The sequence below is a fragment of the Vipera berus genome, assembly GCF_964194415.1.
Source record: "Vipera berus genome assembly, chromosome: 1".
Lineage (NCBI taxonomy): Eukaryota > Metazoa > Chordata > Lepidosauria > Squamata > Viperidae > Vipera > Vipera berus.
In genome coordinates this window covers 2,440,563-2,512,651 of record NC_138202.1, presented here as the reverse complement: position 1 = coordinate 2,512,651, position 72,089 = coordinate 2,440,563, and the positions used below count along the sequence as shown (strand labels likewise).

General features: G+C 43.1%; 2 protein-coding genes across 2 annotated transcripts; both read left to right on the top strand.

The window, feature by feature from the left end:
- Window positions 1-40,026: 40,026 nt before the first annotated feature.
- Window positions 40,027-45,250, top strand: LOC308659838 (vomeronasal type-2 receptor 26-like; the record flags this gene model as incomplete). The annotated part of the gene is made up of 5 exons (XM_081313862.1): window positions 40,027-40,065; window positions 40,279-41,133; window positions 42,518-42,736; window positions 42,909-43,035; window positions 44,346-45,250. The coding sequence occupies 5 exons, from the start codon at window positions 40,027-40,029 to the stop codon at window positions 45,248-45,250; spliced, it is 2,145 nt and encodes a 714-aa protein (XP_081169988.1).
- Window positions 45,251-48,534: 3,284 nt separating this feature from the next.
- On the top strand, window positions 48,535-60,846 carry LOC308659837 (vomeronasal type-2 receptor 26-like; the record flags this gene model as incomplete). The annotated part of the gene is made up of 6 exons (XM_081313861.1): window positions 48,535-48,572; window positions 49,823-50,114; window positions 55,994-56,848; window positions 58,124-58,342; window positions 58,515-58,641; window positions 59,942-60,846. 6 exons carry the CDS (start codon window positions 48,535-48,537, stop codon window positions 60,844-60,846), a joined length of 2,436 nt encoding a protein of 811 aa, XP_081169987.1.
- Window positions 60,847-72,089: the final 11,243 nt, after the last annotated feature.

The window sequence follows — 72,089 nt, the reverse complement described above, 5'->3', positions numbered from 1 at the left end:
TGTTGGCATCCTGAGGAGACCCTCTCTGTGTGAGCGCACAGGGCGATGGGAAGTCGTTCCTGGCAGCAGACGGTCCTGTAAATATCCCGGGCCTAAGCCATGTAGGGCTTTATAGGTAAGAACCAGCACCTTGAACCTCACCCAAAGGGCAACCGGCAACCAATGCAGCCCATTTGAACCAACCACTACATTTGGATCAGCTGTAGTTTCTAGGTAGTCTTCAAGGGCAGCCCAATGGGGAGGATGTTACATTACTCTAAATGGGAATTGACCAACTCATGACTGACTCTGAGCAGAGCCACAAGTCCAGAATATGGCACAATTGGTATGGTGCTTATACCATATTCCTTGCATCTCCAGCTGGTGGGGTCCAGGAGAAGGGCATTCTCTGTTGTGGTTCCTACAGAAAAGGATAGGATAGGATAGGATAGGATAGGATAGGATAGGATAGGATAGGATAGGATAGCATAGCATAGCATAGCATAGCATAGCATAGCATAGCATAGCATAGCATAGCATAGCATAGCATAGCATAGCATAGCATAGCATAGCATAGCATAGGATCAGAGTTGGAAGATGACCTTGTAGGTCATCTAGTCCAACCCCCTGCCCAAGCAGGAGTCCCTGCACCATTTCTGACAGATGAGAGTCCAGTCTCTTCTTGAAAGCCTCCAGTGATGAAGCACCAACAACATCTGAAGGCAATTTCTGTTCCATTGGTTGATTGTTCTCACTGTCAGGAAATTTCTCCTTATTTCCAGGTTGAATCTCTCAATCACTTTCCATCCTTTGCTGATCTTACCCCCTAAGGAGAAATTGCCTACCACCCTTTTGACCTTCTGCAGAGCCTAAAGACCTGATTCTGCTAGAAGACTTGGGGCCCAAATGGGGGAGCGTCATACTGAAGGTATGATGTATTAAGAGGCAATCCCAACTCCCCACCCCCATACATCCTGTCCACTCCCACCTCATCTTTTAACTATAATTTTATTTGGATTGGGATTTTCTACTTTATTGTTTTAGAAATCTGTTAGCATTTTAATGTTTTAATACTGTAAGCCACCCAGCTTCATTTTGATATGAGAGAGGCACCAAATATTTTTAATACTTAAATGCATTAACAGAGGGATAGTATCAAGATCACATGAAGTGTTAATACTGTTTTAAAAGGCCTTGGTAAAGCCACACTTGGAATACTGCATCCAATTTTGGTCACCACAATGTAAAAAAGATGTTGAGGCTCTAGAAAGAGTGCAGAGAAGAGCAACAAAGATGATCAGGGGGCTGGAGGCTAAAACATAGAAGGAACGGTTGCTGGAATTGGGTAGGTCTAGTTTTGATGAAGAGAAGGACTAGGGGTGACATGATAGCAGTGTTCCAACATCTCAGGGGTTGCCCCAAAGAAGAGGGAGTCAAGCTATTCTCCAAAGCACCAGAAGGCAGGAGAAGAAGCAACGGATGGAAAATAATCAAGGAGAGAAGCAACCTAGAACTAAGGAGGAACTTCCTGACAGTGAGAACAATTAACCAGTGGAACCACTTTCCACCAGAAGTGGTGAATGCTACAAAACTGGAAGTTTTTAAGAAAAGACTGGACAACCATTTGTCTGAAATGGTATAGGGTTTCCAGCCTGAGCAGGGGGTTGGACTAGAAGACCTCCAAGATCCCTTCCAACTCTGTTATTCTGTTAACCTGAGATCTATTCTTTAATTACTTATGAATATGTGTCCATGCATCATTTTACCCCTCCATTCAAAAATGTATAAATATGAGTGCCTTTAGTCTGCAGGGGTGTGTCTCCCATTATTCTTTTGGAGGAGGTCTCCATTAGTGCATACTTTGCAAGAAATCACTGCATGGGTCTGGATTGTTTGCTTTGGGTCCTGCATTTGAATTCTGTATAGGGCACAGGCCAAACCCCACTTTGTGTATGGAAGTCATGTAGGTCAGATACCCAACTTCATCTTGACTCCAAAGTCTGTACGAACTGGGGATTAACAAAAGACACAAGGATATTTTCCCCTTCTGGCATACAAATGAAACCCAGTGCTAAGCAGATAGGAAAATTGCATTTCCTTGCAATTATCATAAGAACAGTAATTCTTAATGTATACCCTTGTGGATTTCTACCCAGAAAAGAGAAAATATGCTTTAAAGAAATGTGCTTTGACTTCTCCCTACAGGTAGGAAAAAGACATGTCAGTTTACCTTCTCTTACAAAGAGCAAACTCTTGGGCTGGAGAGACACAGCTGGCCTCCGTTTTCTCTTTCGTCGCAGCTCTTGTTGACTAGATAGGACAATTGCTTTTCCTTGCAATTATAAGAACAATAATTCTCAATCTGTTTCCTATGGATTTCTACCCACAAAAATCTTCCCAGATAACATCTGCTTTAAAAAATACGCCTTGAGTCCTGCAAGTGGAGGCAAAACATCTCACCATCTCTTGTCTTGCAAACAACTAATTCTTGACCAGACTCATCTGGTCTAGTTTTCTTTTCACAGTCACAGGACAAAGACGGGTAAGAAAAAAGAATGAATTATATAAATTTGCTCCAAGGTCAGGTTGCATGGCTCTGGTGAAATTTAAAGTGATGCCTGCAATTCAGCTTCGGCACAATCTTGATTTCTGCTCTAGGAGGGAAGGTGAGAAGAATGGCTGGGCTGCCTCTCCTCCTGCTGCTACTGCTCTTCTGGGTCCTGCCTCCAACTTCTGAGAACAGGATACAACGTAAATGTGTCTCGAAAAGACATTTCAACCTTCCCAGATACTATTACAAGCCTGGCGATCTCATTATTGGTGGGAATTTGCATCTGCAAAACTTTCTTCCTTTCAAGAAACCAGACTTTCAAATGCACCCACAGAAACTTCCTGTTTATACTTCGTAAGTTTCACCTGGAGGAGAAAGAACAGAACAGAACAGAACAGAACAGAACAGAACAGAACAGAACAGAACAGAACAGAATAGAATAGAATAGAATAGAATAGAATAGAATAGAATAGAATAGAATAGAATAGAATAGAATAGAATAGAATAGAATAGAATAGAATAGAATAGAATAGAATAGAATAGAAAATTGGAATGGAATGGAATGGAATAGAATAGAATAGAATAGAATAGAATAGAATAGAATAGAATAGAATAGAATAGAATAGAATAGAATAGAATAGAATAGAATAGAATAGAATAGAATAGAATAGAATAGAATAGAATAGAATAGAATAGAATAGAATAGAATAATAAATAGAACAGAACAGACCGGAACAGACCAGAACAGAACAGAACAGAACAGAATAGAATAGAATAGAGCAGAGCTGGAAGGGATCTTGGAGGTCTTTTGGTCCAGACCCCCCACTCAGGCAGGAGAACCTATACCCTTTCAGACAAGTGACTGTCTATCCTCTTCTTAAAAACCTCCAGTGTTGGAGCACCCACAACTTCTGGTGGCAAGCTGTTCCACTGGTTAATTGTCATCACTGTTAGGAACTTTCTCCTTAATTTCAGGTTGCTCCTCTCCTTGGTAAGTTTCCAACCATTGTTGTTTGCTTTGCTTTGGCTTTAGGGACACATTTTCTTAAATGATTGTTCTAGTGATATTTCCACTGTCCAAGTGTAATTCAAATCTTTGTGCTTTTCTTAATAAAAAGCCAGGCTCATAGATTGGCTGGAACTCTTTCCAAAACTCTTCATCAGGAAGATGATAAGCAGCAAAATGTAAGGAGAGACAACACACTAGAAACTCTGCCCAGAGAAGAACTTGATTTGCAATGTTAATTTGGGTCAAAAGTCAAATTGGAAAACTCAAAATTCAGCCCTTTTAAAGTGTGGGGTAAAAATTCAGTTTTGCAATCTGCATTGTTCATGAATGGACTTTAATCAATCAATCAGAAAAGATCTGGAAGGGACCTTGGAGGTCTTCTAGTCCAACTCCTTACTCAAGCAGGAGATCCTATACCATTTCAGACAAGTGACTGTCCAGTCTCTCCTTAAAAACCTCCAGTGATGAAGCACTTAAAACTTCTAAAGGCCAGATGGTCCACTGTTTAATTGTTCTCACTATTAGGAAGTTTCTCCCTAATTCCAGTTTGCTTCTGTCCTTGATTAGTTTCCATTAATCTTTCAGAACTCCTGATCAGAAAAAATGATAAAAGTTTATATAAAGTGAGGAGGAACAACACATAAGAAACTTAGTGAAGATTTCGAGATGTAGTATTAATTTTGAGAGAAAGTCATGGTAGAAAATTCAAAGAAACCCTTTGTCCTTTCCAGAGAGAGCTAGTGTAAAAATATAAAAATTCAACTTAGTCTTGAAACCAACAGGGCTCATGAATAATAGCCTGAATTGATTATATTATATTATATTATATTATATTATATTATATTATATTATATTATATTATATTATATTATATTATATTATATTATATTATATTATATTATATTATATTATATTATATTAGATTAGATTAGATTATATTAGATTAGATTAGATTAGATTAGATTAGATTAGATTATTATATTATATTATATTATATTATATTAGATTAGATTATATTAGATTAGATTAGATTAGATTAGATTAGATTAGATTATTAGATTAGATTAGATTAGATTAGATTATTAGATTAGATTAGATTAGATTAGATTAGATTAGATTAGATTAGATTAGATTAGATTAGATTAGATTATTATATTATATTATATTATATTATATTATATTAGATTAGATTAGATTAGATTAGATTAGATTAGATAACCTTTATTGTCATTTTTTTTTCCTGTGGGCACAATGGCACACACTAAAAGTGAAATTTAGTTGCTTGCTCTCAAGTGTACACATACATAAAACACATTTAAAACATACTATACACAACATGTGTATAGACCTACACCCTTACATATAAGTAACATATAAATAATATATAAATATTAATCACTGATTTGGCTGCTAGAGGAGCAATAGGGAAAGATTACAGCCACTGGAGGAAAGTGAAGGAGGGAGGAACAATAGAAGAATAAATAGTACATTCAGTAAATATTGAGACCCCCTTCACTTTTGTCAATTTTTTTTATGCTGCAGCCTGATTCTACAGTTGTTAAAATTCAGTTTTTTCTCATTAATCTACCTATAAGCACTTTTGGCAGCAATTACAGCCTCAAGTCTTTTTGGGTACGATGGAATAAGCTTTGCGCACCTGGATTGGGGGATTCTCTGTCATTCTTCCTTGCAAATCCTTTCAAGCTCAGTCAGGTCGTTTCCCCTTTTCATTACGGGGTCCTGTGTGTAGATTAATGAGGGGAAAAAATGAATTTCAACAACTGTAGGATCAGGCTGCAGCATTTGGTCACCACGATGTAAAAAAGATGTCGAGACTCTGGAAAGAGTGCAGAGAAGAGCAACAAAGATGATCAGGGGTCTGGAGGCTAAAACATATAAGGAACGGTTGCTGGAATTGGGTATGTGTAGTTTAATGAAGAGAAGGGTGAGGGGTGACATGATAGCAGTGTTCCAATATCTCAGGGGCTGCCACAAAGAAGAGGGAGCCAGGCTGTTCTCCAAAGTGCCTGAAGGCAGGACAAGAAGCAACGGATGGAAACTAGTCAAGGAGAGAAGCAACCTGGAATTAAAGGAGGAACTTCCTGACAGTTAGAACAATTAACCAGGGGAACAGCCTGCCTCCAGAAGCGGTGAATGCTCCAACACTGGAAGTTTTTAAGAAGAGACTGGCCAGCCAATTGCCTGAAATGGTATAGGGTTTCCTGCCTGAGCGGGGGGTTGGACTAGATGACCTCCAAGGTCCCTTCCAACTTTTTATTATTATTATTATTATTATTATTATTATTATTATTATTATTATTATTATTATTATTATTATTATTATTATTATTATTATTATTATTATTACAAAATTGACAAAAGTGAAGGGGGTCTGAATACTTTCTGAATGCATTGTATGTTTTGATCGATGATATGGAGACACAGGCTTTTCTCCTTTCTCACAAAACCTTTTGAATTTAACGAAGGAACATTTTTTTTAAAAAAATGAGAAAACTCATACTTGGGATTTGCTGCTTCAAGCAAAATGAAAAAAAAACCAACCCAAACAGCCAAACTCTGCCAGAAATCATGAGCTTTCCTGTCATGTTCCCCAATGATTTTCTCACTGTAGATTAATGCCCAAGAATTACCAGCACTTCAAGACCTTGGTATTTGCAGTTACGGAGGCCAACAAGGATTTCGTTCTACTCCCCAACATCACCTTTGGCTTCCATATCTATGACAATTGCCAGGTTGAGATGAGAGTTTCCTTATTCAGCCTTTCCCTGCTCTCCACAAGAGGCCAAACGGTCCCAGGTTACAAATGTGACAGGCAGGACACTCTGCTCTCTGTCATCGGAGGTCTCAACCCCAAATCCTCAAGGCTCATGGCCTCCATCTTCAACCTCTTCAAAGTCCCACAGGTAAGGGGAGCTGCACTGGATGCAGTGTGCAGTAGACAAACAACCAAACTACACACACAGAAGCCCAAGATGAAAGCAAAGATCTTTTGGGAGAGGGTGCATCCGGCATTTGAGACTTAGAGAATCCATTGAAGTATTTTTTTTATATTTAATGTCTCAAGATATCTTTTATATGATCCTCTCAAAAATAGATAATTCTGTACTTGCCCCAAAGAATTCCTTCCTAACATTCTTCACAAGAGTGTAGCTACTCTTTTGATGCAGTTTTTTCAAAACTCTCTTTATGAGTTGATGGTTTGTTACCTTGACTTCTGATCTATCACAACCAGGCAAAATAGTTAATTGGTGACTCGTGCTAAGAAGGGAAGAAGCTTAACCTTGACATTCAAAATGAGTCAGCCTGACTGGTGGGGCAATAAACCACAGAATGGGGCCCCCTAAAGTCACCATAAAACTTTAATTTCACTTTGAAAGAGGAATCCCACTTTCTCCAGCTCGGCGTTGGCTTTGAGTTCTCGCAGGGAGAGAGAACTGTTTATCCTTCCTTCCTCCGGATTAATCCCAAGGAATCCACTCAATATGTGGGTTTAGTCCAGCTGCTCCTGCATTTCCAGTGGAACTGGGTCGGACTTATCGTTTCCGAAAGTGAGTATGGAGAACATTTCATCTCATCTCTGGTGCCAATGCTCAAGAAGAAGGAGATCTGCCTGGCCTTCACTGAAATGCTCAAATCTGTGGAAATAATTACTACAACCGAACATTTCATTCGTATTTTCAAAAGTTGGTTTAAAGTTGAAGTGATTATTCTGTTTGGAGATTCCAATAGTATTGAAAATGTTCCAGTGGCTTTGAGTTTTTACCAAGAATTTCAAAAGATAACATTTCAAAAAGTTTGGATCTTAACTTCCCTTTGGAAACTTAGTGAGATGGAATATGAAGAGACATTGAAAATTGTAAAGCCCCTCCATGGAGCTTTGCATATTAGGGACCAGAACAGTGATTTCTCGGAATTTGCCCATTTCCTTCTGATGTTAGATCCTTTGAACCCACAAGGAGACATTTTTCTGCCACTGTGGTGGGGAAAGGTATTTGATTGTGCATTCCGGAAACCAGGAAAGATCCCTCAAAAGGGGAAAAAACCATGCACAGGAAAGGAAAAATTGCAAAATGTAGCCTCTTACATCTTCGAAACAACTATGACGGGTGAAAGTTACAATATCTACAATGCCATTTTTGCTCTGGCACATGCATTAAATGCAATGCATGGATCAGGAACACGACCAATCATGATGAGGCTTGGAAAGAGGATCTCCAGAATCCATTCATGGCAGGTAATCTCTGGGACTTTTTATCCAGTCCACAGATGCTTAGAGAAGAAGCTTTGCATGTGTATTTTTGAACTATTGATTAAAATCTCTATAAGGTAAAGGTAAAGGTTCCCCCACACATGCGTGCTAGTCGTTTCCAACTCTAGGGGCCGATGCTCATCTCCCTTTCAAAGCCGAAGAGCCAGCGCTTATCCGAGGACGTCTCCATGATCATGTGGCTGGCATGACTAGACATCAGAGACGCACGGAATGCTGTTACCTTCCCACCGTAGTGGTCCCTATTTTTCTACTTGCATTTTTACGTGCTTTCAAACTGCTAGGTTGGCAGAAGCTGGGACGAGTAACATGCACTCACTCTGCTACGCGGCACTCGGGATTCGACCCACCAAACTGCTGACCTTCTGATCGACAAGCTCAGCGTCCTAACCCACTGAGCCACCACGTCCCTTACCTAAAATCTCTATAATAACATACAAATTGCTCTCAGGACAGATTTTAAAAAAGCAAAAAGAAAAAGGAATATGCTTTAATGTTTTGTTGAAAAGCAGTAGAGGGGGGAAAGTGAAGTGAAATAAAACAGTGGTGCATAAAATCCATACAAGAAGTACGTTCCTTTAAGGACTAACAGAGGGGTGACCATTCTGGGGGCAGGGGGGTGACCATCCAGAGGAAGAAGACAATCTGGGTGTCTTCCTGCAAGATGCTTCAAGAGCTCAGTTGAAGTCCTAGTGAGCATATTTGCAGAACACCTGAGTTTTCCTCAGCATGTAGCCTGAATCTAAAATGTAAAAAGACACTCAACTCAATTCCTATGGTTTATGATTCTATGGCTTAGTAGCCTGTGTGACCTCGCTCTGTTTGTTCAGTTGGCCAGTTGTTGTATTGCTGATCTTGTAAGAAAACAGCCTCTGCCAACCTCAACACACCAAGTCATAACGGGCTCCTGCTCTGACATTTATTAGACTTTTCTGCATCAAAAGCTAAATTTTGAACCACAAGGAAGTGGCAGACCAGGGCAGGCACATCATGCCACATGGCTCCACCTGGTCAAATCTGATTTCTGCATTCTTAGGGAAAGTCAGTGGAATTGCACACTGTTGTGACAGAAATTACTGAGAATGTACTTAGGGACATGGTGGCTCAGTGGGTTAGGATGCTGAGCTTGTCGATCAGAAGGTCGGCAGTTTGGTGGGTCGAATCCCGAGTGCCGCATAGCAGAGTGAGCGCCTGTTACTCGTCCCAGCTTCTGCCAACCTAGCAGTTCGAAAGCACGTAAAAATGCAAGTAGAAAAATAGGGACCACTACGGTGGGAAGGTAACAGTGTTCCATGCGCCTTTGGCGTCTAGTCATGCCGGCCACATGACCACGGAGATGCACTCGGACAAGCGCTGGCTGTTTGGCTTTGAAACGGAGATGAGCACCGGCCCCTAGAGTCAGAAACGACTAGCACGCATATGTGGGGGAACCTTTACCTTTACCTTTCCCTAGAATGTACTTGTCATTTAGAAGACCTTGTGCCAAAAATAAACATTTTAAAAAATACACAGGAGCAAAGCCATGTGTTGAAATTAGAATTGTGGCATTAAAATTCCTCCTATGCAGGCTTCTTTTGATACTTAAGAATCTTCTGCATGAATTTGAGCCTAATATTTCTTTGCTCTATCACAAGTTCAACAAAGATGATAAAAGTACCTTTTTTTAGAATAACATTTCCAACATTTATTTGAAAGACCTTTATACATCTTTGATCATTTCTCAAGTATTAAAGATGCATCATTTTGAAAAAACTTTTCTTTCAAACTGTAATTCAGTTTTAAAACATCCAACTACATCTTTTCCCATTGCTCAAGCATTACATTATATCCAGTGATGGGATTCAGCCGGTTCATACCACTTTGGCAGAACCAGTAGCTAATTTTTTGTTGCCCAGGCCCAGAATAGACTTCCGGAAGTGGCAACCACACAGAGAACCGGTTGTTCACATATTTGAATCCCACCACTGATTATATCCCAAGTCCCTTGTCTACTGAATTATTTTTATTTATTTTTTATTTTTTATTTTAATTTAATTCCATTTATATCCCGCCCTTCTCCGAAGACTCAGGGCGGCTTACAAGCTTAGCAGTAGCCTTCATTCTATGTATATGCCTGCTTGTTAGGGCTTTCACACACCCCAAGCGGCATTATTACAAAGTCAGCTTATTGCCCCCAACAATCTGGGTCCTCATTTTACCTACCTCGGAAGGATGGAAGGCTGAGTCAACCTTGAGCCTGGTGGGACTCGAACCTGCACTAATTGCAGGCAGCTGGTGTTACTTAAGGAGGCATTAGCCCACTGCTCCACCAAGGCTCAGCTCTGACTGGATGGTGGGGAATGGAAGGAATGCAGCTAAAAAAAATGCAAATGACCAGCGGTCTTAAAGGATTATAAAGCCTTCCATTCTTCACCATCCAGTTTAATTTTGAAAACTTTCCTAAACCCAGGAAAGTCAGTTCAAACCTAGTAACATACTGAGCCCATTACCCAGTGGTCAATCCAGCCTCTCAGGGAATTTATGGAAGCTGTATAAATGTCCATTCTATCGGACGTCCCAATTAATTGAATTTCTGGAGGTCTCCTTTCTTTCAGCTCCTTCCCTATTTGAGGAAAGTCCATTTCAACAATAGTGCTGGAGATGAAATATCGTTCTCAGAAAATGGACTGGGATCTGCTCGTTATGAGATTCTCAACTGGCGTCTGCTCCCCAATTTTTCTTTTGTCCCTGTGAAAATTGGTCAGATACATCCCAGAGCTTCCCCAGGCCAGGATTTCACTATCAACGCCAATTCAATCATCTGGGCCACAAAGGTGGGTTGGAAGGAAATACCCTCCATTCAGGGAAAGACTCTTTCTCTCCTGGGGATGCAGAATGTCAACCTCACTGGAAATATATATATTCAAAATTTTGTGACTGACAAAGAGTTAAAGGGAGACTAGTATAGCTATTTCAAGCTCCTTAGCTGTCATCAGCTAGTCTTACCCCTCTGGAATTCCAACCTGAGCAGCTTACACACACAAACACACACACACACACACACACACACATATATATAGCAGAATATATATATAATCAGCAGAATTATATATAAAAGGTAAAGGTTCCCCCGCACATGCGTGCTAGTCGTTTCCGACTCTAGGGGCCGGTGCTCATCTCCGTTTCAAAGCCGAAGAGCCAGCGCTTGTCCGAGGACGTCTCCGTGGTCATGTGGCCGGCATGACTAGACGCCCAAGGCGCACGGAACGCTGTTACCTTCCCACTGTAGTGGTCCCTATTTTTCTACTTGCATTTTTACGTGCTATCGAACTGCTAGGTTGGCAGAAGCTGGGACGAGTAACAGGCGCTCACTCTGTTACACAGCACTCGGGATTTGACCCGCCAAACTGCCGACCTTCTGATCGACAAGCTCAGCGTCCTAACCCACTGAGCCACTGCGTCCCTTGAATTATATATATATATATATATATATATATATATATATATATATGTGTGTGTGTGTGTGTGTGTGTGTGTGTGTGTGTGTGTGTGTGTTTTCTGAGGTTTTCGCGGGTGCCTGTATGTGGATCCTTGGTTTTTCGGGTTTTTCCCCGCGTAGAACTAAAGGTGTAGGCGCAACGTTTCGACAGAATCCCATCCGTCATCATCAGGCTTTAGCTTCCTTCTTCTGGGAGAAGCATGTGGCTTCTCCCACATGCTTCTCCCAGAAGAAGGAAGCTAAAGCCTGATGATGACGGATGGGATTCCGTCGAAACGTTGCGCCTACACCTTTAGTTCTACGCGGGGAAAAACCCGAAAAACCAAGGATCCATATATATATATATATATATATATATATATATATATATATATATATATATATATACCGTATATACTTGAGTATAAGCCGACTCGAGTATAAGCCGAGACCCCTAATTTTACCCCAAAAAACTGGAAAAAGTTATTGACTCGAGTATAAGCCGGGGCTGGGAAATGCAGCAGCTCACGGTAAATTTCAAAAATAAAAATACAGGTAGATAACAATAAAATTGCTTTAATTGAGGCATGTGGAAAAGAGGGTCAACAAAAACAATATATTATCAGTATATTCAACAAAAACAATATATTATCAGTATATTCAACAAAAACAATATATTATCAGTATATTCAACAAAAACAATATATAACATTAAAGTATTAACAATAACTTTAAATGTACAAAAACCTTAACTCAATAAGCAACCAAGCTAAAACACAAGCATCAAAATCCTTCAAAACTGGATTCCTCCTCCTCATCTGTATCTGCAAACAGAGCTTCAGCTGTAGCTGGTGTGAGGTTATCATCATATACATTGTCACAGAGTTCGCTGTCATCACTATCACAGTTGTCGTCCTCATACAAAGCAGTGTCTTCACTGCCATCCATAGCATTACTTATGCCACATTTCCTGAAGGCGTGCTTCACCATGTCCTCTGGAATCTCTTCCCATGCATCACGAACCCACTTTGCTATCAGTTCTATGTCAGGCTTCATCATATTTCCACCTTTTGTTAGTCGGGCTTGACCAGATGACATCCATTCGCACCACATCTTTCGCACACGGTCTTTGAAAGGTTTATTTAAACACACATCTAAGGGCTGTAATACAGATGTAAGCCCACCTGGAATAACGGCTAAAGTAACTTGAGAAGACTTTGCCAATGTTTTTATGTCATCAGATGTGTGGGCTCTGAACATATCCCAAACTAGCAATGATGGTTTTTTCTTTAAGGCTGCTCCTGGTCGTCCATTCCAAACTTCTTCCAGCCACTTTTTTGTTCCATCTTCATCCATCCAGCCTTTAACATGTGGGCGCACTGTAATTCGTGGTGGGAATTTGACCTTTTAAGGCAAGGTCTTTCTTTTAAAAATAATGACAGGCCGCAGCTTAGTTCCATTAGCCAAACATGACAGAACAACTGTAAAATGGTTTTTCTCATTACCTGTGGTTCTGAGTAAAACAGTTTTGTCTCCCAAACTTGCCACGGTTCTGTTGCTTGGAAGATCAAAGGTCATAGGTGTTTCATCCATATTCCCAATATCTCCCAGGTCATAGTTATGGATCTTTCTTTGTTTTATGATGAATGAATGGAATGACATCACTTTTTCATCAAGGTCTTTTGGCAACTTCTGTGAAATCTTTGTTCTTTGCCGCAAACATAGGCCATACCTATTCATGAAGCCAGTACACCATCCTGCTGACGCAACAAAATTTTCAATGCCTGGTACTTTTAATTTGTCATCTTTAGCCATTTGAAGGGCACGTAAGCGAATTCCCATGCTTGTTACGCAGTAACCATTTTGACGACACTCCATAACCCATTCATGCAATTCAGTCTCTAGAGCCACATATGGAGTTGTTAAACCACGTTGAGCTTTTTTTGCCTTTGGAATCTTTTCCAACTCAGCTTTCATTTTCCGCCACTCCCTCACTTGTTTTTCATCAACACCAAATTCCCTACTTGCAATACTGTTATTGCTTTTTTCTGCTCTTGACACAACCTTTAGTTTGAAAGCAGCTTCGTATGACCTGCGTCTTTGTTTTGGTGCAGGATTAGAAGTACTGGGCTCCATTTCTAACAGGAATGGGGAGGTCTGCTAGGGAGGCGGCAGTCAAGCGTTGTTTCCCTCCTCGTGGGTGTGTGTGTGGGGGGGGGGCAGTCAAGCGTTGTTTCCCTCCTCAGTCAAGCTTGTTTCCCTCCTCGTGCGTGTGTGTGTGGGGGGGGGGCTTGTTTCCCTCCTCAGTCAAGCTTGTTTCCCTCCTCGTGTGTGTGTGTGTGTGTGTGTGTGTGTGTGTGTGTGTGGCAGTCAAGCGTTGTTTCCCTCCTCAGTCAAGCTTGTTTCCCTCCTCGTGCGTGTGTGTGTGTGTGTGTGTGTGTGTGTGTGTGGCAGTAAAGCGTTGTTTCCACGTGGGCCCCGGGCTGCGCCCCCGGCGACTCCGCTCCCTCCCCTCCCCTCCAGGCCGGGCTTCTCTCTGCCCGTCTACCCGCTGGCGGGCTGGCTGGCTGGGCTGCTGCGCCACCGCTGGTCCCGGGCGAGGCAGCGGGCGAGCGAGCGATGGGGGGGGAAGCGGCGGCGGCGGTGAGTTTGGGGTGAGTTCGGGACGCAGCGGGCGAGGCAGCGGGCGAGCGAGCGATGGGGGGGGAAGCGGCGGCGGCGGTGAGTTCGGGGCGAGTTCGGGACACAGCGGGCGAGGCAGCGGGCGAGCGAGCGATGAGGGGGGAAGCGGCGGCGGCGGTGAGTTCGGGGCAAGTTCGGGACGCAGCGGGCGAGGCAGCGGGCGAGCGAGCGATGGGGGGGAAGCGGCGGCGGCGGTGAGTTCGGGGCGAGTTCGGAACGGCGCGGGCGAGGCAGCGGGCGAGCGAGCGATGGGGGGGAAGCGGCGGCGGCGGTGAGTTCGGGGCGAGTTCGGAATGGCGCGGGCGAGGCAGCGGGCGAGCGAGCGATGGGGGGGAAGCGGCGGCGGCGTTGAGTTCGGGGCGAGTTCGGGACGCAGCGGGCGAGGCAGTGGGCGAGCGAGCGATGGGGGGGAAGCGGCGGCGGCGGTGAGTTCGGGGCGAGTTCGGAACGGCGCGGGCGAGGCTGCGGGCGAGCGAGCGATGGGGGGGAAGCGGCGGCAGCGGTGAGTTCGGGGCGAGTTCGGGACGCAGCGGGCGAGGCAGCGGGCGAGCGAGCGATGGGGGGAAGCGGCGGCGGCGGTGAGTTCGGGGCGAGTTCGGGATGCAGCGGGCGAGGCAGCGGGCGAGCGAGCGATGGGGGGAAGCGGCGGCGGCGGTGAGTTCGGGGCGAGTTCGGGACGCAGCGGGCGAGGCAGCGGGCGAGCGAGCGATGGGGGGGAAGCAGCGGCGGCGGTGAGTTCGGGGCGAGTTCGGAACGGCGCGGGCGAGGTAGCGGGCGAGCGAGCGATGGGGGGAAGCGGCGGCGGCGGTGAGTTCGGGGCGAGTTCGGAACGGCGCGGGCGAGGCAGCGGGCGAGCGAGCGATGGGGGGGAAGCAGCGGCGGCTCGGGGCGAGTTCGGGACGGCGCGGGAGAGGCAGCGGGCGAGTGAGCGAGCGGGGGGGGAGCGGCGGCTGGCTGTGGCTTCGGGGCGGTGCTGAGCTGCGCGGCCGCCCTCCCGCCCTGCCTGCCCCCTGGCCAGTGCCTTCGCCCCGCAAGCCCCCCCGACTTGCCCAGAGGAAGCGGCGGCGGCGCGGCGCTGCGGGCCGGGAGGGGAGGGGGGCGCGGCGGGGGCTGCCCCTCCTGCCGAGGAGCCGAGCCCGGCAGCGTGTGTGTGTGTGTGTGTGTGTGTGTGTGTGTGTGTGTCAGACCCGCAGGAATGGCTAGTTGCGTTTCTCTGTGTGTCAAGCCCCGTGGGCTGAAAAATTCGGCTTATACTCAAGTATATACGGTATATATATATATATATATATATATATATATATATATATATATATATATATATATATATATATATATATATATATATATATATATATGTTTTCTGAGGTTTTCGCGGGTGTTTGTATGTAGATCTTTGGTCATTTGGGTTTTTTCCACATAGAACTGGAGGTATCAGGGCAACATTTCGACGAAATCTCATCCATCATCCTCAGGCTGGTGACTTCAGCTTCGTTCTTCTGGGAGAAGTGTGTGATAGTGACTGTTTTTTTCTTCTTTTTTAAACTGCCAGAGGGGGTGTGTTCTGTGGGTGGAGGCTTGGCTGTGTTCTGATGGGGTGGAGGTGTGCTCTGATTGGTGGGGGCAAACTGACACCCACTATAAAAACATGGCACCACCACAAACACGGAGCCGAACAAAAGCAGCACAACTCACCAGTTCAGCTGAGACCAGCCCATCCACTCAAAACACATCCCCACCCAATCAGAACACAGCCCCCATTCAAAACACACTCCCACCCAATCAGAACACAGCTAACCCCACACCCAATCAGAGCACACCTCCACCCACAGACCACACCCCCTCTGGCAGTTTAAGAAAGAGGAAAAAACAGCCACTACCACACACTTCTCCCAGAAGAACGAAGCTGAAGCCACCAGCCTCAGGATGACGGATGAGATTTCGTCGTCTACGTGGGAAAAACCAATACGGCAGCCGTGCTGTAAGAGTTCTGCTTTTCATGCAAAGGATTGCATGCCATGTCCAATAAGGGTTGAGATTGGGGAAAAAATCCTGATTGAAAATCCAGGTTGAAATTAGAGGGAGAAACAGTGAACTCTGTGAATCATTTCTCTTCAATTGATCATTATGATTCTTTCGTTTAGAAAAAGCTACATGCCCTAGCTTGGTATTCTAGGAAAGAAATGTTTTTGCCTCCAGGTGAAGTGAAAGATTTTTTTTTCCCTAAGAAGCCATGTGGTTATAGTGAAGCAAAGCCAGAACTGAGGGTTCGCGCATAAAGTTTTCCAGTTAACTTTAGCCTTTTTCTTCCTTCCCCCTCTTATCTCTTAATTGTCCTGTTACATTTGCAGAAGGTGTTTTGGTAACTGTCCCTGCAAAATCACAAAGGTGTTTTTTTTTATGAGGAAATGGCTTTTTTCCTTCTCTGAAGGTGTTTTGTTTCTCATCCAAGAAGCTTCTTCAGCTCTGACTTGATGGTGGGGAGTGGAAGGATTTATATTTCTTGCAGACAGCTGGTCATTTGCATTCTTTTAGAGGGTCATTGAGGCCGCCTGGAGGTTTGTCTGTGTCCTCAGGGTCACTGCGTGCTGCAAATGGATGTGGAGCCTTCTTGGAACTGCTGAAAGGACTGTGTCGTAGACTGGAGGTAGATAATGGTGTCAGCAGTTCCAAGAAGTCTTCACACTCCCATTTGCACTACTCAGGTGACCCTGAGGACACAGACAAACCTCCAAGTGGCATCAAAGTTTCTCTAAAACACAGGTGTCAAACTTGCCACGTCACGTGACAGGTCGCAACATGTTACAACTCTTTTTGCATTGCCGGCAATGGTGTGGGCACAGCTTCAGTATGACGAAACAAGGCAGTTTGACACCCCTGCTCTAAAAGAATCACAACGTAGTTCAATGTGAAACACCTTCTGAGGTCTCAGTTCCAATTTCCAGCATCAATTGGTAGGTTTTTAATTTTAATTTTTATTTTAATCCCATTTATATCCCGCCCTTCTCTGAAGACTCAGAGCGGCTTACAATCTAAGAAGCACAAACCAATGTGCTTAGCAATAGCCTTCATTCTATGTATATGCCTGCTTTATTAGGGCTTTTGCCCCCCCCCCAAGCGGCATTATTACAAAGTCAGCTTATTGCCCCCAACAATCTGGGTCCTCATTTTACCTACCTCGGAAGGATGGAAGGCTGAGTCAACCTTGAGCCTGGTGGGACTCGAACCTGCACTAATTGCAGGCAGCTGGTGTTACTTAAGGAGGCATTAGCCCACTGCTCCACCAAGGCTCCTATAGTGAACTATTTATTTTGAATATATTTGGAAGGTGGAAACAAGAATGGGGAAATTCATGAATTGTGTTCATTGTTCAGACCATTTCAAGTCTTTATCTTTTCTCTTTTAGAAGATGCCTTTTGCCAGGTGTGGCATGAAGAGGTGCCAGGCAGGAGAGAGGAGAAGAGTTCCAGAGGGCGAGCAAGTTTGCTGTTACCAATGTGCCCCTTGTCCAGAAGGGACCATTTCTAACCAGACAGGTAGAGCTCACCTTAACTATAGAGATTGCCGGCGGGTGACACCCAGGGATAGGGCCTTCTCAGTGGGGGCGCCTGCCCTCTGGAACCAGCTGCCGGTGGAGCTGAGGACTGCTCCCGACCTCCGATCATTCCGCCGGGGCCTGAAGACCTGGCTCTTTGAGCTCTCGGGCCCAGGCTGATGAGATATTCATTTTAATTGGGGTTTTTAATAGTACAGGGTTGATTTAATATTTTTTAAAATTGGGTTTTAACTTTTGTATGGTTGATTTTTAACTCCCTGTAAACCGCCCTGAGTCCTCAGGGAAAGGGCGGTATATAAATGCAATAAAATAAAATAAAATAAATAAATCTTCCAGAATCAAGTAAGACATTTAGTAGCTCAAAATATTAAGATTATTTATGGTCATTTTTTGGTAGGCTTGACATGATTGAGGATACAGATACAAATTGCCCTGCCAAGTGTTTAACTTCCCACCCCCTGAGGAATAATGATTAGCAGGACTGCTTTCCTGATCCAATTTCATATAGGGTAGACTTAAGGCAGCAATTTGGAGATTTCTTTCTGTCCTTTCTATTCCTCCTGTCATATACCAATTGGAAAATCAATTACTGATCTTTTTATGAATTAATAGAGCAGCGTGTCTGTTCATTTGTATTACTTTTAGTGTGCCTCTTCCACTGGGACTATCAATCTCCCTGAAAACTTACAGGCATGTCAGAGAAATAGATCAATTTACCTATATTAGGTATGTCTAGTTTAATGGAAAAAAGGACCGGAGGTGATAGGATAACAGGGTTCCAATATCTCAGGGGTTGCCACAAAGAAGAGTGAATCAAACTATTCTCCAAAGCACCTGAGGGCAGGACAAGAAGCAACAAATGGAAATTAATCAATGAGAAAAACAATCTAGAACTAAGAAGAAATTTCCTAACAGTGAAAAAAATTAACCAGTGGAATGGCTTCCCTTCAGAAGTTGTGGGTGCTCCATCACTGGAAGCTTTTAAGAAGAGATTGGACAACCATTTGTCTGAGATGGTACAGGGTTTCCTGCCCAGTTCCTATAACCATTATTTCTATGTTTTAGCCTCCAGTCCCCTAATCATCTTTGTTGGTCTTCTCTGAACTCTTTCTAGAGTCTTAACATTGTTTTTGTAGGGTCGGACTATAAGACCTTTAAGGTCTCTTCCAACTCTGCTATTCTATTCTATTCTATTCTATTCTATTCTATTCTATTCTATTCTATTCTATTCTATTCTGTTCTGTTCTGTTCTGTTCTGTTCTGTTCTGTTCTGTTCTGTTCTGTTCTGTTCACCCCTTACTACAAAAATACTCTGAATGCATGATGGGAAAAAACTATTTGAAATAGGGGAAATTCTTTCTCCCTCCTTACAGTCCACCCATTCCACACTAGATGTGTGAGCCTTCCTGTTTATGCATGTGTGTGTCATGTTATGATTTTATGACACTCCAAGCAAAAATCTATCTAAACAACAAAAAGCAGGATCCCTAACTGACAGATTCATCCATCTACTTGGGTTTCCAGTATGATTTGGGGAAATACATCAGGTACCAAATTCTCCCTGTGAAAGAGAAAGGAAATAATCATGCAAGTGGTTGATGAATGGAAAAGAGAGAGACCCCATCTCTGAGCAAATGAGGCTTATTTTGAATCTAGGTGATTTTCACTTTATAGGGCACTATGTTGCCCAGGAGTTCTTTTCACCATGTCATTTTTTGAATTGTACTAACCAGAAATAGTCAAATTGGGATCTGAGGTGTGGGAGGGAATAAAGCACACTGTGGATGCCCTGAAGTCCTAAGACAAAAACTCTTGATTTCAGATGCAGCTTCCTGTGACCCCTGTCCAGAAGACCAATATCCCAACAAGGACAAGGACCACTGCATTGCCAAGAAGATCCACTTCCTTTCCTATCAAGACACCCTGACATATGCTTTAATTTTTCTTACTCTTTTTCTCTGTGTGATCACATTGGCAGTTCTGGTAATTTTCCTTAAACATCGTGACACACCGATTGTCAAGGCCAATAACCGAGATCTCACCTACATCCTCCTGGTTTCTCTCCTGCTCTGCTTCCTCTGCTCCTTCCTCTTCATTGGTCAACCTGGAAAGCTCACCTGTCTCTTTCGACAAACTGTCTTTGCCATTCTCTTTTCCCTTGCAGTTTCCTCTGTGTTGGCAAAAACTGTTGTGGTGGTTCTGGCCTTCATGGCCACCAAGCCAGGGAACAGGACAAGGAAACTCTTGGGAAAGCCATTGACCAACTCCATTGTCTTAGGCTGTCCCCTGGTCCAAGCAGTTCTTTGTGTCACCTGGCTGGTGACCTCTCCCCCATTTCCCAGCTTGGAGTTCCACTCCTTGTTTGGAGACATCATCTTGGAATGTAAGGAAGGCTCAGCTTTAATGTTTTATGCTGTCCTCACCTATCTTGGTTTCCTGGCCCTTGTCAGTTTTACAGTGGCTTTTCTGGCTAGGAAATTGCCTGACAGTTTTAATGAAGCCAAATACATTACTTTTAGCATGCTAGTCTTTTGCTGTGTTTGGATCACCTTCCTCCCCACTTACCTGAGCACCAAAGGGAAGTCAATGGTGGCTGTGGAGATCTTCTCCATCTTGGCCTCTGGGGCTGGTCTCTTGGTTTGTATCTTTTTTCCAAAATGCTACATTATCTTATTGAGGCCACATCTCAATTGTAGAGAGAATATAATGAGGCACAAGAATTTCTGACTCATGCAGTAACTGGGAACTTTTGTTGTGAGTTTGGGATCTGTTTAGTTGATCTGATTTCTTAAAAGTAAAGAAATTAGCAAGTCCCTTTTTCTTTTAATATTTGGAAATCAAATGATGTAACTAATCACAAAATATCTGCTAATCAGCAATAATCACCCATCCTTTCATTTTTCATTAATGTCATTTGTTCACAGTGAGGCCCCATGACCCACCTAGAAATAAACTTCAGCATGCTATTTTTTTCAATTTTCTGATTTTAATCAAAATAGTCTTAAAAATATTTTGGGTTGGGTTCACTTTCAGTGTTTTTAATTATGTGTGCTTCCATAGATAGTTTTGCTGAGTTCCCTATTATTTTTTTCATTGAATAGACTATTAGGTTATTTTTAAAAAAATCTAGAAATGAACTACATTGTTTCCTCTCTATTAACTTCATCAAGAAAATAATTTATTAATATATAAATTTCCCTTGGTTGTTTTTATGATGCATTTGAGAGCAGTGAATGCTATTTGAATCTTTTGTCTTGAGTGTATCCATTCCTGGTGTGGCCATGCATGTAGCCCTCTTCTGTTTGCATTACTGGCCACAGTAAATTTCATTGTCTCTCCTTGCTGATCTTTGTAACAGACCAAGCACCACCAAAACCTATTTCCACAACACTGACAGAGCAAGCAGCTAAAGTATAAATTGAGATCAAACCCCATTCCTGACTAGCAATGATAATATTACTTAGTTTGTGTAATGAAACACCTGCAAGAAAAAAATCAAGCTCAGACAGCGCATACTTCTTTAATAAATAATAATACCATGTGGACTGAATATTAAGAGCTCTTCTCCTCTCCCTGCTATTATTTATCCTGCCAGATTATTATGAGGATAGATCGATGCATGTTAATTAATAGAATCATTACAAAATATTTCATTTGTGGGCAAAGAAGAAGGAAGAAAATGTCATGTGATGTATGTAACTATAAAACAGAAGAGATCTGGAACAGACCTTGGAGGTCCAAACCCCCTGCTCAAGCAGGAGACCCTATACCATTTCAGACAAGTGGCTGTCCAGTCTATTCTTAAAAACCTTCAGCGATGGAGCCCCCACAACTTCTGAAGGAAAGCTGTTCCACTGGTTATTTTCACTGTTAGGAAGTTTCTTCTTAATTCTAGGTTGCTTCTCTCCTTGATTACTTTCCATCCATTGCTTCTTGTCTTGCCTTCTGGTGCTTTGGAAAATAAGTTGACCCCCTCTTCTTTGTTGCAGCCCCTCAAATATTGGAACACTACTATCATTTGTCACCCCTAGTCTTTCATTTCTCTAGACTGGCCATACCCAAATCCTGCAACCATTCTTCATGTGTTTAGTCTCCAGGCCTCTAATCAACTTGGTTGCTCTTCTTTGCACTCTAAGTTTATGTTTCATGAACTTTAAGAATGCTTAGGTTTAGGAGGGGACTCAACCATGCAGCCCATGGGTCTGACTTCTCATATTCCTCCCCAGTGAAAAAGCAGTGCAGAGCAGAGTGTCCAAACCCCAATCCTCCTAGAAAGACCAGTGAGATACCCTTGTTGGTAAGAACTCCTTATGGCTAAGGAGGAAAGTAATGTAAAATTGGGCAATTATCATCTCTTAGGACCCCTGCAAGTGCAGATCTTGGTGTAGTGGTGTGATGATAGGATATTACAATTGTCACTCAAGGAAAGGTACCCCATTCTGGTTCAAACCACAAAGGGTGGGGACTGAAGAATAGGATAGAGCCGATTGGTGCACTTGAAAGAAGCTCTGGTTTCTGTCCTTAGAAAATCTTCCACCAGACAGGGTGATTGGTTTTGATATACTTATTTAAAATATTGATGACCCACTCAAAAAACAGACTGAGCACAATACATCTAAGTCATAAAGAAAAGAGGAAAAGAAGAAAGTGTGTGGCTATTAAAACCTAACTTGGTACCCCATAGCTGAAACACATCTCCATTGACCCGTTTGGGAAACACCACAAGATTAAAGGCCATGGTGAGTTGTTCCAGGAAGTCTCAGAGAATTTCTAAATCAAAAAAAGTTTGATGTTGGCAGCAAAAACAGTTGACCCTATAGAGATCACCTAAGAGAACTAGAAGAATGGACACCATGTATATCCTATATTAAGGAGATTGAACTAGGTGATCCCCAAGTTCTCCTCCAACTCTAAAGCTTTATGACTCTCTCTGATCACAGTTGTCAAATTCACAGAAAGAGACACACAATTGTGGCTTCACAAATTAGCTTCCCTCTTGCCAAATGCTACTGACTACAGAGCTATGGAGTAATGTGGACATTTCTCTCTCCTAGGATTCATAAAACACTAATAATTCTTACTTCATCTCAGTAGATTCCCAGAGATTAACCCTCCATCAGCACAAAGAGATTTGTGTCTGGTCAAAACATGTTTACTTAGCATGCTCTGAATAATATAGGTGGGTCCCTTTAGAGTTTGGGCTGGAGATTTAAAATCCTACTTCAGCCCTCTGAAGTCACCAAAGCATCACATTGCTTACATTATTCTCCATTGATTTGATGTAGAAAGAAGGTCTTTTTCTGTGGCCAATGAGTTGGCTTTTAGCATTCCTTTGGCTCTTGCCAGTAGCTGTCCAAATGGACCTGAGGCCAAACTGTTTCTGGAGGAGACCTTTCCAATTACAAAAAGACTTTTACAGACCTGGAGATCCCATTATCGGTGGAAACCTACCTCTTTCCATTACTGTAGTCCTACAGCTTCCTTTACACGAGCCTCCTGGTGATTGGGATTCCTATTCTCTGTAAGTGTTTCCTTGATTGTCTTTTTTCTCAGGGCAATATGGAAAGGAAAGTCTTGAAGATGGGGCAGACATAAATCCCACCCAGCCTCTATTTATTTAGAGCCTTCTTAATTAGATCACATTGATTGTCTTTGATGACTCAATCTCCCTCTAATTCCCTTCTCAAGCCCTCTCTTTAGTGATGAAGAAAAAGTTGTCACTCTCAATTCAGGAGTCAGCCTTTTCCTCATGTTCCTGAAGACAAGATACACATTTCAGAGAAGTCAATTTGGCCTGAACTTGGGGAGAAATAATGGTAGAGTCCTCTATCTTATAGCTGGACTAAATTCATCTTCCCATCTCATTACTCTGAGGGCTTCTAATATCATGCTTCATGGCTTCATTTCATTCTATGTAGAGGAGGTCTTTCTTTTGTTCCACCAAGTCTGGCTTCCCACTACTCTCCTATCAATCCTGCATACTTCTACATGAATGGAGCTAACTTCTTTCAGAATTTCCAGGCCAGGTCAGTGATCTCACTCACTGCTCTAAAGAGAAACAGTTCCATATTTCAAGACCCTAAAGAGACACTTTCTAATTGAGGGTCATTTAGGTGTATCAGCTTAATAATATCTAGCCAGCAAAAGTCAACCTGGTTAATTTAATTCAGTATAATCAAATTCATTGGATTTATAAAGCTGACAAATTCAGAAGGACTCTGATAACATATTAGCTGAAAGGTGCCAGACTGGGAAAATTGTTTGAGAATGTAGGGCAGAGGTTGGCAGCCTATAAAGATTACCATGACTGGGTATAATAAAGAGCATAGTTTTATCAAGATAAAACACCGTTTTCCTTAACTGGATTGAAAGGTTCATCTTGAAAAAGTATCAATTCTGACTTGAACTTTCATGTTGTCAATTGCAACTTTCACATGAATTCACGGAAATGGGCTGCTGAGAAAGGCAGAGGAGCTATGTCATACACTGTTGGCAATGGTAACAAGATCAACTGATTGACAGCAACTTTATATATATATATATACATCCAGCAATAACAACAACAAAAAGAAAACAGATTGGTGTATAAAAAAGAGAGAAAAAGTGACCCAAGTATCAAATAAATTTAACACTGAACATATAAAATCCACCCGGGCTGGATGCTGGGATAAAACCTTCTCCCCTTTACATAGTGAGGTCCACAAATAGTTATAGGCTTTCCCATCCCAATTTAACAAAAATTCTATGTTAGATGGAGAGAAGGATGAGGGGTGACAGGATAGCAGCCTTCCAGTATCTTAGGGGCTGCCCCAAAGAAGAGGCAGTCAAGCTATTCTCCAAAGCACCAGAAGGCAGGACAAGAAGCAACAGATGGAAACTAGTCAAGGAGAGAAGCAACCTAGAACTAAGGAGAAACTTCCTGACAGTTAGAACAACTAACCAGTGGAACAACCTGCCTCCAGAAGCTGTGAATGCTCCAACACTGGAAGTTTTTAAGAAGACACTGGCCAGCCACTTGTCTGAAATGGTATAGGGTTTCCTGCCTGAGCAGGGAGTTAGACTAGATGACCTCCAAGGTCCCTTCCAACTCTTTAATTCTGTTCTGTTCTATGAGAAGATTTCTATCTAATAATCAAATCGGCTCAACAATCTTCAAATCTCTCTGTTAGCCATCTGTTATTGTATTTAACACTTTCTAGTGCTTAGCAAGTACAATCCTTACAGCCGTCACCATGTGAAGGAATAGCACCCCAAATTGTTCTTCAGCTGGCTTGTCCATATTACCTAAAAGAAAAGATTCAGGTTTCATTAATATTTGTATCTTAAATATTTTCTGCATTCTCATTATTATGTTTATCCAATTAAGTTTTCACATATTTGCAAGATCACTACATAAGATAAAATTACAGTAACCTGCATTTTGGTTACATTTCCAGCACTTATTAGAACTCCCTTTATACATTTTTGTTAGTCAGCCTGGGGTCAAATACCAATGATACATCATTTTATTAAAAAAATCTTTCAAAGCAGCTCTGTTTTTGGACAGCAGTAAAATAAATTGTATTGATCTGTTATATGATTAACTCCTAGAACCCTGATAATGCTTTCTTAACCAAATAAAGATCTCCCTCCTGCTCCTGTCTTTTTGTCCTCTAACACTTGCAACAAAGACCTGTTCCCAAGAACTACCAACATATCCTGGCCTTGGCATTTGCCATCCAGGAGATCAACAAAGACCTTCAGCTTCTCCCCAACATCACCCTGGGCTTCCGCATCTACGAAGAGAACCAGTATGCAAGCATGGTCCAAGATGTCAGCCTCTCTCTGCTCTCCAGCCGGGGAAAAGTGTTCCCTAACTACAACTGCGACACACAGGACCACCTTCTCTCTGTCCTTGGAGGTCTCAACCCAAGAATCTCATACCAGATGGCAACCATATTTGACAATTTCAAGATTTCTCAGGTACCTGGACACATAACAAGAAGAAAGGGACAATGCTGTAAATTCTGTCTTTTTTTTATTGAAAAGTTTTTCAATACATTTTATCTTTAACAAAACAACCCCCCACCCCCATCCCCTCTTCCCAACCCAACCCAACCCTCCCCCCTCCCCTACCCCCCTCCCCGACTTCCCAGAACTAAATTCAAGGTATAAAAGTATAAAACAATCATAAACTACCATATGCTAACAACAATAAACTATTAGATCTATCGCACTTTAGCTCTTATAAAATAACTACAAGGAATATAAATATCACATCAATACTTATTCAAATGCTAAATGAAACTTTTTAGTCCCATATTTATTCTGGATGTAGTCAATCCATTTTTTCCACTCCACAATATATCGTTGTTGCAAGTGGTCTTTCAAATACGCCGAGATCTTTGCCATTTCCGCCAGGTTAGAAACCTTTAAAGTCCATTCTTCTATAGTCGGCAGTTCTTCCTACTTCCAATATTGCCCTACTAAAAGTCTTGCTGCCGTAATTAAGTTCAACATCAACTTAGTGTCCACATCAGTAGTATCAGTAATAATGCCCAGTAAAAACAATTGCGGACAAAACTTTATCCTTTTCTTAAATATCTTCTGCATATCTTGGTTAGCCCAAGATGGCGGACGTGCAGGCGGATCTGTTAGGGTGAGCTCTGCAAGTCCCAGAAAACAGGCGTCCTAGGAGCCCCCCAGGGGTGTTCATACCCTCTGTGTTGGGGTGATAGGGATGGCAACGATTTGGCAGTTGGATGGTGTTGGACTGCTGGACTGCTGGTCTGCTGCTGGTCTGCTGCTTTCCCGGACTGGATGTTCGCGGCGCCTCCCCGCTGCTTCGGGCATTTTCCGGGCCGTTTCTTGCGGCGCCTGGTGGTTTCGGCTGCCGGCGGCGGCGTTTTCGGCGGTGGCGGAGCCGGCGTCTTCGGATGGTCCCTGGCTGCTGGCGGTCGCGGCGGAGGCATTTCGGGCCGTTTCGGGCCGCTTTTGTGGTCGGCTTGGTCTGCCTTTGGCTGTGGCGGCGACAGCGTTCTCGGCTCACTCCGATGGCGACGGCGACGGCGGCGGCGGCGGCGCTGCTCCCGGGCCGCTTTAGGCCTCCTTTGTCATCGATTGCTCGCTTGGTCGTTTGCCCGACCGTTCGCCCACTCCCGCCTGAGCCTTTTCGGCCCGTTTTCCATCGGCGACGGGAATGGCTGGATCATTCTTGGTTCCGGCGGCGTCCTGGCGGCAGCAGCAATGGTGGCAGCGTCTGCAGCAGCGCTCCGGTGGTGGCAGCGGCCTTGGTGGCTCAGCGGCGACGCTGCACTCAACTTGTCTTCTCCCCTGTTTGCTTTGCTTTTCCCAGATGGCCTGGTACCCACACTGCTGTTGGTGGCCTCGAAGGTTCCTGGGCTAGCCGGTTAACTCCGGTGGATCCCAATGGAGCCCAGCGGTCCCTTGAAAGACCTATGCTTTCCGTGGCACCTGTTGTGATTGGCAGTGGCTGGGTGGAGGCTCGGGACACCTATTTGTCCTCTGCTTAGACCCTCCTTAATTAATTGACTATGGACTGCCTGTATCTGGACTGCTCTTATGCCTTGTTTTAGGTATTCCTCTACGGACTTGCTCGCCCTCAGGGGTGCTCCCCCTTCCTGGGGGCGACCCGCCTTTCCAGCCGAGTACAATCTCGAGGAAGGGCCCACTTATTGGGACCCTGAGAGATGGCTGGGCACGGGTACGGGCCTCCGACGTAAACCTAACAAGAGGCCCCTGGTTTGTTTTTTGTCGAAATTTTTTCGGGGGTTAGGGAGGAGGGAGGGTTCTTCTTTTGGTTGTTTGGACGAGGGGGGCAGTCCAACAACCTCTGTTCAGGCCAGTGCCGAGGCGGATCGCGGGGGGGAGGAGCGGGGGTCGGTTGCTTCTGGGGCTCCAGGGCCAGTCGTGGGATTACCCATTCCCACGACGTTAGGGAATGGCAGCAGGTGTAGGAACAGAGGGCCGTATCGATCTCAGGGAAGGTCTCTCCGCTGCTTACAAGCGGTGAGGCACTCCGACCCTCTGGTTCCGCCCCGAGGTCCCGGGAGTGAGGATGTGCAGCCTCCTGAGCTCCGGCTGGTGTATTTGAATGCCATTTGAATGCCATTTGAATGCTCCTCTCGTCCGTGACTTGGTCGAGGGTGAGCAGGCGGACCTGGCTTGCATCACGGAAACTTGGTTGGGCCCAGAGGGCGGCATTCCTCTGGTTGATCTTTGCCCACCAGGTTTCCGGGTGCTGCACCGGCCTCGGGCTCAGGGTAGGGGTGGGGGAGTGGCTGTTGTTATGAGGGAGACCTTGTGCCCACGGGAGGCCACCGTTTCCCAGATAGTCGGGTGTGAGTCTCTCTTTTTGAGATGCGGCCCTGGTGCGCAGTTGGGCTTGCTGCTGGTGTACCTTTCGCCTAGTCACGCAGCAGCAGCCCTGCCTGAGCTTCTCGATGTCCTCTCTGGGTTGGTGATTGAGTTCCCGAAACTTATAGTTTTGGGGGACTTCAATCTACCATCTCTGGGAGGATCATCTGAGTTGGCTCGGGAGTTCATGGCTTCCATGACGGCCATGGACCTGACGCAAGTAATTTCGGGACCGACTCATGAGGGAGGCCACACCCTTGACCTAGTTTTCTTATCTGGACGGTGGTTAGATGATCTTGGTGGGGGCTCCCCAATTGTTATGCCCCTGTCATGGACCGATCATCATCTCCTGCGGCTGGTCTTCCGTTTTGCCACCCCCCGCCGTGGGTGTGTGGAACCTATCAAATGGTACCGCCCCAGACGCTTAATGGATCCCCAGATGTTCCAGGCGGCGCTGGGGTCCCCACCTGCCTCCCTTGCTCACAGCTCGGCAGACGCCTTAGTGGAAGCCTGGGAAAGGGCAGCCACTGAGGCTCTTGACCGAGTTGTACCCCTGCGGCCCCTGACCCAGTGCAGATCCCGTCGAGCCCCATGGTTCTCCGTGGAGCTCCGGGAGATGAAGCGTCGGAGACGGGGCCTAGAGAGCGGTTGGAGATCCAGCCGATCCGAATCCGATCGATTGCGACTAAGAACCTATACTAGGTCTTATCTCGCTGCGATAAGGGAGGCGAGGTCTAACCACTTCGCCACCCTTATCGCGTCCGCAGATAATCGCCCGGCCGCCCTGTTTAGGGTGACTCGCTCCCTCCTGAATCAGGAGGTGAGGGAGGATCCCTTGCAGGGTCGTGCCGAGGAGTTTAACCAGCATCTGTTGGACAAAATCGCTCGGATTCGGACCGGTCTGGACTCTGACTGGGCAGAGTCTGTCGAGCAGGACATGGGTGGTCTTGTCGATATCACCTGGGAGGAGTTTGATTCTGTGACTCCGGAGGAAGTGGACAGGATCATGGGGAGGCTGAGCACCACCACATGTTTATTGGACCCGTGCCCTTCCTGGCTGGTTTTGTTGTGACTCAGGGCCACCCTGTGGTTTCGGCAGCCGGCTCAGATGTGTCGGATGACTCAGATGAGGGGGAGGAGGACCGTGTGGGAGACGAACCGGTTGATGATGGCGTGGAGGCTTGGCAGAGTTCCCAGCTGGGGCCCTCTTCTCAGCTGCGTGAGCCCGATAGTGCGGAAGATGATGACCCACAGCTGGCCCTGTTCAAGGACGCCCGACGCAGGAGGCAGTCGAGCAGGAACAAACAAAGAAAGAATGTGGGACTCCTCGGGAGGAGGCACAGGGAGACCACGCCCTGAGCTCTCTATAAAAGGAGTGTTTGGGGAGGGGCTGGTTGCTGAAAGCAACTTTTCCGCTTGAGAAGACAAGCTCTAGTGTTTTTGTTAACTGCGTAATTAAATCTTGGCAGATGCCTTTTAGCCTTGGACGCTCTCCAGTCTCTTCTTTCTGAATAGGGGTTGCCTTACTCAAGGCCAGAAGAGGGCTGGTTCAGAACAGTTTGCTTTCAGCCCCCCACCCCTTATTACTACGATGGAGCAGCTTCTTGCCGAGACTGCCCAGCTCACCCAGCAACTCACTTTGCTGGCAGCTCAGGTGGCACAACTGCAAGCTCAGGTACATGCTGCACCCCCACCCAGGAGGAAATGTCAGATAGCTATGCCGGATAAATTTGCTGGTAAACCAGAACTGTTTCCTGCCTTCCTGGGACAATGCCAGCTTTATATCAGCGTGAGAGCAGCTGATTTCCCCACTGACCGAGATAAGGTGGGATTCATGTTGAGCCTTCTGTCGGGAGATGCAGCTCGTTGGGGCACGCCTCTGTTGGCACAGCCTAGCCCTTTGTTGGATAACTTTGGGGGGTTTTGTGACCATATGCGCCTCATGTACGAGGACCCGATTAAGGCGCAGACCGCCACCCGACGCCTGAAAGCTTTGAGGCAGGGTCAGCGCCCTCTACAGGCCTATATCAGCGATTTCCGGCTGCTTAGCCAGGATTCCGCCTGGAATGAGGCTGCGCTCGTGGATGCCTTTCAGGATGGCTTGTCAGAGGAGATGTTGGATGAGCTGGCCCACGTGGACATTCCCTCAGACCTGAATGGGCTGATCCATCTTTGTCTGCGGATCGATGCCCGGCTGCAGCAGCGTAAGAGTCGCCGTGCCACCCCACAGACCCCTGCCGCCCCTGTTGTGCGTGAGCCCCCAGTCCAGAGGGAGGAGCCAATGGAGCTGGGTGCCGCCAGGTCCCGTCTATCGGTGACGGAAATGGACAGACGACGATCGGAGGGGTTGTGTTTTTACTGTGGGGACCCTGGACATTTGGCTGCTTCTTGCCCGAAGAAGCGTCAGCGGGCGTCAGTGACCAAGCCTGCCCCGAGAAAGTCCCCTGCTTTGCTATCGGGAAACGGCCCGAGCCTGATCTAGACGGTGTGAAAGATCGGGCGACCCACAACGACCACGCCGAGCGACGCCGTTCCGACGGTGCCTGTGAACCTCCACGGCATTTGATTCTGGAGGCACGACTGATCCTTCCTGGCAAGCCAGAGGGGATTCCGGTCCATGCCTTAATTGACTCTGGGGCTACCACTAACTTTATGGATTCGGCCTTTGTGGCCAAATGGGCTGTTCCCCAGTGTCCAGTGGATCCGCCCATGCTTGTGGAGACCATCGATGGTCGAGTGCTCCTGTCCGGGCCTATTACGGCCGCCACGCAACCCGTGTGTATGGCCATCAGTACCCATGTGGAGGCCATTCAGTTTTACGTCACTTCGGATCTGCACTTCCCCGTGGTCTTGGGACTGGCGTGGCTCCGGGCGCATGATCCACAGATCTATTGGTCTCAGAACTTGGTCACCTTCCCAAGTTTGCAGTGCGTGGACCACACCCGCCATATCTGTGCCGGCCAGGTGGAGGGTTCCTCAGGGGTTTCTTTGCCTCCCGAACTGTCCGACTTTGCTGATGTGTTCAGCGAGTCAGAGGCGGACCAATTACCCCCGCACAGGCCCTATGACTGTTCCATTGATCTAGTCCCTGATGCGCCTCTCCCAGTGGGGCGTTTGTACTCCATGTCGGAGCCCGAGTTGGCTGCTTTGCGGGACTTCCTGACAAAGAATTTGGCTCGTGGTTTCATCCGGCCCTCGTCCTCGCCAGTGTCTGCGCCCGTGCTCTTCGTCAAAAAGAAGTCGGGCGAGTTACGGCTTTGCTGTGACTACCGGAAACTCAACGCCATCACGGTGCGTAACCGCTACCCGCTGCCCCTCATCCCCGAGCTCTTGGACCGACTCCGGGAGGCTAAGATCTTCACGAAACTGGACCTGCGTGGAGCTTACAACCTCGTCAGGGTTCGGCCGGGTGATGAGTGGAAGACGGCGTTTGGTACTCGCTATGGACATTTCGAGTACACGGTGATGCCGTTTGGCCTGACCAACGCCCCCGCTGTGTTTCAGCATTTTATGAACGACATCTTTCGAGATCTGTTGGACCAGTTTGTCGTGATTTACCTGGACGACATCCTGATTTACTCCCCGTCGCGTGAAGCGCATCATCAGCATCTCCGTCAGGTCCTGCAGCGCCTCCGGGAACATCGGCTGTTTGCCAAGTTGGAGAAGTGCCAGTTCTACCAGGTGACCATCGATTTCCTGGGTCACCGCATTTCTCCTGAGGGCATCGCCATGGAGCCGAGTAAAGTCGAGTCGTTGCAGAGTTGGCAACCCCCGCGTCGCGTGAAGGACGTTCAGCGACTCCTTGGATTTGCCAACTACTATCGGACATTCATCCCTGGCTTTGCTGCCTTGACAGCCCCCCTCACCTGGCTCCTGCAGAAGAAGACTCGGTTCCAGTGGAACGCCCCCGAACAACAGGCGTTCCAGGCTTTGAAGGACGCCTTCATGAAGGAGCCCATCTTGAAGCATCCCGACCCGCAACGGCCGTTTGTCGTGGAGGCGGACGCCTCCGACATTGCCATTGGGGCCGTGTTACTCCAGGCAACGACGCCCAGCGGTACCCTTTTCCCTTGCGCGTATCACTCTCGGAAATTGAACCCCTCGGAGCGCAACTATACCATCTGGGAGAAGGAGCTGCTGGCCATCAAGGCGGCGTTCGAGGCTTGGAGGCATCATCTGGAGGGGGCGCGGCATCAGATCGAGGTCCGGACGGACCACAAGAATCTGGAAAGCCTGCAGACCGCTCGGAATTTGAATCAACGCCAGATCCGGTGGTCCCTCTTCTTTGCGAGGTTTGACTTCCGGGTGCGGTACATACCAAGCGGGCACAACCAGAGAGCGGATGCTCTGTCCAGAAAGCCCGAATACACCCGAGCGGAAGACAAGCTTCCGCCCAGGACAGTGATCCCCGTCGAGTCTTTTGCTGCGGTGCGGGAGCCGGTGGATATACGGGCTCGGATCCGGGAGGCGCAGCAGCAGGAGGCGTGGGTGGCTCAGCGGAAGGAAGAGGTGGGGCCAGATTCGCCTTGGTCGGTCGCGGATGGACTCCTGTATTATCGTGACCGGCTCTATGTTCCAGGAGGGCCACTCAGGGGACTCGTCCTCAGCCAGTGTCATGATAACCCGGCTGCGGGGCATTTTGGCCTGTTCAAGACTCTGAACCTGGTCTCCCGTACCTTCTGGTGGCCCCGAGTCCGACACGATGTCCAGTCTTATGTCACCTCCTGCATTCCTTGCAGGCAGGCCAAGTCAGCGACAGGTTTACTGCAGCCCTTGCCAACACCCAAGAGACCCTGGGGGGCTGTGTCCATGGACTTTCTGACGGATCTACCCCCATCCTCCGGCTTCACGACAGTGTTTGTGGTGGTGGACATGTTGACCAAGATGGCGCACTTCATCCCCTGTCGCGGCTTACCGTCAGCTCGCGCCACTAGTCGCATGTTCATCCAACAGGTGTTCCGGCTGCATGGCCTTCCCGATAGAGTCGTCTCCGATAGGGGGGCCCAGTTTACAGCCCGCTTCTGGCAGGAGTTGATGCGGGCGTTGGACATTAAGGTTTGCCTCTCGTCCGCGCATCATCCTCAGACTGACGGGGGTACCGAGAAGGTCATCGGCATCTTAGAGCAGTATCTGCGCTGCTACGTTAACCTGCAGCAGGACAATTGGGTGGACTATTTGGCCATAGCCGAGTTTGCCTTTAACAACTCGCAGCACACCTCCACGCAGATGACACCGTTCTTGGCCAACGTGGGTTATCACCCCCGGTTTTTCCCCCTTTCTCCCGTGGACTCATCGGAGCCGGCAGCGAACGAATTTTTCCGCTTGAGAAGACAAGCTCTAGTGTTTTTGTTAACTGCGTAATTAAATCTTGGCAGATGCCTTTTAGCCTTGGACGCTCTCCAGTCTCTTCTTTCTGAATAGGGGTTGCCTTACTCAAGGCCAGAAGAGGGCTGGTTCAGAACAGGTTTATGCAGCCCGGGAGAGGACACGTAGCTGGTTCCAGGCAGTTATATCAGCCTCTTTGAGTGAGGGTAGCTTCCCCGCCGTCTTGAAAGAGGCGGTGGTGAGGCCTCTCCTCAAGAAGCCTGCCTTGGACCCAGCTATATTGAACAACTTTCATCCTGTCTCCAACCTTCGCTTTCTTGCGAAGGTTGTTGAGAGTGTGGTGGCACATCAGCTCCCTCTGGTCCTGGATGAAGCGGATTATCTAGACCCGTACCAATCGGGTTTCAGGCCCGGGTACAGCATGGAGACGGCATTGGTCGCGCTGGTGAATGATCTCTGGAGGGCTCGGGACAGGGGGCATTCATCTGTCCTGGTCCTATTAGACCTCTCAGCGGCTTTCGATACCATTGACCATGGTATCTTGCTGCGGCGTCTCAGGGGATTGGGAGTGGGATGCACGGTTTTGCAGTGGTTCTCCTCCTATCTCCAGGGACGCTTGCAGTCGGTGTTGGCAGGAGGGCAGAGGTCGACCGTGAGGTCTCTCATTTGTGGAGTTCCTCAGGGGTCGGTCCTCTCGCCTCTCCTGTTCAACATCTATATGAAACCGCTGGGTGAGATCATTCGTGGTTTTGGAGTTGGGTATCATCAGTATGCTGATGATACCCAGCTTTTCTTTTCAACCCCAAACCACCCCAGTGATGCCCTCACCGTGATGTCCCGCTGCCTGGAGGCGGTTCGGGTCTGGATGGGGAGGAACAGACTTCAACTCAACCCCGACAAGACCGAGTGGCTTTGCATACCTTCATCCCGGGTTTATTCGGACATTCCACCTCTCGTTATGGGGGGCGAATTATTACCCCCCGTAGATAGGGCTTGCAACTTGAGAGTCCTCCTAGATTCACAGCTCACCCTGGAAGACCATATAGGAGCTGTGACTAGGGGGGCTTTCGCCCAGGTTCGCCTGGTGCGCCAGTTGCGGCCCTATCTAAGCCGGGATGATCTATGCACGGTCACTCACGCGCTCGTGACCTCTCGACTAGACTACTGCAACGCTCTCTACATGGGGCTGCCCTTGAGGACCACCCGGAAGCTCCAACTGGCACAGAATGCAGCCGCGAGAGTTATGTTGGGAGTTTCCCGATACTCCCATGTCACACCTCTGCTCCGTGAGCTGCATTGGCTGCCAGTTGTCTTCCGGGTGAGATTCAAGGTACTAGTTATGGTATTTAAAGCCCTACATGGCAGGGGGCCGGAGTACCTTAGGGAACACCTGCTGCCGGCGTCAACTTCCCTCCGCCCTGTGCGTTCCCACAGAGAGGGACTCCTCAGGGTGCCACCGGTCAGAGAATGTAGATTGGTGGCCCCCAGGGGGAGATCTTTCTCTGTGGGCGCCCCGGAGTTATGGAACCAGTTACCGGTTGAGCTCCGGACGGCGCCCGATCTTCGCTCCTTTCGCCGCGATCTGAAAACATACCTGTTCGAACAAGCCGGCCTGGCCTGAGGGTGGGATTGGTGGGGTTTTTTATCATTTTATTGGGGGTTTTATTAATGTATTTATTGTTTTTATGGGCATGTATTTAATTACTTTTTAATTTTTGTAACTTTATGTTTTTTATTCTTGCCCTGTACACCGCCCTGAGTCCTTCGGGAGAAGGGCGGTATAGAAATATTAATAAATTAAATTAAATTAAATATTCCACCAAATTTTAATCCAAAAAGCTTTAACCTTTTTACAGGTCCACCATATATGAAAATACGTTGCATCTTCACCACCACACCTCCAACATTTAGGCTGATCATTCGGATACATACTTGCTAACTTTTTAGGATCTAAATGCCACCTATAAAACATTTTATAAAAATTCTCTCTTAAATTTTGGGCTTGTATAAATTTTACATTTCTCACCCAGATCTTTTCCCAAGTATCCATTGTAATAACTTCTTGGATGTTCTGAGCCCACTTTATCATGCAATCTTTAACAAGCTCTGTTTCTGAATCAATCTCTATCAATGCAAGATATATCCGTTTGATGTGTGCTTGACCCTGATTTCTAATTTGCTTTACCAAATTTTCATCAGTCATTGAAAAACCACTTTTCTGATCTTCTTTCCACCTGGCCTGCAGTTGCCCATACTGAAACCAGGTTTGAACAATCTTTTCTCCTCGTAAAAAATTATACGGCTTCAAACGCCATACATTCCTCTCCAAACTTAAAATTTCCTTATATGTAGTCACATCATGTTTAAACCCAACATTTATGTTTTCTATTGCGTGTTTCGGTATTGCCCATAAAGGTATCTTATAGTTTAACTTATATCTAAACTTTTTCCAAACTCGCAACAAAGCATGTCTTAAAATATGCACCTTAAACACATTATCTACCTTCTTATCATAAAATAAATATGCATGCCAACCAAATAACAAATCATGACCTTCAAGATTTAATAATCTTCCTTGTGTTAAATTAATCCAATCACTTATCGCTGACAAAGCAGCAGCTAATTTAAAATTGGGCATTTTGAGACCACCTCTTTCATGCGTATCCTGCATGATCTTAAATTTAACTCGTGGCCTTTTCCCTGCCCAAACAAATTTATTCATACCCTTTTGCCATTCCTCCAGATTTGAATCCTTTTTAAGAATAGGTATCATTTGAAATAAAAATAGAAATTTCGGCAAGACATTCATTTTCACTGCTGCAATTCTTCCCAATAAAGACAATTGTAATTTTTTCCAACTATCCAATTCTTTTTGAACTTTTCCCCATAACTTCTCATAGTTATTTTTATATAACTTTGCTTTTGAGGGTGACAAATACACCCCCAAATATTTAACCCTTTTAACAATTTCAAATCCAGTTAACCCTTCTAAAACAGCCTTTTGTGATACTGTCATATTTTTAGACAGCATTTTAGTTTTTTCTATATTAACCTTAAATCCAGAAACTTTCCCATATTGCATTATTATCTCCATCAATTCTACAACAGAATTTTCTGGCTGGGTCACCGTAACAACCAGATCGTCTGCAAATGCCCTCAATCTATAATCCTGGTCTCTTATTTGAATTCCCTTGAGTTTTTCCGAATTCCGTATTTTATTCAATAATATCTCCAATGTTAAAACAAATAATAAGGGTGATAACGGACACCCCTGCCTTGTGCCCTTTTCAATATTACATACTTCAGTCAAACTGTTATTTACTATTATACGGGCTGTTTGCTTTTGATATAATGCCCTAATTGGTTGTAAAAATTTATCCCCAAAATTCATTTTATCTAATACTTTCATCAAAAATTGCCAATCCAATTGATCAAAAGCTTTTTCAGCGTCCAAAAAAATCAGCGCTGCAGGGATCTGGTTGTTTCTTTCCAGAAATTCCAACAAGTCAACTATATGCCTCACGTTATTTTTCATTTGTCTAGCACTTATAAACTCAGTTTGGTCACCATGAATTATCTGTTGCAGTACCCTCATTAATCTGTTAGCTAAGACCTTAGCAAATATCTTGTAGTCCGTATTCAAAAGTGATATTGGTCTATAATTTCTTGCTTGAGTGACATCCTGATCTTCCTTCGGAATCAAAGAAATAAAAGCAGTTTTCCGAGACGGAGGCACCCCTCCTCCCCTTTGAATTATCTGAAACAATTCCCTTAATGGTTTTATCATCTCCGACTGTAAATTTTTATAATACACCGCAGTCAATCCATCCATGCCTGGCGCTTTGCCCAACTTCAATTGTTTAATTGCTAAAAGAATTTCTTCCTCAGTTATCAATTGATTCATCTCTTCCTTTTGTTCTTGTGTAAGAACCGGAATATTAGCATTCCTCAAATATGCATCAATATCTGCTTCATTAATCTTATCTCTAGCATATAATTTAGAATAAAAATCAACAAAAGCTTCCTTAATAAGGTTCTGTTGATACACAACCTTACCCTTATGTTCTATTTTGTCTATATTAGAAGCCCTTTGCTTCTTCCTTAACATATAAGCTAACCATCTACCTGGTTTGTTGGCATTACAAAAAGTATTATGTCTAGCAAACCGTAAGTTAGTTGCCACCTGATCAGCCATCAACTTATCAAACTGTCCCCTTAATAAGTTAATAACCTCTTTAATCTTCGCATCCAATGGATTCAAAATTAGGGCCTTTTCTTTTTCCCTAATTTCATTCTCTAATTCTTTCCTCCTAAATTCCAAATTACATCTGTATTTATTATTCATATATATTAACACACCTCTCATATATGCCTTACTAGCATCCCAAACCATAGAAGTACCCTTATTCATATTAGTTTCAAAAAAACCCTTCATCTGTTTTTTACATTCTTCCACATTTTCCTGATTTCTAAACAGGTTCTCATTTAGACGCCAGGAGCGCCTATCTCTGTTATCCTTATCAATCTCTAACCAGACTGGACTATGGTCAGACATAATTCTTGGGCAAATCTTTATCTTCTTAATCCTAGAAAAAAAATCATTAGTGATTAATATAAAGTCAATCCTGGAAAAAGATTGATGTCTATCAGAAAAAGAAGTATAATCCTTTTCTTGTAAATTTCTTTCTCTCCAGATGTCTCGCAACTCCAAATCATCCTTCATCTCAAAAAAGGATTTAGGCAATCTAGCATGACTTGGAGTACTCCTAAAAGAACTACTCTTGTCCATTTGTACATCCAAGACACCATTCCAGTCTCCCATAAAAATAAAAGATTTATAATCCAACTGAGTTATCTTGCTGTGTAATAAACTATAAAAATCTGCTTGTTGTTGATTAGGAGCGTATAGTCCAACCAAAAGCGTTTTTTTGCCTTCTATCAACAAATCTATTATAACATATCTTCCTTGCTTGTCTGCTTCTATTAACTCCGCTGTCATAGTATTCTTGACATAAATAACCACTCCATTCTTCTTATTCATTGCAGAAGCAATAAATTGTGTACCCAGTCTAGAATTCAATAAGTACTTTTGGTCCATAACCCTAATATGTGTTTCTTGTAAGCAAATAACATCAGTCTTGAATTGTTTTAAATATTGAAAGATTTTCTTTCTCTTCTGTGGTGAATTTAAGCCATTGACATTCCAAGTTAAAAACTTAGTCGCCATCTTTAGCGACCCGAAGCTTTTGGAGCACGTCTTCCAGAATCCCCTTGACGTTCTTAGGCCGTGCCCCTCCCACAGCTTCGCTATAGGTATGCTTTGGAGGTTCCATGAGTTTCTGCTGGTCCTGTTCTTGCTCTTGTCTCATTCGTCTCAAAGCAGCACGCGTCATCCTCTGGTCTCTGGCATCTTCCAATGAAACTGTAATTTGATCCACTCCTGTAGCTTTCTCATATGTCTGCGTTGTTCCTTCAACACCTTGAGGCTTTCCCTCACCATTCTTCTTTGTAGATTCCAAAAGTGGTAAGGGGGTTGCTTTTAAGACATTACTGTAAAAATCACGTGCCTGCGTCACTGTAATAAGACGATGTCTCGTGCCTTCATACATCACCACCATACCCACTGGTATCTCCCATCTAAACTTGATATCACGTCTCCTGAGCTCTTGTGCTAAAAAAGCAAAGTCCTTTCTTCTCCTTAAAATTCTTGGAGGGATCTCTTTTAAAACCAGGACCTCTTGCTCAGCAACTACAAGCTTAGTATTGTAAGAAGCTTGGATGACTTCATTCCTGATTGCTCTCTTTGTAAAATAAACAACCACATCTCTAGGTAATTTCCTTTGTCTTGCAATCCATGAATTAACACGAAAAATTTTATCTATGTCTCCCACAATTTCAGCTGCTGGCCGTCCCAGTACCCCTTCCAAAGCCTCAGAGACTATTTCCTTCAAATCTTCTTTAGGATTCTCTTTTAAGCCCCTGATCCTGATAGCAAACTCCATCTCATGGTACTGGACCAAGGTCAAGTCGCTGTCAATTTTATCCACCACATTTTCAGTCTCTGACATTTTGGCTTCTAATCTGAAATTATTTTGACTGAGATCTTCCACTCTTTCGTCCAAGCGTTCAATACATATAGCCATGCCTTGAAATGCAAGCAAGATGTCCGCCCTTATTTCTGTTAACTTCTCATCCAGCTTTTTATCCATAACTTCAACTAACTTTTCTGTCAGCTTCTCATCCAGCTTTTCATCTATAATCTCAGCTATTTGCTGTGAGTGCTTTTCCAAGGCATCTTGCAAATCTTTGACTGTCAGTGCTGGAGTAGGTGCAGGTGCAGGGGGCAATAAAGCTTGCAACGAAGACTGCTGCACCGGGGAAGCCCCCGCGCTCCTGAGAACTTTGGAAGATTTAGCCGCCATTTCCCCCCACTATTACTTGCTACGCACTTTCACTTTCAGAGTCTACAAAGTCCGTTGAGCTAAAGAACAAAAATCCACTTTCACCTTGATCTCCTGTATCGCTCTGCCTGCATCCTTGCACTCCAAAATCCTTTCCTGCTGGCAGGGATGGTTGCTAACGCCTTGTTCTGCTCCCAAAAGCACGGAGCAGAAATGCTGCGCAGCCCGGAACAAACCCAGGCTTTGAGGGGGCTCAATTCTTCAGCCGCCCAAACTTTAAGCTCAGGCGGCCCCGGAGAGCTCAACCCCTACCTGGGTACTCACCCCCTCCTCTTCTCCCGAGGAGGGGGCTTCCAAACCGCCGAAACAGCTGATCAGCGCTGTTTTTGGCGGTTCTACAAAGCCGTGGAGCGGACAGCCTGGAGATGGCTGTCTTCGGCGTCGCCTCACCACCCGGAAGTTCTGTAAATTCTGTCTTGTGTGGTTACTGCCAAGAACTTGCAGATCCAATTCTGTGACTGGTAGAAAACATCTCATGAAGATACAAGGTTGTGGGGATTGGGGTCTAGAATAGGATATCCTGCTAGTCTAGATGGTCTGAGGTTAGTAACAAAAAACACAGTTACCCTTTCCCTTGCTTAACTTCTTCCTTTTTCTCCATCTCTACTTCCCTTCAGTTAGGTTATCGCTTCTTTGATCCTGTTTTGGGTGATAAGAGCCGGTTCCCCACCTTCTACCAGATAGATCCTCAATATCCCCTACAGAATGCAGCCATTGTCCTGCTTCTTCTCTATTTCCAATGGAACTGGATTGGGATTGTTGTTCAGAAGTCAGAGAACATTGAAATTTTTATCCAAATGTTGACCACCACCCTTGCCCAGAATGACATTTGCATACAGTTTGTGGAACACATCTTGTCCCGAATCTCAATATTCAATGAATTGCAAGGAGATCAAATAGATGTGATTTGGACCATTTTGAATAGTAATGCTCAGGTTGTGATTGTCTCAGAGGATGCAAAGACACTACAAAGTCTAATAATGTCCCTCTACTTATATGAAGAAGAGAACCATACTTCTTTTGGGAAGGTCTGGATCCTGACCACTCAATGGGAATTTTCAGCTATTGGCTATCACTATGACTGGGTGAAATTAAAATCCCTCCATGGAGCTTTGTCTTTCACGGTCCACACAAACCTAGTGCCAGGATTCAAGAATTATCTCTGGTCTCTGAATTCCCATGAGCCCCATGGAGACATCTTTCTTCCTGAGTGGTGGGAAGTTGTATTTGACTGCGAGTTTTTGAACGCAGGTCTGGCCTCACCTGACGGCCGAAGGGTTTGCACAGGGCAGGAGAACCTGGACACCCTCCCGGCCTCCGTCTTCGATGGACAGATGACCGGTTTCAGTTACAGCATCTACAATGCAGCTTATTCTGTGGCACACGCATTGCATGCTGCATATCCTTTGGAATCACAACGGGCATTGAAGAGGGACAGAAAGAGCCCACATCTCCTTGTGAAGCCCTGGCAGGTGAATTTTCAGATCTTCTTAAACAGCTTTAAGATTCAATAACTTTTGCCTATGATCTAAATTACCTTTTCTTTCCCCCAACTGCTACTTTTCTCCTGTATTTAAATCTCATACAAATTTTTAATTTTTTTTATTCCATTTCTATTTTAGCATTCATAGCTGGAAAAAGAAAAATTGCTGCATTTTTCCCTTAATAATTCCAGTTGCTGTACACCTGATTGAATTTTCCATTGAAATTCCCATTGCTGTATTTTGATAGCTCAATCCACATTCCTTCCTTTCTTTCTTTCTTTCTTTCTTTCTTTCTTTCTTTCTTTCTTTCTTTCTTTCTTTCTTTCTTTCTTTCTTTCTTTCTTTCTTTCTTTCTTCCTTCCTTCCTTCCTTCCTTCCTTTCTTCTTTCTTTTCTTTCTTTCTTTCTTTCTTTCTTTCTTTCTTTCTTTCTTTCTTTCTTTCTTTCATCTATGGCCACCTATCTCAGTCAATAACTCTGCATGGCATACAAATCAAAAAATATCTTCCAATTAAAAATACAAAAACAACCATTTTAAAACAAGAAAAACACAAAAAACATCCAGATTAAATAGACATGGCAATGCTGGTCATTACCTATAAAGCCCTACATGGCTTGGGTCCGGGGTATTTGAGGGAACACCTGCTGCCAGCATCAAGTGCCCTTCGTCCAGTGCGCTCCCACAGGGAGGGTCTGCTCAGGGTCCCACCGGTAAGAGATTGCCGGCGGGTAACACCCAGGGATAGGGCCTTCTCAGTGGGGGCACCTGCCCTCTGGAACCAGCTGCCAGTGGAGCTGAGGACTGCCCCCGACCTCCGTTCATTCCGCCGGGGCCTGAAGACCTGGCTCTTCGAGCTCTCTGGCCCAGGCTGAGGATTAATTTATTTTAATTGGGGTTTTATTTGCACAGGGTTAAGTTTAATCTTTTTTAAACTGGTTTTAACTTTTGTATTTTTGGTTTTTAATTCCCTGTAAACCTCCCTGAGTCCTCAGGGAAAGGGCGGTATATAAATGTAATAAAATAAATAAATAAATAAATAAAATAAAATATTTCACCAGTTAGCAATACAGTCAGAAAATGGGGTGCTTAACAAATTCAGCACTCCAGGCACAGGAAGAAAGTCAGGTTTTTAGGATGTTATGAAAGGGTAACAACGATTTCTAATTTCTGAAGGGAGGGTGTTCTATAGAGCAGGGGCCACTGTGGGAGAAAAAAAACAAGTCTTCCAGTCATTACCAGCCAACATCCTTTGGCTTTTATCTCTGGGATACAGAAATACATTTATTCCACATATTGCAATTCAAAATCTCCTTATATCAACTTCACTTTCCTGAACTCTTTGCTTGTTTGCTTGCTTATTTTGCAATTCCAGATGCACGCCTTCTTGAGAAATGTCATTTTCAATAACACCGCTGGGGATGAAGTCTCCTTTTCAGAAACTGGAATGAGCTATGCAGGATTTGATATCCTCAACTGGGTCGTCTTTGCAAATATGACGATTCTTCGACAAAAAGTTGGATGGGTTGATCCGCAGGCTCCTTCAGCTGAAAGTTTCAGCATTGACCCTGATGTCATTGTGTGGGCCAACCAGGTGGGGAACAGATGCTTCTTCCAGGGTCAAGCAAAATCTGCAACTAGAAGGCTGAAAACTGTCATCGGACTATAGAGGAAGAAGCAAGATAAAGATTCATTTTATGCAGACCCTGCAGCTAAGCTGATTGTTTGTAATGCCTTCCCCTCAAAGCTAACCTCTCTTGTTTCAGAAAAAGCCCTTTTCCCGTTGTGTGAAGCACTGTGTTCCAGGACAAGCCAAGAAGTCTGCAGACAGGAAGCAGTCTTGTTGCTATGGTTGTGTTTCTTGCCCAGAAGGAACCATTTCTAATCAAACAGGCAAGTTGCTCAAGGAAATCCTCAAAGCAGCAACGAGGAAGTTTGGCATGGCTGCGTGGGGAGGATTAAGAGTGAATCTAAGGTAGAAAATCAGTTGAGCAAATCAACATGAAAATCATTCAGAACTTTTAAGAGTGGTCCGTTGGATGCATCTGTCTTTAAGTTATTAGCAGCAGCATTTCAGGATTAAGGGAATGGAGTTTCCAGTCCTTTAGGACAGTGGGAAAGACTAGCTTTAACCCCTGTTTTTAGTGAAGCACTGCATTTATGACAATTTTGCAACACAAAAACAAAGGAAAATTAGGAGGAGCCTCCCCTGGCAGAGATCAGCACCAGATGGCAGGACAAGAAGCAACAGATGGAAACTAGTCAAGGAGAGAAGCAACCTAGAACTAAGGAGAAACTTCCTGACAGTTAGAACAATTAACCAGTGGAATGGCTTCCCTTCAGAAGTTGTGGGTGCTCCATTGCTAAGGGCTTTCAAAAAGAGATTGGACAACCATTTGTCTGAGATGGTACAGGGTTTCCTGCCCAGTTCCTATAACCATTATTTCTATGTTTTAGCCTCCAGTCCCCTAATCATCTTTGTTGGTCTTCTCTGAACTCTTTCTAGAGTCTTAACATTGTTTTTATAGGGTCGGACTATAAGACCTTTAAGCTCTATTCCAACTCTGCTATTCTATTCTATTCTATTCTATTCTATTCTATTCTATTCTATTCTATTCTGTTCTGTTCTGTTCTGTTCTGTTCTGTTCTGTTCTGTTCTGTTCTGTTCTGTTCACCCCTTACTACAAAAATACTCTGAATGCATGATGGATAAAACTATTTGAAACAGGGGAAATTCTTTCTCCCTCCTTACAGTCCACCCATTCCACACTAGATGTGTGAGCCTTCTTGTTTATGCATGTGTGTGTCATGTTATGATTTTATGACACTCCAAGCAAAAATCTATCTAAACAACAAAAAGCAGGATCCCTAACTGACAGATTCATCCATCTACTTGGGTTTACAGTACGATGTGGGGAAAAACATCAGGTACCAAATTCTCCCTGTGAAAGAAAAAGGAAATAATCATGCAAGTGGTCGATGAATGGAAAAGGGAGAGACCCCATCTCTGAGCAAATGAGGCTTATTTTGAATCTAGATGATTTTCACTTTATAGGGCACTCTGTTGCCCAGGAGTTCTTTTCACCATGTCATTTTTTGAATTTTACTAACCAGAAATAGTCAAACTGGGATCTGAGGTGTGGCAGGGAATAAAGCTCACTGTGGATGCCCTGAAGTCCTAAGACAAAAACTCTTGATTTCAGATGCAGCTTCCTGTGACCCCTGTCCAGAAGACCAATATCCCAACAAGGACAAGGACCACTGCATTGCCAAGAAGATCCACTTCCTTTCCTATCAAGACACCCTGGCATATGCTTTAATTTTTCTTACTCTTTTTTTCTGTGTGATCACATTGGCAGTTCTGGTAATTTTCCTTAAGCATCGTGACACACCGATTGTCAAGGCCAATAACCGAGATCTCACCTACATCCTCCTGGTTTCTCTCCTGCTCTGCTTCCTCTGCTCCTTCCTCTTCATTGGTCAACCAGGGAAGCTCACCTGTCTTTTCCGACAAACTGTCTTTGCCATTCTCTTTTCCCTTGCAGTTTCCTCTGTGTTGGCAAAAACTGTCACAGTGGTTCTGGCCTTCATGGCCACCAAGCCAGGGAACAGGACAAGGAAACTCTTGGGAAAACCACTGACCAACTCCATTGTCTTAGGCTGTCCCCTGGTCCAAGCAGTTCTTTGTGTCACCTGGCTGGTGACCTCTCCCCCATTTCCCAGCTTGGACTTCCACTCCTTGTTTGGAGAGATCATCTTGGAATGTAAGGAAGGCTCAGCTTTAATGTTTTATGCTGTGCTCACCTATCTTGGTTTCCTGGCCCTTGTCAGTTTTACGGTGGCTTTTCTGGCTAGGAAATTGCCTGACAGTTTTAACGAAGCCAAATACATTACTTTTAGCATGCTAGTCTTTTGCTGTGTTTGGATCACCTTCCTCCCCACTTACCTGAGCACCAAAGGGAAGTCAATGGTGGCTGTGGAGATCTTCTCCATCTTGGCCTCTGGGGCTGGTCTCTTGGTTTGTATCTTTTTTCCAAAATGCTACATTATCTTATTGAGGCCACATCTCAATTGTAGAGAGAATATAATGAGGCACAAGAATTTCTGACTCATGCAGTAACTGGGAACTTTTGTTGTGAGTTTGGGATCTGTTTAGTTGATCTGATTTCTTAAAAGTAAAGAAATTAGCAAGTCCCTTTTTCTTTTAATATTTGGAAATCAAATGATGTAACTAATCACAAAATATCTGCTAATCAGCAATAATCACCCATCCTTTCATTTTTCATTAATGTCATTTGTTCACAGTGAGGCCCCATGACCCACCTAGAAATAAACTTCAGCATGCTATTTTTTTCAATTTTCTGATTTTAATCAAAATAGTCTTAAAAACATTTTGGGTTGGGTTCACTTTCAGTGTTTTTAATTATGTGTGCTTCCATAGATAGTTTTGCTGAGTTCCCTATTATTTTTTTCATTGAATAGACTATTAGGTTATTTTTAAAAAATTCTAGAAATGAACTACATTGTTTCCTCTCTATTAAATTCATCAAGAAAATAATTTATTAATATATAAATTTCCCTTGGTTGTTTTTATGATGCATTTGAGAGCAGTGAATGCTATTTGAATCTTTTGTCTTGAGTGTATCCATTCCTGGTGTGGCCATGCATGTAGCCCTCTTCTGTTTGCATTACTGGCCACAGTAAATTTCATTGTCTTTCCTTGCTGATCTTTGTAACAGACCAAGCACCACCAAAACCTATTTCCACAACACTGACAGAGCAAGCAGCTAAAGTATAAATTGAGATCAAACCCCATTCCTGACTAGCAATGATAATATTTCTTAGTATGTGTAATGAAACACCTGCAAGAAAAAAAATCAAGCTCAGACAGCGCATATTTCTTTAATAAATAATAATACCATGTGGACTGAATATTAAGAGCTCTTCTCCTCTCCCTGCTATTATTTATCCTGCCAGATTATTATGAGGATAGATCGATGCATGTTAATTAATAGAATCATTACAAAATATTACATTTGGGGGCAAAGAAGAAGGAAGAAAATGTCATGTGATGTATGTAACTATAAAACAGAAGAGATCTGGAACAGACCTTGGAGGTCCAAACCCCCTGCTCAAGCAGGAGACCCTATACCATTTCAGACAAGTGGCTGTCCAGTCTATTCTTAAAAACCTTCAGCGATGGAGCCCCCACAACTTCTGAAGGAAAGCTGTTCCACTGGTTATTTTCACTGTTAGGAAGTTTCTTCTTAATTCTAGGTTGCTTCTCCCCTTGATTACTTTCCATCCATTGCTTCTTGTCTTGCCTTCTGGTGCTTTGGAAAATAAGTTGACCCCCTCTTCTTTGTTGCAGCCCCTCAAATATTGGAACACTACTATCATTTGTCACCCCTAGTCTTTCTTTTCTCTAGACTGGCCATACCCAAATCCTGCAACCATTCTTCATGTGTTTAGTCTCCAGGCCTCTAATCAACTTGGTTGCTCTTCTTTGCACTCTGCACTAAGTTTATGTTTCATGAACTTTAAGAATGCTTAGGTTTAGGAGGGGACTCAACCCTGCAGCCCATGGGTCTGACTTCTCATATTCCTCCCCAGTGAAAAAGCAGTGCAGAGCAGAGTGTCCAAACCCCAATCCTCCTAGAAAGACCAGTGAGATACCCTTGTTGGTAAGAACTCCTTATGGCTAAGGAGGAAGGTAATGTAAAACTGGGCAATTATCATCTCTTAGGACCCCTGCAAGTGCAGATCTTGGTGTAGTGGTGTGATGATAGGATATTACAATTGTCACTCAAGGAAAGGTACCCCATCCTGGTTCAAACCACAAAGGGTGGGGACTGAAGAATAGGATAGAGCCGATTGGTGCACTTGAAAGAAGCTCCGGTTTCTGTCCTTAGAAAATCCTCCACCAGACAGGGTGATTGGTTTTGATATACTTATTTAAAATATTGATGACCCACTCAAAAAACAGACTGGGCACAATACATCTAAGGCATAAAGAAAAGAGGAAAAGAAGAAAGTGTGTGGCTATTAAAACCTAACTTGGTACCCCATAGCTGAAACACATCTCCATTGACCCGTTTGGGAAACACCACAAGGATAAAGGCCATGGTGAGTTGTTCCAGGAAGTCTCAGAGAATTTCTAAATCAAAAAAAGTTTGATGTTGGCAGCAAAAACAGTTGACCCTATAGAGATCACCTAAGAGAACTAGAAGAATGGACACCATGTATATCCTATATTAAGGAGATTGAACTAGGTGATCCCCAAGTTCTCCTCCAACTCTAAAGCTTTATGACTCTCTCTGATCACAGTTGTCAAATTCACAGAAAGAGACACACAATTGTGGCTTCACAAATTAGCTTCCCTCTTGCCAAATGCTAATGACTACAGAGCTATGGAGTAATGTGGACATTTCTCTCTCCTAGGATTCATAAAACACTAATAATTCTTACTTCATCTCAGTAGATTCCCAGAGATTAACCCTCCATCAGCACAAGAGATTTGTGTCTGGTCAAAACATGTTTACTTAGCATGCTCTGAATAATATAGGTGGGTCCCTTTAGAGTTGGAGCTGAGATGAATGCTTATCTTGAAGATTTAAAATCCTACTTCAGCCCTTTGAAGTCACCAGAGCATCACATTGCTTACATTATCCTCCATTGATTTGATGTAGAAAGAAGGTCTTTTTCTGTGGCCAATGAGTTGGCTTTTAGCATTCCTTTGGCTCTTGCCAGTAGCTGTCCAAATGGACCTGAGGCCAAACTGTTTCTGGAGGAGACCTTTCCAATTACAAAAAGACTTTTACAGACCTGGAGATCTCATTATCGGTGGAAACCTACCTCTTTCCATTACTCTAGTCCTACAGCTTCCTTTACACGAGCCTCCTGGTGATTGGGATTCCTATTCTCTGTAAGTGTTTCCTTGATTGTCTTTTTTCTCAGGGCAATATGGAAAGGAAAGTCTTGAAGATGGGGCAGACGTAAATCCCACCCAGCCTCTATTTATTTAGAGCCTTCTTAATTAGATCACATTGATTGTCTTTGATGACTCAATCTCCCTCTAATTCCCTTCTCAAGCCCTCTCTTTAGTGATGAAGAAAAAGTTGTCACTCTCAATTCAGGAGTCAGCCTTTTCGTCATGTTCCTGAAGACAAGATACACATTTCAGAGAAGTCAATTTGGCCTGAACTTGGGGAGAAATAATGGTAGAGTCCTCTATCTTATAGCTGGACTAAATTCATCTTTCTATCTCATTACTCTGATGGCTTCTAATATCATGCTTCATGGCTTCATTTCATTCTATGTAGAGGAGGTCTTTCTTTTGTTCCACCAAGTCTGGCTTCCCACTGCTCTCTTATCAATCCTGGATACTTCTACATGAATGGAGCTAACTTCTTTCAGAATTTCCAGGCCAGGTCAGTGATCTCACTCACTGCTCTAAAGAGAAACAGTTCCATATTTCAAGACCCTAAAGAGACACTTTCTAATTGAGGGTCATTTAGGTGTATCAGCTTAATAATATCTAGCCAGCAAAAGTCAACCTGGTTAATTTAATTCAGTATAATCAAATTCATTGGATTTATAAAGCTGACAAATTCAGAAGGACTCTGATAACATATTAGCTGAAAGGTGCCAGACTGGGAAAATTGTTTGAGAATGTAGGGCAGAGGTTGGCAGCCTATAAAGATTACCATGACTGGGTATAATAAAGAGCATAGTTTTATCAAGATAAAACACCGTTTTCCTTAACTGGATTGAAAGGTTCATCTTGAAAAAGTATCAATTCTGACTTGAACTTTCATGTTGTCAATTGCAACTTTCACATGAATTCACGGAAATGGGCTGCTGAGAAAGGCAGAGGAGCTATGTCATACACTGTTGGGTTTAGGGTTTGCTGCCTGAGCAGAGGGTTGGACTAGAAGACCTCCAAGGTCCCTTCCAACTCTTTAATTCTGTTCTGTTCTATGAGAAGATTTCTATCTAATAATCAAATCGACTAAACAATCTTCAAATCTCTCTGTTAGCCATCTGTTATTGTATTTAACATGTAGAAAGTCCACAGATGGCTTCCAGTCTCTTATAAAACTGCCTAGTCCATTGTCTCTGATCAAGGCAGTTAGTTTCACCATCTTTGCTAATACCATCAATTTTAAAATCCATTCTTCAATGGTCATCATCTCTTTCTCTTTCTAGTGCTTAGCAAGTACAATCCTTACAGCCGTCACCATGTGAAGGAATAGCACCCCAAATTGTTCTTCAGCTGGCTTGTCCATATTACCTAAAAGAAAAGATTCAGGTTTCATTAATATTTGTATCTTAAATATTTTCTGCATTCTCATTATTATGTTTATCCAATTAAGTTTTCACATATTTGCAAGATCACTACATAAGATAAAATTACAGTAACCTGCATTTTGGTTACATTTCCAGCACTTATTAGAACTCCCTTTATACATTTTTGTTAGTCAGCCTGGGGTCAAATACCAATGATACATCATTTTATTAAAAAAAATCTTTCAAAGCAGCTCTGTTTTCGGACAGCAGTAAAATAAATTGTATTGATCTGTTATATGATTAACTCCTAAAACCCTGATAATGCTTTCTTAACCAAATAAACATCTCCCTCCTGCTCCTGTCTTTTTGTCCTCTAACACTTGCAACAAAGACCTGTTCCCAAGAACTACCAACATATCCTGGCCTTGGCATTTGCCATCCAGGAGATCAACAAAGACCTTCAGCTTCTCCCCAACATCACCCTGGGCTTCCGCATCTACGAAGAGAACCAGTATGCAAGCATGGTCCAAGATGTCAGCCTCTCTCTGCTCTCCAGCCGGGGAAAAGTGTTCCCTAACTACAACTGCGACACACAGGACCACCTTCTCTCTGTCCTTGGAGGTCTCAACCCAAGAATCTCATACCAGATGGCAACCATATTTGACAATTTCAAGATTTCTCAGGTACCTGGACACATAACAAGAAGAAAGGGACAATGCTGTAAATTCTGTCTTTTTTTATTGAAAAGTTTTTCAATACATTTTATCTTTAACAAAACAACCCCCCCACCCCCATCCCCTCTTCCCAACCCAACCCAACCCTCCCCCCTCCCCTACCCCCCTCCCCGACTTCCCAGAACTAAATTCAAGGTATAAAAGTATAAAACAATCATAAACTACCATATGCTAACAACAATAAACTATTAGATCTATCGCACTTTAGCTCTTATAAAATAACTACAAGGAATATAAATATCACATCAATACTTATTCAAATGCTAAATGAAACTTTTTAGTCCCATATTTATTCTGGATGTAGTCAATCCATTTTTTCCACTCCACAATATATCGTTGTTGCAAGTGGTCTTTCAAATACGCCGAGATCTTTGCCATTTCCGCCAGGTTAGAAACCTTTAAAGTCCATTCTTCTATAGTCGGCAGTTCTTCCTTCTTCCAATATTGCCCTACTAAAAGTCTTGCTGCCGTAATTAAGTTCAACATCAACTTAGTGTCCACAACAGTAGTATCAGTAATAATGCCCAGTAAAAACAATTGCAGACAAAACTTTATCCTTTTCTTAAATATCTTCTGCATATTCCACCAAATTTTAATCCAAAAAGCTTTAACCTTTTTACAGGTCCACCATATATGAAAATATGTTGCATCTTCACCACCACACCTCCAACATTTAGGCTAATAGTTCGGATACATACTTGCTAACTTTTTAGGATCTAAATGCCACCTATAAAACATTTTATAAAAATTCTCTCTTAAATTTTGGGCTTGTGTAAATTTTACATTTCTCACCCAGATCTTTTCCCAAGTATCCATTGTAATAACTTCTTGGATGTTCTGAGCCCACTTTATCATGCAATCTTTAACAAGCTCTGTTTCTGAATCAATCTCTATCAATGCAAGATATATCCGTTTGATGTGTGCTTGACCCTGATTTCTAATTTGCTTTACCAAATTTTCATCAGTCATTGAAAAACCACTTTTCTGATCTTCTTTCCACCTGGCCTGCAGTTGCCCATACTGAAACCAGGTTTGAACAATCTTTTCTCCTCGTAAAAAATTATACGGCTTCAAACGCCATACATTCCTCTCCAAACTTAAAATTTCCTTATATGTAGTCACATCATGTTTAAACCCAACATTTATGTTTTCTATTGCGTGTTTCGGTATTGCCCATAAAGGTATCTTATAGTTTAACTTATATCTAAACTTTTTCCAAACTCGCAACAAAGCATGTCTTAAAATATGCACCTTAAACACATTATCTACCTTCTTATCATAAAATAAATATGCATGCCAACCAAATAACAAATCATGACCTTCAAGATTTAATAATCTTCCTTGTGTTAAATTAATCCAATCACTTATCGCTGACAAAGCAGCAGCTAATTTAAAATTGGGCATTTTGAGACCACCTCTTTCATGCGTATCCTGCATGATCTTAAATTTAACTCGTGGCCTTTTCCCTGCCCAAACAAATTTATTGATACCCTTTTGCCATTCCTCCAGATTTGAATCCTTTTTAAGAATAGGTATCATTTGAAATAAAAATAGAAATTTCGGCAAGACATTCATTTTCACTGCTGCAATTCTTCCCAATAAAGACAATTGTAATTTTTTCCAACTATCCAATTCTTTTTGAACTTTTCCCCATAACTTCTCATAGTTATTTTTATATAACTTTGCTTTTGAGGGTGACAAATACACCCCCAAATATTTAACCCTTTTAACAATTTCAAATCCAGTTAACCCTTCTAAAACAGCCTTTTGTGATACTGTCATATTTTTAGACAGCATTTTAGTTTTTTCTATATTAACCTTAAATCCAGAAACTTTCCCATATTGCATTATTATCTCCATCAATTCTACAACAGAATTTTCTGGCTGGGTCACCGTAACAACCAGATCGTCTGCAAATGCCCTCAATCTATAATCCTGGTCTCTTATTTGAATTCCCTTGAGTTTTTCCGAATTCCGTATTTTATTCAATAATATCTCCAATGTTAAAACAAATAATAAGGGTGATAACGGACACCCCTGCCTTGTGCCCTTTTCAATATTACATACTTCAGTCAAACTGTTATTTACTATTATACGGGCTGTTTGCTTTTGATATAATGCCCTAATTGGTTGTAAAAATTTATCCCCAAAATTCATTTTATCTAATACTTTCATCAAAAATTGCCAATCCAATTGATCAAAAGCTTTTTCAGCGTCCAAAAAAATCAGCGCTGCAGGGATCTGGTTGTTTCTTTCCAGAAATTCCAACAAGTCAACTATATGCCTCACGTTATTTTTCATTTGTCTAGCACTTATAAACTCAGTTTGGTCACCATGAATTATCTGTTGCAGTACCCTCATTAATCTGTTAGCTAAGACCTTAGCAAATATCTTGTAGTCCGTATTCAAAAGTGATATTGGTCTATAATTTCTTGCTTGAGTGACATCCTGATCTTCCTTCGGAATCAAAGAAATAAAAGCAGTTTTCCGAGACGGAGGCACCCCTCCTCCCCTTTGAATTATCTGAAACAATTCCCTTAATGGCTTTATCATCTCCGACTGTAAATTTTTATAATACACCGCAGTCAATCCATCCGTGCCTGGCGCTTTGCCCACCTTCAATTGTTTAATTGCTAAAAGAATTTCTTCCTCAGTTATCAATTGATTCATCTCTTCCTTTTGTTCTTGTGTAAGAACCGGAATATTAGCATTCCTCAAATATGCATCAATATCTGCTTCATTAATCTTATCTCTAGCATATAATTTAGAATAAAAATCAACAAAAGCTTCCTTAATAAGGTTCTGTTGATACACAACCTTACCCTTATGTTCTATTTTGTCTATATTAGAAGCCCTTTGCTTCTTCCTTAACATATAAGCTAACCATCTACCTGGTTTGTTGGCATTACAAAAAGTATTATGTCTAGCAAACCGTAAGTTAGTTGCCACCTGATCAGCCATCAACTTATCAAACTGTCCCCTTAATAAGTTAATAACCTCTTTAATCTTCGCATCCAATGGATTCAAAATTAGGGCCTTTTCTTTTTCCCTAATTTCATTCTCTAATTCTTTCCTGCTAAATTCCAAATTACGTCTGTATTTATTATTCATATATATTAACGCACCTCTCATATATGCCTTACTAGCATCCCAAACCATAGAAGTACCCTTATTCATATTAGTTTCAAAAAAAACCTTCATCTGTTTTTTACATTCTTCCACATTTTCCTGATTTCTAAACAGGTTCTCATTTAGACGCCAGGAGCGCCTATCTCTGTTATCCTTATCAATCTCTAACCAGACTGGAGTATGGTCAGACATAATTCTTGGACAAATCTTTATCTTCTTAATCCTAGAAAAAAAATCATTAGTGATTAATATAAAGTCAATCCTGGAAAAAGATTGATGTCTATCAGAAAAAGAAGTATAATCCTTTTCTTGTAAATTTCTTTCTCTCCAGATGTCTCGCAACTCCAAAGCATCCTTCATCTCAAAAAAGGATTTAGGCAATCTAGCATGACTTGGAGTACTCCTAAAAGAACTACTCTTGTCCATTTGTACATCCAAGACACCATTCCAGTCTCCCATAAAAATAAAAGATTTATAATCCAACTGAGTTATCTTGCTGTGTAATAAACTATAAAAATCTGCTTGTTGTTGATTAGGAGCGTATAGTCCAACCAAAAGCGTTTTTTTGCCTTCTATCAACAAATCTATTATAACATATCTTCCTTGCTTGTCTGCTTCTATTAACTCCGCTGTCATAGTATTCTTGACATAAATAACCACTCCATTCTTCTTATTCATTGCAGAAGCAATAAATTGTGTACCCAGTCTAGAATTCAATAAGTACTTTTGGTCCATAACCCTAATATGTGTTTCTTGTAAACAAATAACATCAGTCTTGAATTGTTTTAAATATTGAAAGATTTTCTTTCTCTTCTGTGGTGAATTTAAGCCATTGACATTCCAAGTTAAAAACTTAGTCGCCATCTTTAGCGACCCGAAGCTTTTGGAGCGCGTCTTCCAGAATCCCCTTGACGTTCTTAGGCCGTGCCCCTCCCACAGCTTCGCTATAGGTACGCTTTGGAGGTTCCATGAGTTTCTGCTGGTCCTGTTCTTGCTCTCGTCTCATTCGCCTCAAAGCAGCACGCGTCATCCTCTGGTCTCTGGCATCTTCCAATGAAACTGTAATTTGATCCACTCCTGTAGCTTTCTCATATGTCTGCGTTGTTCCTTCAACACCTTGAGGCTTTCCCTCACCATTCTTCTTGGTAAGGGGGTTGCTTTTAAGACATTACTGTAAAAATCACGTGCCTGCATCACTGTAATAAGACGATGTCTCGTGCCTTCATACATCACCACCATACCCACTGGTATCTCCCATCTAAACTTGATATCACGTCTCCTGAGCTCTTGTGCTAAAAAAGCAAAGTCCTTTCTTCTCCTTAAAATTCTTGGAGGGATCTCTTTTAAAACCAGGACCTCTTGCTCAGCAACTACAAGCTTAGTATTGTAAGAAGCTTGGATGACTTCATTCCTGATTGCTCTCTTTGTAAAATAAACAACCACATCTCTAGGTAATTTCCTTTGTCTTGCAATCCATGAATTAACACGAAAAATTTTATCTATGTCTCCCACAATTTCAGCTGCTGGCCGTCCCAGTACCCCTTCCAAAGCCTCAGAGACTATTTCCTTCAAATCTTCTTTAGGATTCTCTTTTAAGCCCCTGATCCTGATAGCAAACTCCATCTCATGGTACTGGACCAAGGTCAAGTCGCTGTCAATTTTATCCACCACATTTTCAGTCTCTGACATTTTTGCTTCTAATCTGAAATTATTTTGACTGAGATCTTCCACTCTTTCGTCCAAGCGTTCAATACATATAGCCATGCCTTGAAATGCAAGCAAGATGTCCGCCCTTATTTCTGTTAACTTCTCATCCAGCTTTTCATCCATAACTTCAACTAACTTTTCTGTCAGCTTCTCATCCAGCTTTTCATCTATAATCTCAGCTATTTGCTGTGAGTGCTTTTCCAAGGCATCTTGCAAATCTTTGACTGTCAGTGCTGGAGTAGGTGCAGGTGCAGGGGGCAATAAAGCTTGCAACGAAGACTGCTGCACCGGGGAAGCCCCCGCGCTCCTGAGAACTTTGGAAGATTTAGCCGCCATTTCCCCCCACTATTACTTGCTACGCACTTTCACTTTCAGAGTCTACAAAGTCCGTTGAGCTAAAGAACAAAAATCCACTTTCACCTTGATCTCCTGTATCGCTCTGCCTGCATCCTTGCACTCCAAAATCCTTTCCTGCTGGCAGGGATGGTTGCTAACGCCTTGTTCTGCTCCCAAAAGCACAGAGCAGAAACGCTGCGCAGCCCGGAACAAACCCAGGCTTTGGGGGGGCTCAATTCTTCAGCCACCCAAACTTTAAGCTCAGGCGGCCCCGGAGAGCTCAACCCCTACCTGGGTACTCACCCCCTCCTCTTCTCCCGAGGAGGGGGCTTCCAAACCGCCAAAACAGCTGATCAGCGCTGTTTTTGGCGGTTCTACAAAGCCGCGGAGCGGACAGCCCGGAGATGGCTGTCTTCGGCGTCGCCTCACCACCCGGAAGTTCTGTAAATTCTGTCTTGTGTGGTTACTGCCAAGAACTTGCAGATCCAATTCTGTGACTGGTAGAAAACATCTCATGAAGATACAAGGTTGTGGGGATTGGGGTCTAGAATAGGATATCCTGCTACTCTAGATGGTCTGAGGTTAGTAACAAAAAACACAGTTACCCTTTCCCTTGCTTAACTTCTTCCTTTTTCTCCATCTCTACTTCCCTTCAGTTAGGTTATCGCTTCTTTGATCCTGTTTTGGGTGATAAGAGCCGGTTCCCCACCTTCTACCAGATAGATCCTCAATATCCCCTACAGAATGCAGCCATTGTCCAGCTTCTTCTCTATTTCCAATGGAACTGGATTGGGATTGTTGTTCAGAAGTCAGAGAACATTGAAATTTTTATCCAAATGTTGACCACCACCCTTGCCCAGAATGACATTTGCATACAGTTTGTGGAACACATCTTGTCCCGAATCTCAATATTCAATGAATTGCAAGGAGATCAAATAGATGTGATTTGGACCATTTTGAATAGTAATGCTCAGGTTGTGATTGTCTCAGAGGATGCAAAGACACTACAAAGTCTAATAATGTCCCTCTACTTATATGAAGAAGAGAACCATACTTCTTTTGGGAAGGTCTGGATCCTGACCACTCAATGGGAATTTTCAGCTATTGGCTATCACTATGACTGGGTGAAATTAAAATCCCTCCATGGAGCTTTGTCTTTCACGGTCCACACAAACCTAGTGCCAGGATTCAAGAATTATCTCTGGTCTCTGAATTCCCATGAGCCCCATGGAGACATCTTTCTTCCTGAGTGGTGGGAAGTTGTATTTGACTGCGAGTTTTTGAACGCAGGTCTGGCCTCACCTGACGGCCGAAGGGTTTGCACAGGGCAGGAGAACCTGGACACCCTCCCGGCCTCCGTCTTCGATGGACAGATGACCGGTTTCAGTTACAGCATCTACAATGCAGCTTATTCTGTGGCACACGCATTGCATGCTGCATATCCTTTGGAATCACAACGGGCATTGAAGAGGGACAGAAAGAGCCCACATCTCCTTGTGAAGCCCTGGCAGGTAACTTTTCAGATCTTCTTAAACAGCTTTAAGATTCAATAACTTTTGCCTATGATCTAAATTACCTTTTCTTTCCCCCAACTGCTACTTTTCTCCTGTATTTAAATCTCATACAAATTTTTAATTTTTTTATTCCATTTCTATTTTAGCATTCATAGCTGGAAAAAGAAAAATTGCTGCATTTTTCCCTTAATAATTCCAGTTGCTGTACACCTGATTGAATTTTCCATTGAAATTCCCATTGCTGTATTTTGATAGCTCAATCCACATTCCTTCCTTCCTTTCTTTCTTTCTTTCTTTCTTTCTTTCTTTCTTTCTTTCTTTCTTTCTTTCTTTCTTTCTTTCTTTCATCTATGGCCACCTATCTCAGTCAATAACTCTGCATGGCATACAAATCAAAAAATATCTTCCAATTAAAAATACAAAAACAACCATTTTAAAACAAGAAAAACACAAAAAACATCCAGATTAAATAGACATGGCAATGCTGGTCATTACCTATAAAGCCCTACATGGCTTGGGTCCGGGGTATTTGAGGGAACACCTGCTGCCAGCATCAAGTGCCCTTCGTCCAGTGCGCTCCCACAGGGAGGGTCTGCTCAGGGTCCCACCGGTAAGAGATTGCCGGCGGGTAACACCCAGGGATAGGGCCTTCTCAGTGGGGGCGCCTGCCCTCTGGAACCAGCTGCCAGTGGAGCTGAGGACTGCCCCCGACCTCCGTTCATTCCGCCGGGGCCTGAAGACCTGGCTCTTCGAGCTCTCTGGCCCAGGCTGAGGATTAATTTATTTTAATTGGGGTTTTATTTGCACAGGGTTAAGTTTAATCTTTTTTAAACTGGTTTTAACTTTTGTATTTTTGGTTTTTAATTCCCTGTAAACCTCCCTGAGTCCTCAGGGAAAGGGCGGTATATAAATGTAATAAAATAAATAAATAAATAAATAAAATAAAATATTTCACCAGTTAGCAATACAGTCAGAAAATGGGGTGCTTAACAAATTCAGCACTCCAGGCACAGGAAGAAAGTCAGGTTTTTAGGATGTTATGAAAGGGTAACAACGATTTCTAATTTCTGAAGGGAGGGTGTTCTATAGAGCAGGGGCCACTGTGGGAGAAAAAAAACAAGTCTTCCAGTCATTACCAGCCAACATCCTTTGGCTTTTATCTCTGGGATACAGAAATACATTTATTCCACATATTGCAATTCAAAATCTCCTTATATCAACTTCACTTTCCTGAACTCTTTGCTTGTTTGCTTGCTTATTTTGCAATTCCAGATGCACGCCTTCTTGAGAAATGTCATTTTCAATAACACCGCTGGGGATGAAGTCTCCTTTTCAGAAACTGGAATGAGCTATGCAGGATTTGATATCCTCAACTGGGTCGTCTTTGCAAATATGACGATTCTTCGACAAAAAGTTGGATGGGTTGATCCGCAGGCTCCTTCAGCTGAAAGTTTCAGCATTGACCCTGATGTCATTGTGTGGGCCAACCAGGTGGGGAACAGATGCTTCTTCCAGGGTCAAGCAAAATCTGCAACTAGAAGGCTGAAAACTGTCATCGGACTATAGAGGAAGAAGCAAGATAAAGATTCATTTTATGCAGACCCTGCAGCTAAGCTGATTGTTTGTAATGCCTTCCCCTCAAAGCTAACCTCTCTTGTTTCAGAAAAAGCCCTTTTCCCGTTGTGTGAAGCACTGTGTTCCAGGACAAGCCAAGAAGTCTGCAGACAGGAAGCAGTCTTGTTGCTATGGTTGTGTTTCTTGCCCAGAAGGAACCATTTCTAATCAAACAGGCAAGTTGCTCAAGGAAATCCTCAAAGCAGCAACGAGGAAGTTTGGCATGGCTGCGTGGGGAGGATTAAGAGTGAATCTAAGGTAGAAAATCAGTTGAGCAAATCAACATGAAAATCATTCAGAACTTTTAAGAGTGGTCCGTTGGATGCATCTGTCTTTAAGTTATTAGCAGCAGCATTTCAGGATTAAGGGAATGGAGTTTCCAGTCCTTTAGGACAGTGGGAAAGACTAGCTTTAACCCCTGTTTTTAGTGAAGCACTGCATTTATGACAATTTTGCAACACAAAAACAAAGGAAAATTAGGAGGAGCCTCCCCTGGCAGAGATCAGCACCAGATGGCAGGACAAGAAGCAACAGATGGAAACTAGTCAAGGAGAGAAGCAACCTAGAACTAAGGAGAAACTTCCTGACAGTTAGAACAATTAACCAGTGGAATGGCTTCCCTTCAGAAGTTGTGGGTGCTCCATTGCTAGGGGCTTTCAAAAAGAGATTGGACAACCATTTGTCTGAGATGGTACAGGGTTTCCTGCCCAGTTCCTATAACCATTATTTCTATGTTTTAGCCTCCAGTCCCCTAATCATCTTTGTTGGTCTTCTCTGAACTCTTTCTAGAGTCTTAACATTGTTTTTATAGGGTCGGACTATAAGACCTTTAAGGTCTATTCCAACTCTGCTATTCTATTCTATTCTATTCTATTCTATTCTATTCTATTCTATTCTGTTCTGTTCTGTTCTGTTCTGTTCTGTTCTGTTCTGTTCTGTTCTGTTCACCCCTTACTACAAAAATACTCTGAATGCATGATGGATAAAACTATTTGAAACAGGGGAAATTCTTTCTCTCTCCTTACAGTCCACCCATTCCACACTAGATGTGTGAGCCTTCTTGTTTATGCATGTGTGTGTCATGTTATGATTTTATGACACTCCAAGCAAAAATCTATCTAAACAACAAAAAGCAGGATCCCTAACTGACAGATTCATCCATCTACTTGGGTTTACAGTACGATGTGGGGAAAAACATCAGGTACCAAATTCTCCCTGTGAAAGAAAAAGGAAATAATCATGCAAGTGGTCGATGAATGGAAAAGGGAGAGACCCCATCTCTGAGCAAATGAGGCTTATTTTGAATCTAGATGATTTTCACTTTATAGGGCACTCTGTTGCCCAGGAGTTCTTTTCACCATGTCATTTTTTGAATTGTACTAACCAGAAATAGTCAAACTGGGATCTGAGGTGTGGCAGGGAATAAAGCTCACTGTGGATGCCCTGAAGTCCTAAGACAAAAACTCTTGATTTCAGATGCAGCTTCCTGTGACCCCTGTCCAGAAGACCAATATCCCAACAAGGACAAGGACCACTGCATTGCCAAGAAGATCCACTTCCTTTCCTATCAAGACACCCTGGCATATGCTTTAATTTTTCTTACTCTTTTTTTCTGTGTGATCACATTGGCAGTTCTGGTAATTTTCCTTAAGCATCGTGACACACCGATTGTCAAGGCCAATAACCGAGATCTCACCTACATCCTCCTGGTTTCTCTCCTGCTCTGCTTCCTCTGCTCCTTCCTCTTCATTGGTCAACCAGGGAAGCTCACCTGTCTTTTCCGACAAACTGTCTTTGCCATTCTCTTTTCCCTTGCAGTTTCCTCTGTGTTGGCAAAAACTGTCACAGTGGTTCTGGCCTTCATGGCCACCAAGCCAGGGAACAGGACAAGGAAACTCTTGGGAAAACCATTGACCAACTCCATTGTCTTAGGCTGTCCCCTGGTCCAAGCAGTTCTTTGTGTCACCTGGCTGGTGACCTCTCCCCCATTTCCCAGCTTGGACTTCCACTCCTTGTTTGGAGAGATCATCTTGGAATGTAAGGAAGGCTCAGCTTTAATGTTTTATGCTGTGCTCACCTATCTTGGTTTCCTGGCCCTTGTCAGTTTTACGGTGGCTTTTCTGGCTAGGAAATTGCCTGACAGTTTTAACGAAGCCAAATACATTACTTTTAGCATGCTAGTCTTTTGCTGTGTTTGGATCACCTTCCTCCCCACTTACCTGAGCACCAAAGGGAAGTCAATGGTGGCTGTGGAGATCTTCTCCATCTTGGCCTCTGGGGCTGGTCTCTTGGTTTGTATCTTTTTTCCAAAATGCTACATTATCTTATTGAGGCCACATCTCAATTGTAGAGAGAATATAATGAGGCACAAGAATTTCTGACTCATGCAGTAACTGGGAACTTTTGTTGTGAGTTTGGGATCTGTTTAGTTGATCTGATTTCTTAAAAGTAAAGAAATTAGCAAGTCCCTTTTTCTTTTAATATTTGGAAATCAAATGATGTAACTAATCACAAAATATCTGCTAATCAGCAATAATCACCCATCCTTTCATTTTTCATTAATGTCATTTGTTCACAGTGAGGCCCCATGACCCACCTAGAAATAAACTTCAGCATGCTATTTTTTTCAATTTTCTGATTTTAATCAAAATAGTCTTAAAAACATTTTGGGTTGGGTTCACTTTCAGTGTTTTTAATTATGTGTGCTTCCATAGATAGTTTTGCTGAGTTCCCTATTATTTTTTTCATTGAATAGACTATTAGGTTATTTTTAAAAAATTCTTGAAATGAACTACATTGTTTCCTCTCTATTAAATTCATCAAGAAAATAATTTATTAATATATAAATTTCCCTTGGTTGTTTTTATGATGCATTTGAGAGCAGTGAATGCTATTTGAATCTTTTGTCTTGAGTGTATCCATTCCTGGTGTGGCCATGCATGTAGCCCTCTTCTGTTTGCATTACTGGCCACAGTAAATTTCATTGTCTTTCCTTGCTGATCTTTGTAACAGACCAAGAACCACCAAAACCTATTTCCACAACACTGACAGAGCAAGCAGCTAAAGTATAAATTGAGATCAAACCCCATTCCTGACTAGCAATGATAATATTTCTTAGTATGTGTAATGAAACACCTGCAAGAAAAAAAATCAAGCTCAGACAGCGCATATTTCTTTAATAAATAATAATACCATGTGGACTGAATATTAAGAGCTCTTCTCCTCTCCCTGCTATTATTTATCCTGCCAGATTATTATGAGGATAGATCGATGCATGTTAATTAATAGAATCATTACAAAATATTACATTTGGGGGCAAAGAAGAAGGAAGAAAATGTCATGTGATGTATGTAACTATAAAACAGAAGAGATCTGGAACAGACCTTGGAGGTCCAAACCCCCTGCTCAAGCAGGAGACCCTATACCATTTCAGACAAGTGGCTGTCCAGTCTATTCTTAAAAACCTTCAGCGATGGAGCCCCCACATCTTCTGAAGGAAAGCTGTTCCACTGGTTATTTTCACTGTTAGGAAGTTTCTTCTTAATTCTAGGTTGCTTCTCCCCTTGATTACTTTCCATCCATTGCTTCTTGTCTTGCCTTCTGGTGCTTTGGAAAATAAGTTGACCCCCTCTTCTTTGTTGCAGCCCCTCAAAATATTGGAACACTACTATCATTTGTCACCCCTAGTCTTTCTTTTCTCTAGACTGGCCATACCCAAATCCTGCAACCATTCTTCATGTGTTTAGTCTCCAGGCCTCTAATCAACTTGGTTGCTCTTCTTTGCACTCTGCACTAAGTTTATGTTTCATGAACTTTAAGAATGCTTAGGTTTAGGAGGGGACTCAACCCTGCAGCCCATGGGTCTGACTTCTCATATTCCTCCCCAGTGAAAAAGCAGTGCAGAGCAGAGTGTCCAAACCCCAATCCTCCTAGAAAGACCAGTGAGATACCCTTGTTGGTAAGAACTCCTTATGGCTAAGGAGGAAGGTAATGTAAAATTGGGCAATTATCATCTCTTAGGACCCCTGCAAGTGCAGATCTTGGTGTAGTGGTGTGATGATAGGATATTACAATTGTCACTCAAGGAAAGGTACCCCATCCTGGTTCAAACCACAAAGGGTGGGGACTGAAGAATAGGATAGAGCCGATTGGTGCACTTGAAAGAAGCTCTGGTTTCTGTCCTTAGAAAATCTTCCACCAGACAGGGTGATTGGTTTTGATATACTTATTTAAAATATTGATGACCCACTCAAAAAACAGACTGGGCACAATACATCTAAATCATAAAGAAAAGAGGAAAAGAAGGAAGTGTGTGGCTATAAAAACCTAACTTGGTACCCCATAGCTGAAACACATCTCCATTGACCAGTTTGGGAAACAAATTCTAGGGAAACTGGTTTTTTTTATTTAGGAAGGAAGGTGAGAATAATGAATAGGTTGCCTTTCACAGTCAAGATTATTTTGCTAGCTTGGATGGCCTCCGGACAATTTTATCTGATGTCTCCTTGCGTTAACACACTTGTATTTTACCGCTTTATTTGCTTCCAGCTATCTTATACTGAAAGTAGACAATATGCTGTGTTTTATTTTAATGACAAGGTCACGAGAATATTCAATCAATAAACTACTGTTATAGCAGTCATGGTTTCTGTTACCTGTGTTTGGGCTTTGATATGAAGGTCGGCTGATTGACTCAGAGCATATTTTTAAAAGTAGGTTGTGCCTTGGAAGATTTTTGTGGGTTGAAATCCACAGGGGATGCATTAAGAATTACTGTTCTTCTGTTAATTGTAAGGAAAAGCAATTGTCGTAAACATATTTGTGTCTCCTGTTGCTAATCCACAGAGCAGACGGACTAGAGAGTCAAGGTGAAGTTGAGGTTTTGACAAACATGAAACTGAGCCCCTGCAAACAATAATGAGTTTGACCTATGCCGTAGTATGTTCAGATAGAATGGGTGCTAATGGGGCATATTGGCAGTCAGATATACCCTAGGAAGTGTGAGCAATCATACCAGTATTTTGGCGGATTAACTAATTTGGTTATACCCACAAGACAGGGGATGAAATGGATTGAGGGATCAAATTTATATGGCCATCTGAACAGCATACAACAGCCAGTAAAAGCTGTAAATAAAGAAGACAATAATTGCTTAAAATCTTTATACAACATTTATGAGAAAGAATTAGAATTATTGCGGTTCCCAAGTCTGCTAGCATGACCAGATTTGAGGGAACTTCAGAAGCTCAGGAGGGATGAGGCCAACCAATGCAACTCAGCAACCAAAGGTATAATGAGATCTACCAGAAACATAACTGCTCCTGTTAAATGCATTTTGCACCAGCTGAAGTTTCTGGATACTCTTCAAGGGAAGGCCCATATGGAACAGATTGCAATAATCCAACCAGGAGGTGACCAGGGCATCCTTTGTCCTGGAATGAGTGCAAATGGCAGATAAATAAAGTTGTGAAAAGTCGATAACTGCCATTTGATCCTTAAGTAGGAGTTGTGAGTACAGGAGGACCCCAATTTCTCACAGGGTCTCTTTGGGGCAATGCAACGCCATCCAGCACCAAAGATGGTATAGGCCTAGAACTAAAGATCCCCACACCCCAAACCACCCAGTCTTGGTGGGGTTCCTTAGAAGACTGTGTTTCCCCATGCAGACATTCATAGCCTCCAGACAGCAGGGGTCAGTGCTGTCCCTTCTCCTATTCCACATCTACGGAGTAAGCTCATCCAAGTCCGTGTGGTGAGATATCCTCAATATGCTGATGACACCAACTGCACATCTTTGCTGATGGTAAACTAAGCAGTGCTGTGCATGTCCTGTCCTGTTGTCTGTAGGATATGAGCGTCTGCATGGGGAAAAACAGGCTTCTAATGAACCCCACCAAGACTAAGGGGCTTTGGGTTTTGGTGGTCTCTAGATCTATGACTACACCATCTATGGTTCTGGGCAGTATTAAATTGCCCCAAACAGACCTTGTGAGAAATTTGGGGTCCTCCTGGACTCACACTTGAAGATCAAGTGACAGTTATGGCCTTTTCACAACTTGATTTAACTGTCAGTTGCACCAATTCCAGGAGAAAGGATGCTCTGGTCACCTGGTTGGACTATCACAATGCATTCCATATGGGCCTTCCCTTGAAGAGTATCCAGAAACTTCAGTTGGGTGCAAAATGCATTAGCAAGATCAGTTATGTTTCTGGCAAATCTCATTATACCTTTGCTTGCTGAACTGCATAGGTTGGCCTCATCTCTTCTGAACTTCTGAAGTTCCCCCAAATCTGGTCAGACCAGCAGACTTGGGGACCCAATAATTCTAATTATTTTTAATAAATGTTGTGTAAAGGCTTTAAGCAACAATTGTCTTTTTGATTTACAGTTTTTACTGTAATTTATTTATTTATTTATTTATTTTATTCTATTTATATACCGCCCTTTTCCCGAAAGACACAGGGTGGTTTACAGGGCAAACTTAAAAAACTACAATGTAAAGATTAAAATACAATTAAATAGCCCCAACACTTTAAAATTGAATTTAAAACCTTAAAAACCCCTCAGTCCAGGCTGGCCAGCTCAAATAGCCAGGTTTTTAGGTCCCGGTGAAACGAACGAAGGTCGGGGGCAATCCAGAGTTCCACCGACAGCTGATTCCATAGGGCAGGCGCGCTCACCGAGAATGCTATCCCCCTGGGAATCACCCACCGGCACTCCTTGACCGGTGGGACCCTGAGGAGGCCTTCCCTGTGGAAAAGTTGACGCTGGCAGCAGGTGCTCCCTAAGATAATCCAGACCCATGCCATTTAGGGCTTTATAGGTCATCACCAGCACCTTGAATCTCACCCGGAGGGCAACCTGAAGCCAATGCAGCTTGCGGAGAAGAGGTGTTACATGGGAGTATCGGGAGACCCCCATCACAACTCGCGCGGCCGCATTCTGCACCAGCTGAAGCCTCCGAGTGGTCCTCAAGGTCTGCCCCATGTAGAGAGCATTGCAGTAGTCTATCCGGGAGGTCACAAGCGCATGAGTGACTGTACGTAGGGCATCTCGGTCCAGATAGGGCCGCATCTGGCGCACCAGGCGAACTGGTGCTCAGTATCACTTTGCAAGATATGGGTGGCCATATAAATTTGATCCATCAATCCTTTTCATCCCGTCTTGTGGGTATACCTAAACCAGTCATTCCACCTAAACACTGGTATGATTGCTCACACTTCCTAGGGTATAGTTGAAGGCCATCCTGCCCCATTGGTACCCATTCTATCTGAACATACTAGGGCACAGGGCAAACTCCATCATGAATAGGGATGCTCACTTTCAGGTAGGTCAAAAGGTTCTTCTGAACTTCTGAAGTTCCCCAAAATGTGGTCAGGCTAGGAGACTTGGGGACGCAATAATTCTAATTATGTTTAATAAATGTTGCATAAAGGCTTTAAGCAACAATTGTCTTTTTGATTTACAGTTTTTACTGTAATTGGTGCTCAGAATCACTTTGCAAGAGATGGGTGGCCGTATAAATTTGATCCATCAATCCTTTTCATCCCCTGTCTTGTGGCTATAACTAAACCAGTCATTCCACGTAAACACTGGGATGATTGCTCATGCTTCCTAGGGTACAGCTGATGGCCATCCTGCCCCATTGGCACCCATTCTGTCTGAACACACTAGGGCACAGGGCAAACTCCATCTTGCGTAGGGATGCTCACTTTCAGGTAGGTCAAAAAGTTTACTACGTCTTTATTTTCATATATGCTGGACCTGCAAAAAGGTTAAGGCTTTTTGGATAAAAATTTGGTGGAATATGCAGAAGATCTTCAAGCAAAGGATAAAGTTTTGTCCGCAATTGTTCTTATTGGGCATAATTACAGATGCTACTGTTGTGGACATTAAGTTGATGTTGAATTTAATCACAGCAGCAAGACTCTTAATAGGTCAATATTGGAAGAAGGAGGAACTGCCGACTATAGAAGAATGGACTCTAAAAGTTTCTGACCTGGCGGAAATGGCAAAGATTTCGGCTTATTTGAAAGATCATTCGCAAGAACGTTATATTATGGAGTGGAAAAAGTGGATTGATTATATCCAGAACAAATATGGGACTAAAAAGTTTCACTTAGCATTTGAATAAGTTTTCTTCTCTTTTTCTTCTTTCCTTTTATATGTAATATTAGTATTGCTTGTAGTCATTTTATATGAGCTAGAGTGCGATAGACTTAATAGTTTATTGTTGTTAGCATATGGTTGTTTATGATTGTTCTTTGTTTTTATACCTTGTACTTAGCTCTGGGAAGTCGGGGGGGGGGAATGGGGGGGAGGGATAGGGAGGGTTAGGTAGGGGTGGGTGGAGGGAGGGGGGGATTGTTAAAGATAAAATGTATTGTAAAACTTTTCAATAAAAAAATAAGTTTACTACGTCTTGACTCTGAAGTTCATCTGCTCTGTGGATTAGCTACACAGTCATGTTTTTCCCTGTCTGGTGTGCAAACAACATCTATTGCCCAACGGATAGGACAATGGCTTTTCCTCGCAATTAACAGAAGAACAGTAATTCTTATTGTATCCCCTGTGGATTTCCACCACAAAAATCTTCCAAGGTAAAACTTGCTTTAAAAAACATGTTCTGGGTTCTCCCTGTGGTGGAGGACTTTACTTTGTCTTCCAAAAAGCTCACTCCAGGGTTCAGTGAGATTCAGCTGGCCTTTGCCTCAAAGCCAAACACAAGCAAGAGAAAGCGTGACTGAGTAGCTTATTGATCGATTGGTCTTGCAGCCTTAAAATTAAAATGAAATAAAGCACATAATCGAATTTCAGAATAAGATAGATGGGAGGAAATAAAGGGACGAAATACCAATTTGCCCTGAGGCCATCCAGGCAGTCTCAACCATAAATCTGGTGAGATTTTAAATGCTGCCTGCAATTCAGCTTCTGCACAAACCTCGATTTCTGATCAAGGAGGGAAGGTGACAAGAATGACTGGGCTGCCTCTCCCGCTGCTGGTGCTCCTCTGTCTCCTGCCTCCAAAGACTGCTAAGAAGATTCAAACCATATGTCAGTTGCCCAAACATTTACAGTTTCAACATTCATGGGAATTTTACAGGCCTGGTGATCTGAATATTGGGGGCAATTTGCCTCTGGCTAATTTGTTCCTGTTGAGAATCCCAGATTTTCAAAAGGACCCATTTCAACTTAATCATCAAATGGCGTAAGTTTCACCTGGAGGGGAAAGATGTAGGTGATTGTTTTCTTTCCTTTAGATTCAGGGCTTCTATTAAGAAATATTTATTCTAAGGGTCTTCAGATCTTTGTCTTTGTCTCAATAAAGAGGCAAATTTAAGAAATAGGTTAGAATTTCCCAACTTCCCAGAACTCTTCATGAGGAAGATGACACCCCACATAATGCTGGGGAGGGTCAACACTTTAGAGATCCTGCTACGCTAGTGAAGAGTTTGACTTATAATATTAATTTGGAAACTTATGACTTTATGCTCCAAGGAGACACAAAAAAGGCAAGACCGACTTCAACAGCACCCAAAATATAATGCTCCCCAATGTTTTTCTGACTACAGACTCAAACCCCCAAATTACCAGCAGCTCCTGGCCTTGATGTTTGCTGTCACAGAAGTGAACAAGGATCTGGATCTCCTCCTCAACATCACACTTGGCTTCCACATCTATGAGAATAGCCAGATTCAGAGTAAGATTTCTTTATGGAGTCTCTCCCTGCTCTCCACACGTGGCCGAATGATTCCAGGTTATAAATGTGACCAGCAGGATACTCTGCTCTCTGTCATTGGAGGTGACAATGCCAAATCCTCAAGGCTCATGGCCTCCATCTTCAGTCTCTTCAAGGTCCCACAGGTAAGGGGGCTCTTTTGGATACAGTATGGAGTAGACAAACACACAGAAGCCAGGTGTCAACTCTATAACGAATCTGTTAGAAAGCCCACCAAACTCTTCTATTGTGGAACGTAGTTGATTGCATAGCGCTGGGGTGGGTAGGTAACTTTGTAATATTGTTTCTCTTTGAAGAGACCTTCAGACTTGGTTTCACTTTTGACCGTGCCAATACTATGAAAACAATAAACATGTTCTTTGAGAAATCTCAAGCCTCAGAGTTCTGATTTATTTGGTCTTGTCTATCAGAAACCTTGACACCAAGCATGAAAACAAAGTTCTTTCAGGGTGGGGGGGAATATCAGGGGTATATGATTTAAATACTCCATCCTATAGTTGAATTGATTTCTGGATTTTACATGTCAGGATACATTTTTATATAACCACAAGTTGATAGTGATATAATTCTGAAAGAGGAATTATTTCCTGACTTTCATAAAAGTTTATCATCTTTCTCTACCTTTCAGTTCAGTTTATTCCCTGGATCAGGTTGATAGTTTGTTGCTTTAACTTCTGATCTATCACAACCAGGCAGAACAGGTAACTGGGGGCTCTTCCTAAGAAGGGAGGAAGATGAAGCCTACCACTCAAAGTGGATAAACCACGATTGGTGGGGCAATAAACCACGCAATGGGGACCCTTAAAATCAGCATTAAAATGTACTTTGTCTTTTAAAGAGGATTCTCATTTTCTGCAGCTCGGAGTTGGCTTTGAGTTCACTCAAGGGGACAGAAGAGTTTACCCTTCCTTCTTCCGAATTAATCCCATGGAATTTCCTCAGTATGTGGGTTTAGTCCAGCTGCTCCTGCATTTCCAGTGGAACTGGGTTGGGCTTCTGGCCCCCGAAAATGACAGTGGGGAACATTTCGTCTCATCTCTGGTGCCAATGCTCAAGGAGAAGGAGATCTGCCTGGCCTTCACTGAAATGATGAAAGCTGATTTTACTGCTGCTTCAGGGTCAAAATTAATTCATATTTTCAACACTTGGTCTATAGGGGAAGTAATTATTTTGTTTGGAGATTCCAGTACTATTACAAATGTACAGGCGGTTCTGTTTGTTTATGAAAAACGAAGAAATGCATCATTTCGCAAAGTATGGATCTTTACATCCAATTGGAAATTTCATGTGATGAACTCTCAATACATTTTGCAAGTTATAAAGCCCTTCCATGGAGCTTTGCATTTTAGGGACCACACTGGGGATGTCTCAGAATTCAGCCATTTTCTCATGTCTTTAGACCCTTTGAAACCACAAGGGGACATTTTTCTCCCACTATGGTGGGAAAAGGTCTTTTACTGCAAGATCCACAATACAGGCAAGATCCCTTCAAAGGGTGGAAAAACATGTACTGGAAAGGAGAATTTACACAATCTGCCATCTTACGTGTTTGAAGCAAGTATGACCGGTGAAAGTTACAATATCTACAATGCCATTTATGCTGTGGCACACGCATTGGATGCAGTGTATGAATCTGGAGCACGACCAATCATAATCAGGCTTGGAAAGAGGATCTCAAATGTCCAGTCATGGCAGGTAATTTCTGTGACTATTTTTTATCCAGTCCATTCCCTGTACTGGATAAAGGTTTTTAATGCAGCACACAGATAAGATAAAATAAGATAGATAAGATAACCTTTATTGTCATTTTTTACTGTGGGCACATTGGCACACATTAAAAGTGGAATTTTGTTTCTTGCTCTCAATAATTGCAGCTGCCTCAATAGTGTACATATACATAACACACATTTAAACATGCTATATATGACATATATATAAACCTACACCCTTGCATATAAATGACATGTAAATAATCACTGTCCATCTTGAATATATAATGTAAAGAAGAACCTTTAATGTTCACAAGGTTAACACTATATGGAACGAAACTGTGACTGAATCTGGATTATCTGCTTTGGATACCACAAAAACCCCTTCTCCCAGAAGGTAATAAGGGAAACAGTTCATCAAGAGGGATTGCAGTGTCCCAGATAATCTTGCAGAACTTTCTCAACCATCGCTTATGTGCCATGTCCTGAATGGAAGGAGGGGAACTGCCAATAATCTATTCTGCCATCCTCACCACTCTCTGCACTGCCTTCCTGTCCAAAGCAGTGATACCTCCAGATCAGACAGGATGCTCTTGATCGTCCCTCTATATAAAGTGTAAGGACCAGGGAAGGAATAGAATAGAATAGAATAGAATAGAATAGAATAGAATAGAATAGAATAGAATAGAATAGAATAGAATAGAATAGAATAGAATAGAATAGAATAGAATAGAACAGAACAGAACAGAACAGAACAGAACAGAATAGAATAGAATAGAATAGAATAGAATAGAATAGAATAGAATAGAATAGAATAGAATAGAATAGAATAGAATAGACAGAGTTGGAAGGGACCTTGGAGGTCTTCTAGTCCAACCCCTTGCTCTAGCAGGAGAACCTATACCATTTCAGACAAGTGACTGTCCAGTCTCTTCTTAAAAATCTCCAGGGATGGAGCACCCATGATTTCATGAGGAAAGGTGTTCCATTGGTTAATTGTCCTCACTGTTAGGAAGTTTCTGCTTAATTCTAGATTGCTTTGCTCTTCAATCAGTTTCCAGCCATTGTTTCTTGTCTTAGACTCTGGTGCTTTGGAGAATAATTTGACCCCCTCTTCTTTGTGGCAGCCCCTGAAATACTGGAATACTGCTATCATGTCGCAGTTTCTTCTTTCCTCAATTTTAGTTTAAAGCCCTCCTGATGAGTTGGGCCAGTCTATTTCCAAGTACATTTTTTCCTGTTTTCATGAGGTGCAGCCCATCCCTTGCCAAGAGTCCTTTGCATAGGAAATGCTTGTGCAAAAGCAACCTTTGTAATAAACAGCAACACTCGAAGTAGTCCTAGTGGTTTCTTGGTCTGAAATTCATGACAATTCTACATAGCAGAGTAAGAAACCAGGGCAAGAAATTCCTTCCATGTAGCCCTACTGGGTCAGATCTAGTTCCTCATTTTGCTTTCCTTAGCTTTCAGCTAGAGAAAATCACTGGAATTATACAGTGATGTGATAGTAATGATTTAATCGTTCCTAAAATGCATTACTCATTTTCAAGACTTTGGGCGAAAATCAAAGATTAAAAATAGCCTATTATCACAGGAATAAAAAATCATAGAAATTTTAAATTTTGAAAAGTGGCATCAAAATCTTTGTATGTAGGTATCATTTTGGGGAAAAATGCAGCTGAAGGAGCCATAGTACAAATGCTGAATGTGAAAGAGTAAATTTTATAGGGGAAATAGTTTAAAAAAACGGTGTTATTCCTGATTGCTCAGATCTCCACCAACAAAACACTTCTAGATTTTTAGATTTATGCAAATCCCCTAAGATGATGGCCATCACACAATGATAGAATCCATGATGTCTCGTTTGTGGCTTTCAGCCAATTAATCCCATTTCTTTTCATTCAGCTTCTTCCCTATTTGAGGAACATCCAGTTCAACAACAGTGCTGGAGAGAAAATCTCCTACTCAGAAAATGGACTAGGATCTGCTCATTATGATCTTCTCAACTGGGTTCTCCTCCCCAATCTATCTTTTGTCCACATGAAAGTTGGACGAATAGATCCTGGAGCTTCTCCAGGCCAGGATTTCAACATTAACTCCAATGCAATTGTCTGGGCAAAAAAGGTGAGCTGGAAGATAAAATAAATTCAACAAAAGAATTGTTTTCTTCTGGGG